Below are 72089 nucleotides of genomic sequence, written 5' to 3'. Positions count from 1 at the left end.
CTAAAATGCTTCTGAATATATCAATTTAGTATTTGTCAGCATTGTTTTCAACCCTGTTTTATCCAACAGTTTATAAGAAAATGTTTCTGCATTACTTGTATTAAACCCTGAGAAGTATTGGAATTTCTCAAAAAACGTTTTTGAACTGCTTTTAGGTGGAGCAGCACAATGTTCCCATTGGTTATATTTAAAAACATTTCTAGGTTGTGCAGATTTATGTAAGTAATGGTCTCCGTAATATGAGAAGCAGTACATCTGTTCATAATTAGACGAACCTAGTAAATAATCATGTTCTGTAAATCTTGCTGACAACACTAAATCTGACATCATATTATTTATACTTTCAAAATCCCAATCATCAGAGAATGTACTTGGTTTTACAAAGTCACTTAATGAAACCTTGAACCGGTGAGGATATTTCAAGATCTCGACCGGGCCATATACTTCATAGTCAGTCTTGTCCCATACTACCCCGCCGGGTATTGGAATGGCTGTGACATTTACTGATGATAGTCCTCTTTTCTTCACGTGGGATGATTTGTGAGGTTTTGGAACTAAGTTGATGTTCTGACTTGCTGTGTCCATAGAACTGTATTTTCCTACAATGAATTTCCCAAACAAAGTATCAAGATGAGCCAAAGTAGGAGGAAAAAACACCTAGCCCAAACCAAAACTCTAACCATGGAGAAATAAGGTAAGTTTCCTTGAGTTGATGAAAGAGTTCTGTTGCTTTTTCTTTAAAAGTCGTTGTTTCTGGTCTCACTTCAGGGTCGTTTTGATCTTCAGAAAAGGTATCGAAGTTGAGGAAGTAGCCAGAGGCAGTTCTGTCAATTGTTGGAATTTGTTTCTCAATTTGTCTTTCATTAGCACATTCTGATGCCACATCATTGTAGACTGGTGTTTCATGATGAACTGTTTCAATCCGTGTTTCAAGAGACTCGAGTTCCATGGCATTATTGCATAGTCCCTCTCTGTGCACTGCAGGTTTATCAAATGTGATTACTCTTTCAGTTTGAACCTCTTGGATTGTTGCAAATTTGGGTATTCTGTTATTTCTTGGGAGTCCACTTGGCCTACTGTTGATTATAGGCCACATGATTGGGGTTTTACCAGGTCGATTGATACAACTCGGTTCTCCTTTTTACCAGCAAGAGGCGGTAGTACTACTGATCTTGTTCCGTTGATTGCCAAGATAGGTACTGCTTTTCTGTAAGAAGGCCCAGATTCCTTCTTCACCGCTATTTTCTTTCTGACTAGATCCCTAATCTTTGGAATCCAGACAGGTCTTGCTGGGACAGGTGGTGTGTCTTCAGTAGTAGTTGGCTTTTGCTTTAACTTTATGTTGCTTAAGGATTTTCTCGTTTCATTCAAGTCCTGTAAAACAGCCAAATGATCTTTGATGTCAAAGTCTTTATTTTTATCTTTTACCACTGAAGCCTGACTATCGAGGTCCTGAACATGCATTCTAGTTCCGAACAATAGTTTGTACGGGCTGAAACCTTTTAGAGAATTTCTTGGCAAATTATTTAGACTAAGTTGGACACTTAATAAATGCTTGACCCACCCATCACCCAAACCTAATACCTTCGCCGTTATAGATTGTTTTATGTCTCAGTTTTTTCTTTCCACTACACTGTCCCCTCAGGGTGTGATGGACAAGAGTATCGCAACCCAACGCCCATGCTGGCCATGGCCTCCTTATAAGCTCGAGAGCTGAAAGCAGGACCCTGGTCAGAATGGAACATGGCAATTGCGTATGTGCCGATAAAGACTCGCAGATCTTTTATAACAGTTTTGGCGTCAGCCGAGTGCTGGGGCAACATTTACTAAGTGAATCTAGTCTTAAGTAATTAATAGGATGCTGGTTTGCATATAGACAGCATTATGCTACCTAAATGCCAGGCCATGGCATTACTCCGCTTGACTCGCTGCTGCGATCTCTGTCGCAGTCCGGACAGTTCTTTACATATTTATAGTGGTGCAGGCTCATCTCTGGCCACCAGTATACTCATTGTAATTCAGTCAGCGATTCCTTCATCTGTTTGTGCCTTGGACCTTCACCCATGTGTGCGTCTGCTATTAATAACTTTCTCTGGTTCATGTTTGGAATTACCCTATCCCCTACTCCTGGGATTCGAGCAAAAGGAACAGAGTTTGCATTGATTACGTATGCATAATTGAGTGGATAGTTCACGGGTAGTGCTGCACAGTCGCTTTTTAAGGACGTTTTTACTGCCAACATGGTTTCCCCGTCTATATATTTTTCTGAACGCTTTTTTGTGGCTACGGAAGCCAGTTTAGTTGCTTCCGCTGTGGCTGTAATAGCCAATGAATTCCTTGCAACTTGAACGCCATCACGTTGATGACTCAGAGTGTGTATCACGTGAGTCTTTTGTAGTTCTTTCTGTAAAAGAACTACCTGTTTCCAAAGCATTTTATGCTTGATTGTGGCACCTGTGTCATCTTTGAAATCATTTTGAATCCAGCTCTGTAAATCATTATTGTATGAGTTGATGCAAAAATGCCAATCGCACACGATTAGTGTCGGGAATTCACGTTCTGCATTTTCAAGCGCCATCTTTAAAGATCTGATTTCAGCTCGCTGAGTCGAACATTTTCTCAGTGATTCAGTTTTTGTTATTTTCGGTCTGAATTTACCGCACAGCCAGCGACCTTTAACAATCGCGCACGCTGCATCGTAGGATTTATTTTCTACATTGTAGTGCTGTACAAATTACAAATCTGTCTGTGTAGATTATACAGGAGTATTGTTGTAGAGGAAGAATTTCGATTGGCAGAGGATATTATTTTTCATAAGTTAAATCATCCAGTTTTTTTCATGTGCGGGGCGAAAAAGTATTTCACGTCTTCCGCAGCAAGAGAATTTTCCCACTGTATCCATTTTGTATCCAGTGACACTGTAGGCAGGTTTACTGGGCTGAATAGCGCCTCTAAGGCGGACTCCGCTGTGAGAACAGTGATCCTTTTGCCGTGTGCTAGTTCTCGTTCATTCGCAATTGCAGTTTGTACTGCTTTCACAGTATTTTCTGTGAGACTGAATGTTTTTTCTGCTTGTGTGTACATGTGAGATTTGTAAGCTATTGGTACAGTTTCTCCCTCATTAGAGGTCAGCTACGTAAATCTGCATCTTCCAGGGATGACTCGGATTACAAGATAGCATGTATTGTCACGTCTATCTAATTTTGTTTTTACTAACATGTCTGTTTGCAGTGATCTCAAAATTTCTGTGTGTTTTTGAGTCCAGTTGATTGGTTTAACATCAGGTTTAATTAATTCGTATAGAGGTTTAACCCTCTCTGCATAATTTAGAATGTAAGTTCTTCCGAAATTCAGGAAGCCTAGAATTGATTGTAAGTTCTTCAGCATTTTTGGTGCTTGGAGTACAGCGCACTTCTCTAAGAAGTGGTCCGCTAGGCTTTTTCCTTCACTTGATAATTGATAATTCGTATCCTAAAAATAATACTGTCAGATGGGCCATTCGAGACTTTTTAAAGTTGAATTTGTAACCCTCTGCAGCGAACCCAAGTATTATGGTGTTCACCCTTTTCAAGTGAGTCTCCAAGTCGTCGTCTGTTAGATAGATGTCATCGACATCTGCGCTAACCAGAAAGGAATTTGTTCCCGTTTTATTGGTGTTTTACCAAGACATGATTGTATGTTCCGTGGTGTAATTTTATTTGTGTTCCCCTGATGAGGGGTCAGCTGTGGAACATTAACAGCTGTTTGGACTGTTGCAGTCCGCATTACATATTGGACTAATTGTCTATATATTTTGATTAATGTTTTTAGCTGTGCTAAAAGTTCTTCTTTTGACATTTTTGCAATGTCCGGGTGTGGTATGTAGCTGGCTAGAACCGGCCACGTTGCTCCTGGTCTACCTAGTGGACCAAGCCTGGTAATATGATCATTGTGTTTTAGGGCGCCTTTAAACCAGAGCAGATGCTCTTGGTATTTTAATGGGATTTCAATCTCCTCGAAAGGAGCGTACTCTTCCGGTGGATCCTCTATTTTGTAATAGTGGAACTCGTGTGTTGCAGCGTTTGCTGCTGGAAATTTTATTCAAGAATAGAATACCTCTGTCTGCCGATATTCGTGTGCCTCTATCACGAAGACGACAGTGTCACCTTGTGTGGTCAGTCCATTTTCTATAAGTTTTAACGTTATAGTTTTTCTTATGTTGACTGGGATGATTATCGCACCCGGTTCATTAATTTCATCGGGGCCCTGCTGAGTCGCATTTACTGCGGCTTCAACGGTTCTGTTGTTAGCACCTTCTCCTGGCATTTTACTGTCAGGAAGGTCTTTTGTTGCAGATCAGGTTTCAAGGAGACAAAGATTAGGTGCACAATATTTTGGAACACTGTATCCTTCAACGTTGAATAAACAAGAGCTTTACATAGGAATCTCTTCCTACTAAGTTCCGGCGGATTTTAACCTTTCACCCACTCCAGACGTCTATCGGAGTATTTACGGGAGAAAGGGTCTGTGTGAAAAAGCATGACTGAGTTACTCTAACGACTTGCGTTAGTTTTATCACCTTACCAAATGTTGGGCGCCATGTAGTGTAGTTCCTATTTTCCCTATAGGCCCTGCACATTGGAATAACATAAACAGCAGTGTAGACGTAGACGTGCGGTCTTCCAGGTCTCTATTGACTATGTTAGACTTAATTGGGTTTGTACCAACTAGCTCAGAGGTCACTGGAAACTTTCTTGACTGAATAGGAAGTGATCAGCTCCCCCTGCTCAGACAAGAAGGGATTCAGTTTTCCAACAACCGCATAAACATGACAACTTTGCTCCTTTAGAATAAGAGTCAATCTCTAGAGTCGTGTGAAACAATAGACAGCTATTTCACTCAGTCAGTTGTGCAAGAATTACTTTCACAGGATGCAGAGAATAGAGGGACGGGCATTTTCAATAAAAGGCATTATTTATTGAACAGTCTTTCTTCTCATGCAAGAGAAATGAATTGCCGCAATTGCAAGACTTGTTATTATAAAAAGTGCGTATAGTAAAAGGAGGATTTGCGAAATAATACTGTAAAAGCATTGATATGGTTTCTTAGCCATATAATGGTTAAAATAAATAAAATATATACATTCATATATACATTTAGCTAACGTACTCAACTGGTGCTTCTAACTACGCCTACCCCAGTGTACCTGACCTAAGCCTAATACTTGGGAGGGAGTAAGTAAGTAGCAGTTTAAGTTAAGTTGGTTTTGCCAAGGGTTTGCTTCAAGAATTCTCTCTAAGGGTTTAGTCAACACTGTACCTCTGGAATAGAATGTTGGAGGTCTGGTATCTCCTCCCAGGACTCGATATTCTAGTTACCCATAGGCTGGAAATGCCAGAGCTGGATTTTCTCGGCAGGAGAAAAGACAGCGTCTTTCTCAGCGCTTCAAGGAGGAGGAGGGGCAGCGTCCGTGGGCTTCTCGCATCTGCTGGGCTCTGCAAAGGACAGCTGTTCTGCTCCTGTATTCTCTACCACCACCGCTGTGTTTGCTTAAGGCAACGTTGGTATTATTTATACCTGGAAGGTGCCTTGTTTGACGTAAGTTTTTGGACATAAGACTTCAATAAAGATGTCACTAAGAACCGGTCGTTCTTACAGTACTCATTAGAGTTCTATTTCTAATCAAAACATAGAAAGCGGGGCTTTCCCAGGTTGCTGGGGGTTTTATCTGTTGAAAGAACTCGGTGTGTAATCTAGGAATCTAAGATAGTGGCTTCTGCTGTGTCATATACTGTAATGAGCTGCAGAGACGAGTTTCTGAAATATGGCTCTGATCGTTTATGCCATTATAGGGGTATGGATTGATTATAGCTGTATAGGGGCATAAGGTCACAATATTGATCGGGGTCCTAGATAGAACACAACACTGTTTCTGACTAGTCTGAATAGGATTCTGCTAATCAGGACCCCAGTCTCTGTGCTTTCTCTTCTGAATTGGTTTGGTGAGTACTTAGGTACATCCCAGATTGGACAGTGGTGTACACATATCAGTCCCTAGTATATGGTACAAAGGTACCCAGGGCATAGGTACTCAAGGGGTCCCCCATGGGCTGAAGCACACGTTGTGCCACCCATGCGAGGCCACTCAATTTTCAACTACAGGCATGTAATTGCAGCCTGTGTAAGCTTATGATAGCACCACTTATGAAAGATATAGGCGATACGTGGCAGCGCGCCGGATGGCAAGGTTACCAGAGTTTTAGCTGCTGTTTTATTATAGTGTGATGCAATGCTCATGAACTATTCTATGAATTGCTGCTGACTTTGTTATTAAACGCTTGATTGAATAATTTTAAATAGCTTACCTTGCACATGCACTTTCTTTCACTCGCTGGTCCCCATTCCACCGCAGCTTGGAGCTGATTGAGTGGAGGGACATGGCTCCTCCTTTGGTTCACATACTTCCTCTACTGGAGGCTGTATTTAAATTATGTGTGTGCTCGGCAGTACAGCGATAGGTGGCAGTGCGCTGGATTGCAGGGTCACCAGAGTTTTAGCTGCTGTTTTATTACAGTATAATCCAATGCTCGTGAACTATTCTATGAATTGCTGCTGACTTTGTTATGAAACGCTTGTTTTAATCATTCTAAATAGTTTACCTTGCACTTGCACTTTCTGCAACTCAGGTGAGCTGGACTGACCATTTTATTGTAGAATTCACTACCCCCTCCATGTACCCACTCCTTCATGCCCCAGCTCACTACCTAGTGTCCGTAGACAGTGGCATAAAGTTACCAACTCCACCTTCAGTGAAACATTTAATCCCCCGGTCCTCCTACCTCTGGATAATGTTGAAATTGCTCTTAAAAAATTCGAAGGAGAAACCAAAGAAAGTTATAGATAAAATTGCCCCATTGAAGCATTTCAAATCTAGGCCAGCCAAAAAGCAAGAAATCTGGTTTTCTGACCATCTAAGAACACTTAAATTAGGTGCTAGGAAACTAGAAAAAAGATGGGGAACCTGCCATCTTCAAGAGGATAAGAAAAAATACTGGGACGCATTATCCTTCAACCACAAAGCGATTCGCACAGCACGAAAAACCCATATTGCGTCACAAATAGAAGAGGCAGGGAACTCCCCCATGGTTCTTTTTCAAATCCTACCAACATTTTCTAAACCTACTGCATGCGAATCCCCTGAGATGGCCTCCTAACAGTTGTGTGATGAAATTTCTTGTTTTTTTACCAATAAAATTAATAAAATCTACGATAAAATAGTGTGCGCAAACCGGGCCACACCTTCAGACCCAGTACCCCCTCAGACACACACAGAAGCTATATCGGATATATACTCCCTAGATATCCTTCCCCCAATCTCACTACAAGAAACATCTACACTAATAAAGCAGATTAAGAGTGGGAGTCCAGAGGACACCATCCCCGCCAGGATAATGCCTGCATTGGCAGAACAACAATGCCCAACGATTACTGAACTGGTGAATCTCTCACTTTCTTCAGCCATTGTCCCTAAGGAGTGGAAATGAGCCCTTGTCAGACCTATAAGAAAAAACACTGCCACTCCATGGTCTGACCTAACCAATTTAAGACCTACTTCCCTATTACTATTCCTGGGGAAACTTATAGAAAAACATGTGAATCGCCACCTATCCGGACATATTGAACTTGCTAATGCCCTGGACTACTCCCAGTCAGGGTTCCGCCCCAAATATAGCACAGAATCCACCCTCCTGTCTGTCACGGATGATCTTCACATGTACCAGGACAAGGGCTTCTCAGTCATCTTGGTTCTATTAGATCTGTCGGCAACGTTCGACACCGTGTCTCATACCATCTTGACTGAACGGTTGTCGGACGCTGGCATTAAGAACAAAGCCCTTGACTGGTTGAAGAGTTTCCTATCTGATCGCACCCAGAGAGTCACCATGGGTGCGTATCGCTCAGCGGAAATAGAGATTTCTAAGGGGGTGCCACAGGGCTCTTGTTTGAGCCCCACCCTTTTTAATATCTATGTGGCACCCCTGGCAGGAGTACTGCGTAGGTACGGCTTCATCCCCGTATCGTACGCAGATGATACGCAGCTCCTCTTCCCTTTTAAAACTCTTTCCGCTGAGGTCAGGAACTCTTTTTCTTCAGGCATGAAGGCAGTGGCAAAATGGATGTCCACCAACTACCTCCAATGTAATGTCAGCAAAACTGAGGTCATGTTGTTCGGGGAGGCTAAAATGCTATGGACTCCGGAATGGTGGCCATCAGACCTGGGAGCAGTCCCTTAACCTAAACAGGTCGTGAAGAATCTGGGAATTCGGTTTGACCACGATCTGTCACTGAAACAACATACAAGCTACATCTTAGGGATATGCTTCTTTACCATCAGTCTGCTTTACAAAGTCTTCCCACTACTACCCGACTCTGCCAGGAACACCCTTGTCCAAGCACTGATCCTTAGTCGGATCGACTACTGTAATGGCTTGCTGCTCTCTGCAAACGAAGGAGTGCTGGATAAGCTACAAGTCATTCAGAACACAGCAGCTCGCCTTGTTCTGAATGCCCCCCCCCCGAGAACTGCCTCCAAGCCCCTCCTTGAACAGCTGCTTTGGCTCTCAATCCGACAAAGAGCCAAATTCAAAATATGCTGCCTGATCCATAAGTGTTTGAATGGACAGGGACCCGTTTATCTTGAGCTGAAATTTGTTCCCTACGTTCCAGCACGATCCCTCAGATCGAGCAGCGATCTCCTTCTTGTGGTCCCCCGCGCCAAAAAGTCCAGACACGGAGGTAAAGCCCTGTCCATTACTGGTCCCAAGCTGTGGAACAAACTCCCTCTGTCTCTGAGACAATGTAAAGAGCATCTTACATTTCGAAAACTTCTAAAAACCACCCTGTTCAAAAATGATATCTAACTCCATATCCATACCACGCCGGCTGTTTACTGGCTCCAAAAGCGCAGAGATACTCTAAAAGGGGTGGATTCAAGCGCTATATAAACCAGCAAATAAATAAATAAAATAAATAAATAAATACATTTTACTCGCCAGTTCCTGCTCCACTGCAGCTTGGCGCTGATTGAGTGGAGGGATGTAGCTCCTCCTTTGGTTCACATACTTTCGCTACCGGGGGCTGTATTTAAATCGCGTCTATGCTCGGTCGCGCAGCAGCCGAACGCAGCGGGTGCGCTGCCGGTGCGCCAAAGGCAAGCCCGTCTGCGCCCGTCCGCGGCTAGTTCACGGCAAGCCCCATCCATGTTTCACTACTGTGATTGATAAGCTATGGTTACTATTGTATAACTGAAAAAGCAATTTGTGTGCTGGATCAAAATTTGTTCGAATTGAAAGTTGGGACAATTTGTTGTCCTAGGAGATTTAGGGGATATAAAATCTCCGATCCGTGGCACCAACAAAATTATAATAAGGAAGTACTTAGGATAGGTGTAATTGTGCTTAGACCCCTTTCCCCAGTTCTTTTGTTCATATCAGTATGAGGTTATGTTTATGACAGATATGTGGATGAATGATGATAGTTTAGCAGCAGTGGCACTAGTTATTCCACCAGGTTTTAAAATTTGCTGTGTGAGTAGGGAGTGAGTAAAATAAGGTGAGGGGGTTGCGATTATTGTAAAGGATTCCTAGGATATAGTTTCCTCAGCGCTGTCAAATATGGATGTGATTGAGGGCCTTAATTTTTGTATAATTTTAACCCTACGACCTCCCTCAGGGCTATTGGTGTATAGACCTCCAGATTGCCTGTCAAATATACATCCAGAACTGTGCAATTATATTACTCAGAAATCTCTATTGTTCTCTTACTTTACTGCATTAGGGGACTTCAATCTACATATAAACAACCCTTCCTGTGCCCAGGTAATGCAGCTGGTCTCTTCTCTCGCTGGAGCTAATCTGTCTCAACATGTCATACTTCCCACTCACAAAGCAGGAAATACCCTAGATTTGGTATTTTCCAATATTCCGTCACTAAGGATGGAAACACTGAGGCAGTTAGCCTGGTCTGACCATTGCCTAATTCCTTTTTCTGCCTGAAAGTTCTCGTTATTTTTAAAGAGAAACTGGAAGAAGCTAATGGCTGAGTTCTTAGGTCGAGTTTTGTCAGCCAGCTAAACCTTTTTCTATCCATGGACCCCAATGTAGATACTCTGGCCTTAAATAAATGTATTGCCGCTGCAGTATAGTCTGTTGCCCCAGTCAGAGTCACTAAGTCAATGCGAAAATTGTCCTCAGCCCCATGGTTCTCAGAGTCGCTTGGGACAATGAAAAGCAGATGCAAACGCCTGGAACGATAGTGGAGGGTGCACTATGATACTACTGCAAAAATGCTATGTAAGAACTCCCTGAAAGAAATGCATAAATTGATGAAGGAGGCTAGGAGGGCTCACAGAGCTAAGTGTATTGATAACGTGGATAAACCTGGTAAGGTAATTTTCAAGGTTGTCAATTCCTTTCTCAAACCTCGTAAACTGGTGATTGATACCCTGCCCTCTGTGGAACTGTGTGAGGGAATTTCAGATTTTTAAAAAACTAAAATTTGTACTGTCCACAATTCCTTTTCTGCAGTAGTTGAAATGGTCAACTGGAGGTAGCTGTTCACACTCTACAAATGGCTGTATTATTATTATTATCATATAGGTTTACCTTTATCTAGGGTCACTACACCTAAAACATATTAGTCACTCCGAAGGCAGGCCTTACAATCCTTAATGTTATAAACAGCAAGGGGACCCAATTAGATTGGTCGGGACCTTGGGTATTATCGAGTTTTAGACACACTGATCCCTAACAAGGGCAATAGAAGCAAAGAAAGATGAATATAGACTCAGAATCAGTACTACATTTGAAGCTGTCCAGCCAGACAGGATTGATTTAATATTTAAAGTGTTTACTCAGAATAAAGTAGGACACAGTCCTGCATCCAACTTAACAAAAAACAAAAAACATTAATGAAGGCTCAGACAGAACTAATGCTTGTATACCGTACATAAAAAAATAAGACAAGCATCAATGTATGAACAATGTCCCCAAATTGAGGGAGAATCCTTCCCAATGGTGCACCAAGGTTGACTGGTTTATTAAGACTTTGAATGTTTTGAGGACAGATTTTAATACCTTTTCTGACATTGTGGTGCCTAGTGATTTATGGGCAAAGTGTAAGATATTATACAGTGGCCTCGTACAGGCCCCTAAGGGACCACGGACACGTGCACCATCTCCTATAGTGATGAAAACGTATGATGAGGTGATTAAATTTTTTAAGGAAAATGTCCCTGTGAGAAATACTGACTGGCTTAAGTTCAACAGAATGATCCAGGAAGCTAAAGAATCAGTGCATGCCTATTATGAATGATTGCTGCAGGTATTTAAACAACGTAGAGTCAGAAGAACCCTAAAAGGAGAGATATGGGGAGTTTTGTGTCACAGTTCATTCTTGAATTGCGCCGCGAGATTAGCATGCATCCAGCAGGATATGATTGGGTAGTCTAAGCCATAGGATGCGTTCTTAAAGTATGGCAAATACTGTAGTGATGGGCAGGAATTAAAACAGAAGAGACTTAAGGAAAGGTTCATGATTGCTCAAACAAAGCTATCACAGAAAGGATTTCAGAATCAACTGTATCTTGGAAATATTGGCGGAAGGCAAGGTGTAGGCTTACAAAGTGGAAGTCAACTGACACAAGATGTAAATAATTTTCCACTTGGTAGGGGATGCGCTGTTCTGGTTGATTCAACTTCAGGAATATATATTGCGTAATTGAAGCGATTGAATCCATGTCATTATTGCAATAAATTAGGTCATTAGAAACTGGAATGCCATCAAAACTCCAATCGTGTAGTTGGTGGTGGTCAAACCCAAAATGTCAATCTAACCCAAATGCTGAATGTCCCAGTTCAGAGAATGTAAAGTTCAAATCATTCCTTAACTCTACTGAAACAGGCCCCACAAACTCTGATGCCCTCACAGAGCATGCGTAACCCCAGCTTCAATGTCAATCAAGCCCCTACAGTAAACCCAAATCCATTTCAGACTCAGAAGCCATTTCAACAATATTCCATGCTTAAGATTGAGAGCTTAGACTCCTATAAATTACAATGATGGTGTTTCAGGGGGAGGAAGATTGCGTCATTGGTATTATTGGAAGTAGATCAAAGTGGTCCATTCATAGAAGGTGAGGTGAATGGCCACTAAGTGCCAGATCAATACTATTTCTACCCATTACACTGTTTATAACAGTTTGAGTTTGAGTTTGAGTTTTAAATTATTTACAAAGCGCGCGTACACCTGACGGTTCCATGGCGCGACAGTATGCTGAGTCCTTGAGAAGCGTGAGTCACGGGGGGGGGAATGGTGAGAAATTATAAGGGGAAGGCTTTTGAGAATAAAAAGGTTTTTAAAGCCTTTAACATTGAAAGGCTTTGACATACTCCTCTCAGGAAAGAAGATCCAAGTTGTAGGTGTTACGAATAAACAAATAACTAGCCATGTGTCAAAGAAAATGCCTGTTAAAATAAGCTTGTCTGAAAAAGATCACCAATTTATTATCTGTTCTTCAAGTCCTGTAAACCTATTAGGGAGGGATCTTTGGTGCAACTCCATCTGTAAACTCCCGCACAATTGCATCCCTCCTTTATGCTAATGATGCCGTCCTCATGTCCCGTGCTCAAATAGGGCTACAGAGGGCCCTTTCTTTTTATACTAGTTTTATGGATAACCTTGGCCTAAAATAAATTCAAAGAAAAGCTTTGTGATATCATGTGGGACAACTAGAAACAAGATTAGAAGCTTTCAGATGGGGGAAATAATGTGGAGACCATACCCGCATTCAGTTATCTGGGCGTGCTTTTTGATAGATCTGGCTCTTGGGCACCAGCAGTAAAGGCTAGGTCCTTACTCTTTATGAAGGCAATTGCAGCCCTTTTGAACTACTCTAAAAAATTGGGGGAAAGGCCTCCAGAAAGGTTATTAAAAATATATTGAGCCAAGTGCATGAGTATAGCAATTTATGAGGAAGGAATCTGGGGATTCCAAGACTGTACCATCATTCAGCATACAGAAAATACCTTTCTGAGGCCCCTTTTATGTGTTCCAAATAGTGCTCCTGTTTTTAATTGCCATTCCGAGCTGGATGTTACATATATTTCTGACCTGATCAAGGCACAGCCAGTGTTGTTATGGCATAGAATTTGGACCACAGAGAATGCTGAACTTAACAGGGAAATAATAAGGGACTCAATGAGATTAGATAATGTTTGTAACATTTTATGGCTGAAATATGTTGAAAACTTTATGCAAGATATTGGTCTCCCAGAGTATTTTATCACGCCCAATATTTTGAACTTTATAAAACGAAAAGATTTTTAAAATATTGTTAGGACTCACCTAGAAGAAAATAGGCTGGCATCTGAGTTGAATAAACCTATGGTTATCTGTCACCAATTGACCATTATGACCGTTAATATTCAACTATATTACATGTGTGTTCAGTGTGACTACGACAGATATCTCTCGACCAGAATTAGGTTTGGGACTTTTCACCACCTGGTTTCGTACCCAACCATAAACGATTGGTCAAGAGAACTATGTGAATGTCCCTGTGATAAGGTATCTAGACAAAGTACAATGCATGTAGTTTTATTCTGTAAGGTGTATACCAAAGAGAGGCTTAGATGGTTGAAACCACTTTTAAAACTGGGAGGATTATTATTTTTTGGGTCTATGGTGTGCTTCCTAAAGAACGTATTGAGGATAAGGAAAGCAGTTAATATTTGAACTATTGGTAAAGTGCTTTGAAATGTCTACCTAAGGGACTCATATTATTTGTCTAAATATTTTATGAATATTCTAGAATTCTCCAAATGTTAGATCTCCATAAATTAGTATTTTTAATGTAATATACAATAATGTATTGTGTTTTTATATATGTCACCTTTATGATTTTAAACCTTCAAGATCGAATAAAGCTCGTTTTGATTTGATTGATTGGTGTAACTTAAATTGCACTATTTACTTACACCAGTTGGAGTCAAGTGTAAGCATGAGCGAATTTTGCGAATCTGGCGTTCGCAAATTTTGCGAATTTGCAAACTCGCAATCCGCAAAATCCACGAATTCTCGCAAATTTGCGGATTTTTTTTGTGTGTTCGCAAGGATTTTGCCAGTTTGCGAGGGTTTTGTACCAGTTCGCATTGCGAACTTACATGTCGGCTCGCAACAGTCGCGATTATGTTGTTTCTACGTCTGGTTCATCATCACAAGTTCCCAGCACCATCTGATTCACCCCTGCCACCCTCTGTTTCACCCATGCCACCCTCTGGTACATCAATGCCACCCTCTGGTTCATCATCACTGTAGATTATGGGGGGAAAAAGCAAGCATACCAGCCCTGCTTCAACTGACATGAATTAATTTGGGGTTGATTTATTAATGTGTCACTGATTTAAAATTCTGGCACCTGCTTCCTTATCTGTAATTTGCTTTCTGTTGCAGTGCATTTTTTTTTCCAGGACCTTTTATGGCCTACTTGTAGCTATTCTATGAGCCTGCTGTGAGGGTCAGAGCAGGGTCATACAATTGTTGCAACTAGCAACTGAACTCTGGAGAGGCCCCAGTCAGGAAGCACGACAGGGAATGGTTACTAATGATGAGTTTGAACTTTTGAACCTGCTCAATGCTTTCACTTTTGCAAAACTCGTTTTTCTGCAGAACAGCATTACAGCAACTGTAATGCCCCAAACAAGCTTACTTGTGAAAGTTGATTTCTAATCCAAAAGTGATCCAAAGAAAGTCAAAAGGCCTCATATCCAAAAAAGTGCAGGCAAATGTCAACCTGAGGAGTTATTCTGATAAAAATCATCATTTTCAGAAGGTCTATGCTGCTTGCTAGTGGATTTCTTGTGCAGAATTGCAATTTTTGTAATTTCGCGAGTCCAAGATTGTTGCTGCCTACATGTTCGCAATTGCGAACTTACACCGCACGCCGCAAAATTGTATCACCAAGAAAAAAAAATCCGCTACGTGCGAATTTGCGGATTTTCGGTAAATTCGCGAGCGTTCGCGGATTGCGAATTTACCGAAAATCCGCAAAATTTGCGAGCGGAACGGATTTTCCGCCCATGCTTAGTCAAGTGTCATAATCATGATGAGGATATTGAATTCAAGAAGCCCAGTCAAGGGACTGTGGTTGGGCTGTTCCCTGTGAGAACGGTAAAGGACTTACCTCTGAAGTGAGAGATACTGTGAACTTCATGAGATTTATAAAAGATGTTGAACTTATCCTATTACAATTAAAGCCAATGCAGAGTATCCAAGAACACCACCATACAATCTTACACCTGAAACAATTGCTGGAATTACTCCAGATATTTAGTCAATAATAAGGAAGGGAATTTTGAGAGACAGTAGGAAGACTGGTGTAACTAACAAATATTGAGCTTGCAGAAGCCAAACGATAAGTATAGAATTGTGTAGGAACCAAGAAAGATTAACAATATTGTTCCATGTTGTCCTGTGGTACATAATCCAGCTACAATATTATTTCAGACACCCTGTGATGCTGAGTTATTCACAGCTGTTAATGTGTCCCAGGCATTTTCTCTATTCCCTTGCATGAGGAAAATTAATCTCCAAATCCAGAATAATGTTCTGGCATGGTGTTGCGTCCCATAAAGGTATACAGAGAGCCCTCCAAATGTGTATTTGATCTCTTTACAATTGCCCTATAACTCTGTTCATGTTCAATATATTGACAACCTGCTAGTGATGTCAAGTACACAAGAATCCTGTAAATAGGATAGGTTTGCCATGTTAAATCATTTGGCTGAATTGGGACACAAGTTGTCACAGAGCTAATTGCAGGGCTGTCAAAAGAGGTACTGTACTTAGAACATATCATGAAAGAAAGGAGAAAGAAGTGTGTGATGAGAGAATTACTGCCATCTTGAAAAGGAATCCACTTAAAATGCAGAGAGAAGTCAAAATGTTTCTCGGAACGGTGGATTACTATAGACAGTGGATATCCAACTTTTTCCAAATGGCCAACCCTTTACTGAGGCTGACTTACAATGATGTGCCTAACCTGCTTCCATGGGACAGCAATTGCGTAAAAGCATTCATAGAGCTGTGAGAAAGTGCAGGAGCACTACAAATGACTGATACAGTAAAATGTTCTCTCTGTTTTTGCAGTGATATGATTGACTGCACCTTCTCAGTGCATACTCAGTTACATGCAGACTCTCGAAGTCCTGTGGCCTACTTTGAACTACCCATGACCCTGTAGCCACAGGACTGCCCGGCTGCCTTAATGCGGTCACAGCGGTATGTGTCAGTATTGAGAGAAGTGAGAGTATAGTCATGAGACATTAGAGTGATGGTCCTGTACTCCATGGAGATTTTGCTTACATGTACAAAAACACAATATCTGCCCATTTGCAGCCTCACAAGTCATGAACAATTAATTCTGGAAGTTAAAAATGTTACTCATAAGAGGCATGACACCATTAGCCCAGCTACATTTCAGGGCAAATGGGGCTGATGCGCAGCCGAAAATAAGTAAGCAGTTAGTGTGGTGTGCTTAGCGGGTGCTGCAACTGTAATCCTCTGCACTTTCGTTATCCTTTTCTCTGCTCTTGTCTTGCCCCTGCTAGATAAGGTGACGTTTTCAACCCTTCTAAAGTCCCCAAGGCCCTTTGGCTTAAAAGCCTGTCTCATTAATTGTAGGTTGCTGTCAAAACATGCCCTCGACATACACCAATCCCTAGTGGACAATAACTGGGCCCTGTAATGTCTTGATCTTACTTTGTCTTCTGTCCCTTCCCTACCTTCATCCCACCTTTTGTGTATGTGCACTTGTGCATTCAAAGACATGGATGAAATGATACGCAACCAAGTGGTGATGCGCACCACTTGTGTGAAGGCACAAGAATAGTTATTGTGTCATAAAAATCTGAGCCTGGAGAAAGTAATTTCAACCATTAGGAGCATCGAAAGGTCAGCTAAGGGAGAGAAGTTGCTGCACAAACCTAATAGCCAGCAAGTGACTGTCAACCTAGTTCATAAAGAAGAAGGGTCAACAACTAATCGCCCTTGGAAGAATTACTCAAGGAAAAACCCCAGCACATACAGTGGCAAATCCAGCTGTTATCATTGCAGTTCCATTGCACATGTGGCAACCAGCAAAGAATGTCATGTGTGGGGCAAGATCTGCACGGGATGTGGAAAAATGGGACACTTTCTTAAGGTTTGCAGGACTTTACGTTCAAAAAAGATATACACAGTCCATGAATCCAAATCAGAGGAAGTCTCTGATGAAAGTGAACAGATACAACACTTGTTGTTACTTGTGGCCATCATTGACAGAGAAGCCGTGCAGAACCTGCCGAGATGCAATGTCTGTGTGAACGGAGAAAACGTTGAGATGTTGGTGGACACAGGATCAGGAATTATGATCTTGTCAAAGGACACCTATAACGATTTAAAGTGCAAGACACCATTTGAGGTCAGCAGAATAGTTGCAGGAAGTATTTAAAGCGTATTTGTTGTTTAAAGAAAAGAAAACCTTCACAAGGATCTTCATAGTATATTATAATGTGAATATCCTCGATTGGTTAGAACAACAAAAACTGAAGATGATGATAAACTCATGCCAACCACCCTATGTGTTCGGTATTCAAGAGGACGACCTGGAAGCTGTTCTCAAGGAATTTAAGGGGATGTTCAGTGAGCAATTGGGATGCTTGAATGATTTCATGCATGAGATCATTCTTAAGGGTGACACAACGTGTGAGGAACATACCATGGTCTGCCTGCCCTGAAGTTGAAGCCATTCTGGAAGGTTGGTGCAAAGAAGGAATAATCGAGCCAATCAATGCGTCTGAATGGTTTTCGCCTGTGGTTATTGAAGAAGAATGGGATGATCTGTTTATGTATAGACCTTTGTGAACTAAACCGCATGTGGTAGCAGATTGCCAACCGCTTCCCCTAATAAACAAGATGGTGATGACGTTGGATCAGGCGAGAATCTTTACAATACTAGACTTCAGTGCAGAGTAACACCAGATTCAGCTACATGAGGAGTCAAAACCATTTACAGCATTTCTCACCCCTGAAGGCGCATATCAATTTTGCAGAATGCCTTTCAGGCTGTGTTCAGCATCAGCTGTATTCCAACGCATAATAAACAAACTGTTCTGTGGCATGGAAGGTGTGAGATCATTTCAGGATGACGTACTGATTTACAGCAAGACGGAAGAAGAACAGTTAGCCATGCTAAGGAAAGCTCTGCAAAGGATTCAGGACTATGGGCTTACCTTGCAAAAGGACAAATGCAAGTTTCTCCAAGGAACTGTAGAGTACTTAGGACACCTCATTGATGAAATTGGAGTTTGGCCAAAACCGTCCTTCATATCTGCAATCTGCAATGTCATCCAACCCAAAAAATAGAAAAGAACTTGCATCTTTTTTAGGTATGTGTGAATTCCACTCAAAGTTCATATAACATTATGCAACCAAGGTTGAGCCACTAAGAAAACTGATAATCAAGGAGGCAGAGTTCATTTGGGACGATAACTGCGCGCAAAGCGAGTAAAGATCATAACAAAAAAGAACTTGAACAAGCACCATCACTGCAATCATTCAGCAAAAAGTTGCAAAGTATTGTGACCACAGAAGACAGCCAAATCAGGCTGGGGGCAGTGCTCAGCCAGAAAACAGAAGAAGGTGAACAAGTCATTGTGTTTGCATCACGCAAGCTGAGAGGCCAAGAGACAAAGTACTCTGAAATTGAGTGCAACTATTGGCTTGTGTTTGGGCTGTTACAAAGTTTAAACATTTTCTATGGGGCAAAGAATTTACCATCCACACTGACCACAAACCATTAGTCAGCACACCAGAAGGAAAATGTTCAAGTTGACCTTCTCCAAGAATAGCAAAGCTAGCGTGTAAATTGCAGGAGAATCTGATCAAGATGGAGTCCCTTCCTGGCAGAGTTAATGTGTCGGCTGAATACTTGTCACGTGCTCCTTGTAAGAGGGACTCAAATTGTGATGAGGATGAGGAAGATGACTTGCTTGTTGCGTGATTGCTTAGCCATGAGGAATCGAATGGTACCATTACCAAAGCAGAATGGTTAGAGGCCATAAAGAGTGACAATGTGTTTGCTGAAATCAAGAAGTATGTGATCAAAGGATGGCCTCAAGAGAGAGTCTTAGACGAGGCACTAAGACCATACTGGAAAATACAAAAGACATCAGTGTTGTCAAGATATCATTCTCCGTTGCGAGACCTTGGTGGGACTTATGTCCCTGAGGAAAATGTTGAAAACATTAGCTCACGAAGGCCATGTGGAGATAACAGGTACCAAACAAAAGTTAAGGGAGAGATACTGGTGGCCCTCAATGGATAGTGATGTTGATGTGTTTGTCACCCATTGTTCAGTTTGCACCGAGGCAGACAAGTCAATGACAACCCGGCATTGCCCCATGACATACGTGGAATTACCAGAGGGACCTTGGATGAAAGTCAGCATAGACTTCATTGGACCAATGCATGCTTCAAACTTAGAAATGCGCTGTGCCATAGTTATAATTGACTATTTCAGCAAATGGATGGAAGTCAAATTTGTGTCACAACCTACCACACGTGAAGTAGTGAACTTCTTGAAGGAGTTGTTTTGCAGAGAGGGTTTCTTCTGCATCAGTTAGTCAACGACAACGGGGTGCCATTTTTATCCTCTGAGTTGGTTTCATTCATGAAAAATAATGGCATAGAGCATGTGAGATCATCTTAGTACCACTCACAGGGAAATGGCCAGGTCAAGCGGGCCAATCGCATAGTAAAAGATACCATCCAAATGGCTTTAAAATCTCACATCCCCATTGAGGCAGATCTCCGTACCAGGGTATGGTCATACCGCACCACTCCACACAATTCCACTGTTAGGACCTCTTTTGAGTTAATCAGGGGTAGAGCAACAATCACACAATTGCAGCTTATTGGTCCTTGGCTTGGAAAAAATGGGAGAAAGAGAATTACAGAGAAAAATAGATCAAGATGAGAATCCTGGTGGGCAAATGCCAGAAATGTATGCATATCAATTAAAATACCAGGAATGTGGTGAAGGAGATGTCTGTGAAGGCAGGCAATGTGGTGAGAGTAAAGTATCCTAAAAAAAAATGAGCAAGTACAGTGAGCCTAGGCATGTGGTCAAAACCAAGGTCTGTTCAACACGACAGTGGCCAGTGGTGAAATGGATCGAATGTTGTTCGTAGCAGGACCCCAGAACCAGTGACAGGCATCATGGACTACAAAATGAAGCCTTAGCATCCACTGTAAATACTGATAACAGTCAACTGTGTGGTGAAAGCACTGCTCCAGTCACTGCTGGGGATCATTCCAACATATTTCCTCCTAGGCTTGTAACCACTTGTATTAGTCAAGAGGGTAATGTTCGGTTGAAGAGAATGGTTGTTCCTCCTGTCAGAATTAAAGTCTACGTAATGTGCAAGTTGTTTTCTTCAGGGTATAGGAACTATGACCCTGTCATTTTCTTATACTCGGTGATTTATTAGCTTGTCTTCAAAAAATGGGAGAAGATGTAATGTCTTGATCATACCTTGTCTTCTGTCCCTTCCCCTCCTGGGTCCCACCTTTTGTGTATGTGCGCGTGAGCCCAAGTGTAGTAGAACGTTGCTGAAGGGAGTGGGCGGGAGCCGTTGGTTAACAGCCTTCGTGTGTAGGTTTGCAATAAAGCAGGCTGCCTCTATCTATGTCTCCTTGTCTCATTACAGACCTTATGTTCCTGACGGAGACTTGGTTGTGCGAGACTCTAACCCAGCAGTGGCCTTGGCGGTTCCTCAGGGCTATGGTATAGTCTGTGCGAAATAACAGACCAGGGGGTGGGCTGGCGATTATCCACAAAAACACATGGGAGACTATATCGCCCAGACTAGCACCCGCTATACTAACTTTCCAGTCCTGGGCGACCTTAATTTACATGTCGATGATCTCTCCTGCTCTCATAGTGCGTCACTTGCTGGTTTTAACCTTATCTAATTGATCTCTTCTCCTATGCACAAAGCAGGCCATATACTGGACCTTATCTGGTCTAATCTACAGGAGATTATAGTGAATACTCCCTCACCGGTGATTTGGTTAGATAATTTCTTGGTCCCTTTCCAGATACACCTGAAGGTTAGGGCTAGGGTCACCTCTCTACCGAAGGAATTGAGGAGGAACTGGAGGAGGTTTTCCCCTAAGTCCATAACCCCTCTCCTTAAGGACTCTGAGTTGTCCTCTCAAATAACCTCGATGACAGCATTGCAAACTTGAATGCCTGGTTCAGGGAGGGCCTGGATACGATGGCGCCACTGAGGCCTGTAAGCTCCTCAAGAGAAACCCTTTCCGAACCTTGGTTCTCTGAGGACATCAGAGCCCAAAAAAGTGATTGCAAAAGACTGGAGCGTAAGTGGAGAAAATCATATACTATGGAGGACAAAATGGTTATCAAGCGCCTCCGAAATAGTACCGCAAACTCCTCATCATTAAGAGAAGAGATTTCCTGGCCGATCACATTGCCAGCACCTTTAACTTCTCTAGGGCAAGTTTTTAAGATTGTGAAATCCTTCACCAACCCGTCGCCACTTTTGCACCTGTTTATCTTTTCATTGGAGATGTGCAACAGTCTTTCGAATTTCTTTGAGGAGATAATCTCTAAGATCTATGCCTCATTCCCGGCGGCCCCCACCCTAACGAGGCAGATGTCTCTTGAGGCCTCAGCCAGACCCAACCGGTGTTTTCTTTTTCTGAATTTGCAATGATGTCCATGGATGCTTCCCTGGCGGAACTTCAGAAATGCAAATCCGGGTCACCTGGTGAACCCTGGCTAGAGACACAATACAGCCTACTGGCAGAGTGGCTTAATCCACCCCTTAATGCCATCTGGAATTCCTCTCACAGGCTAGGGTTTTTCCCACCTGGCTGGAAACATGCGTTTCTTCTCCCTATACTGAAAAAAACCTAACTCTGACCCTGATGTCACCAGTAATTTCAGGCCCATTTCTCTGCTCTCGGCCCCCGCAAAAGTCCTAGAGAAATTATCACATCAGCAGTTGCCTGCCTTCATTGATTCCAATGGACTACTGCATGACTCCCAGTCTGGCATCCGCCCTGGCTACAGCACTGAATCTGCGTTGATTGAGATGGCAGATTCCATTCGCTGGGCAGTGGATGGAGGTTCTGCTGCTATGATGGTACTCCTTGACCTGTCAGTGGCATTTGACATGGTGTCTCACTCTATTTTGCTTGATCGCCTTAATTAAATTGGCATTCAAGGGACAGCGCTGGACTGGGTTGCGTCCTACTTTCATGGCCGAGAACAACAGGTCTTTCTCCACCCTTTTACCTCAGCCGCAAAACCATTAAAATGGGGGTGCCTCAGGGCTCCGCCCTTAGCCCACTGCTCTTTAATATCCATTTGACACCACTGGCAGAGCTCATTGCTAATACCAAGATCAAGGTGATATCCTACGCCGATGACATCCAATTGATGTCCGCTTTCAGTGGGGTATCTACATCATCCTTTGACTCCTTCAGAGATTGTCTAAGGAGCCTTTCTGTCTGGATGAGCAACAATTTTTTAAAGCTCAATGCCGATAACACAGAGGTTTTGTTTTTTAACCAAGCAGCACCACCCCCAGCGGCCCTGTGGTGGCCAGCAGAACTGAAATATGCTCCTGCACCTAAGGACTCGGTCAAGAATCTTGGAGTCAGATAGGACAGGACAATAGCATATCCTTCGCTACCCATGTTCAGCGCGTATCAGCGTCCTGCTTTGGCAAGATGAAAACTATTAGAAAATTAATTGACTTCTTGACAGAGATAGCTCATAAAACTGTAGTCCATGTGTTAGTCACCTGTCACTTTGACTACGCCAACGGACTCTACATGGGTGTGCCTAGCGGCTTGATCCATAGGCTCCAGATAGTACAAAGCAGGGTCGCTAGATTGGTCTGCAATTTCACTTTCGGCCAGCGTATTTCCCCCCACCTTAGACAACTCCTTTGGCTCCAGGTGGCCAAAATAATCGAATTCAAGGCCCTCACATTTGTGTTTGTGGCCAACTAGGGTAGAGCCCCGAACAATCTGAGGAAGAGACGTTGCCCTAAGCAGCAGGGAAGATCACTGAGGCCTAACCATAAACGCTACCTCTCCATCCCCCATTTTGCTAAAGCGAGAATGGGGATTAGGACATTTGAGGTGGGAGCTACTAAATGCTGGAACAAATTGCCTTTTCAACTATGTTTGATGCATCCTGAACAGGAATTTAGAAAGGCCTTGAAGACCTGGCTATTTAGTCATAAAGATTATATATCTGCGCCACCACTCCTCTGTTGTTGTCGGTTTTAGCCCCAGGATACCTAAGTCGAATTAGCTGTGCGCTCTACAAATGCCTTTATTATTATAATTATTATTATTATTACATTGTTACCATTGCCTGATAATGTAATTGATGTAGAAGACTGCCTTGATGTTACAGATTTATGCAGCAAACCAAGACCTAATAATAAGGATGAATCCCTTGATGAGCCTATCTATATAAAATGTGTTGATGGCTCATGCTTAAGAGACAACATTGGGAAATTAAGAGCAGCTTCTGCTGTCTGCACAATGCATGAAGTAATGGAAGCCTCCTAGCTTCGTAGTGTCTCATCTGATCAAGTAGCAGAACTGGTTGTTCTTAACAGAGCTTATTATCTTTCAGACCAATTGAGGGTCACAACATTTTCTAACAGTCAATATAGCTTTGGTGTGGTCCATGACTTTGGACAGTTGTGGTCACAGAGGAGATTGATGAGTTAATTCAAATCACTAATCCACAATAGCGAATATGTGATGCAACTATTAGAAGATTTACAGTTGCCTAAAAGAATTGCTGCAGTTAAATGCTTAACTCATACAAGTGGAAATGGTTATGTAACCCCAGGCAATATATTTGCCAATGAAGTTGCTTGGAATTTTGCCACTGTGGCATGTGGATTTATTGGGGAGTGTACAAATGAATCTGATGTGGACACCAATGTCCTTAGGCAGTTGTCAGTGGCTGATACTTAAGAAGATATCAAGAGATTAAAGGAGGAAGTGTCAGAAGCTGAACCACAAGGATGGTGAGAGCAGGATGCATCAAGAATGCAAATGAGATCTGGGTCTCAGGTAATGGAAGACCTGTGTTGCCTGAGAGTTTGCTGTTTCCAATGACTAGACATTTTCATGGTCCCGCACACATAGGGAGAAATGCCATGGTCAGATTGTTCAAATGGAACCTATTCAATCTTTGATTTAGAGTTATAGCTGAGGATTTGTGCCATATGTGTGTGACCTGCCAACAAATGAATGTAGGTGGAATAACACAAGTAACTTTGAGTCAAATAGGCAGATCAGGATGACCCTTTAACAGAATGAAGTTGAACTTCATCGAGATGCCTGCCTTAACCAGCTGAGATATGTCCAGGTCATAGTGAGCATTTGTTCCTGATGGGTGGAAGCCTACCCAACATGGAGGAATGACAGTCTCGCTGTGGCCAAACTCCTATTCTGACAACTCATACCGCTGTTCAGATTTCTGGTTTCTCTGGATTCAGACGGAGGCACTCATTTTAATAATGAGATCCTTAGAATGCTGTGTGTTTCACTGCAAGTGGAACAATGATTATATTGTAGCTACAGACCAGAAGCTTTCAGGATTGTGGAATCAGATTAATAGGATTCTGAAATCTCACTTAGCCAAAGTGTCTGTGTCTACTTTTTTAAATGGCCAGATGCCTTTCCTTTGGTGCTGATGAGTCTCCAAAGTACCCCTGACAGGATTGTTGACTCATGAAATGCTCGTGGGACGTGGCAGGAGAGTGCCTGCTATGCTTACAAATGTGCTTGTAAATATCACAATTGACATATTTCTCAATTACTGCAAAGGACTGGCTGATGTAATATATTTTGTCTCTCACCAGGTTGGAGCTACTACTGCCCTTCCATATCAAGAACAATGCCATGACCTTTGTCCTGGTGATTGGATTCTTGTGAAAACGCACATTCGGAAGTCGTGCTTGGAGCTGAGGTAGAAAGGCCCCTCATTGGTGATCCTGATCACCAACATGGCTGTGAAGTGAGGAGGACTGACTAACTGGCTACTTGCCTCCCACACCCAGAAAGCAAAATTCCTGTTTGAAGAGGTGATGGTGCCTGATGGGAGTTTTTTACTTCCTGTATGTGGCTCATCTGGAAGGACCAGATTGGTGTTACATGTGCAGGAGATCCTCAGCTGACCAAGCCCACGACATCTTGCTGAGTTGTGTGGAAGTGCTTCAGGAGGAGGAAGAGATAAGAGCAGAGGGGGGAACACCACAGAACCACCGCAAGAGAAGACAACTCTAGTGAAGGAACAAGTGAAGGAAGTGGGAGACTCAGAGAACGAGATGAGTGTCCTAGGAGCAGAGTGAGACTGAGATCTAGTGTGTCAGTAGAGCTCATACCTGAAAACTATCAGTGAAAAAAACAGAATCAACTGGTGTGCATCATGCTGAAGGAGATCAACAGACACCCATAAGCTCAAAAGGAGCAACAGTATCTTGTTGTAGATATTCAGCACCTGCGTGTATTTATTATACGGACAGTGTGCCCAATACAATAATCTGTGACTGGAATGAATTGAGAGTGGAATCATATGTACCTCCATGATGTGCCACAGCTCTGTCCTGGGAAACCTTCCTCTTCTTGCCACCATATGTTGGCTGCCATTAGGGACCAGATCATGATTTATACATAAATGGTAGAGCAGGAGGTGCACCAACTGTCTGAATGTCATGTGTCAAAGGCTTATGGAGGGAGAGGTTGACCAGGACGGAGCACACACCCATATTACATGCATATAACCTCACCTGATAGCGTATCATGTTATGACATCTCATACATTCAGTCTTCCTTCAAAGACTTCTATACCCAACTATATGATACACACGCAACAGCTTCAGAGGTAGAAGCTGTGTAATATTTTGAGGATGTAGCACTGGCATGTGTTGAATATTATTTTCTATCATATGGAGCTACATGCATATGGCCTTTAACACTCTCGCCTGGGTGTCTATGCAGACTCCTCTACTGGTAACCGTGGATGCCTCCCTGAAAGGGTCTGCTCCCATCACAGAAAACACATTATTCTTGAAGTATTTGAGTATGGCATTGTGCAGTCCCTCCCTAAATACTGGATAAGCAAGAATGTGGACCTGAACCTCCAAGTGTATTGTAAAGGGATATGTGTGGATATCTCTCGACATTGAGGCCCTATTCGGAAGGCATATTATATAATGTAATATTTTGCCACTGGGGGGTTTTCTTTTGTCTGACTCTTCGCGGATGGGGTGGTAGCTATTGTGTGAAGATTCATGCATGTTTTGTACAAAACCAATAAACTACGTTTTGAAAAAAAAAATTGTGGATATCTCTAACACTGGTGCATGAGCAAACAGTGTTTTTCACATGAGTTGTACCTTGACTGCCCACATGCTAACCACTTGGGCCACCAGCCAGTAATCTAGTCTGGTGCATATGCCATTCACTGAGGACATGAACATGTCCTAGCGGCCCTTTCGATTCCGCTGTCTCCTTCCAAGGCCATTAACATTGATTTCCTCCGTGACAACCTAGGCTGAATGTTTACACTAACAAAAGTGATGCAGATCAATCTAGTAATGGGTCCAAATACATGTTTAGATCCGTTCCCCATATAATGGCTGAGGTTTGCATTGAATATAATTGGTTCTATAGGCTTGTGTAACATTTGGGGTCCTCTGTATTGGAACCATAGGAAGGTACAAGGGTAACTGCGTACCACATTGGGTGCCGTGAACCAATCTGTATCGCCCCTTTTCATTTGTTTCAGAATGGTTGAGTATGAAGGGTGTTCCTTTTTCCACCAGTAACAGTGCCCCTTTGGAGTTTGAGGAGTAAAGTGCCCATCTAGACCCTATTGCATCCTCAGTGTGCTTAGTCAGATTTGTCTCCTGTAGGAGGGGGATCTGTACATGACATCTGTCTAGGTAGGCGAGCAACTGGCATGTTTTGCTGGGGTTGTTTATGCCCCAGACTTTACACATTATCAGCAAGATCTGCTCTCTAGACATTACAGTTCTGTCGTAAACAACTTGCGCTATCTGGCAACACATGCCATTTATCACACTGATAGCAATTGTCAGTACAGTTGTTGTGATTCAACAAGGACCCCAAACCCCTCTCTGCTCTCACTTTTGCATTCCAATCATGCCAAAGACATCTTTAACCCTGTTCAATGGTAACTGATATGTGGCAACAAAGAGAACAATATTGTGCATATCAGTCAGTATTACCCAACAACAAAGAATCATTCGGGTTGCACCCTTCTAGGGGGCATCTAGAGGCTCAAACAACCTCCAGATAGGTGGACGCTGCTAGAAAAAAAGATAGATCATCGGGGTTATAAAAGTTGGTATGTTGGAGACGTGGGGTTCTGCTTGGTCTCCAGGGCGGCCCTTTACACCCAGGTGAATCAGGAATGCGCAGGACTCAATCCGCATGGTGAGAGCATAATGTCTTGCACCTAGTCTTTTCTGCAGTTCATTGCTCATATTAGGGCATGACCCCCATCCAAGGCTCTGGGTGACATTATTCCAGGGTGTGCATATGCTTATCATTATCCGTGCCTGAAAAGATCTATAGACTGGCTTTCAGCTTCATCTACATCTGATTCAGAGTGATCAAGAGGTTTTTTTCGAAGTGTTTTAAGACATTTGAGTGCTGCTTTATGAGTGGCCAGTATTATCTGTGCTTGATGGTATTAAATGTAGAATCTGTATAGATAAAGCATGACATATGAGATCACCACCTGCGGTAGCTTTTTTTAACAGGGAAAGATTATTTGCACGCTGCCTGCACTGCATCCGTGGAGTGAAGGAAGAACGCACTGTTGTGGCCTTGATACTGTATGTCCTTCTTTTCCCTTGGCAGGTGGAGCACAGTATTGCTGTCACAATTATTTAGGAGCTTATATTATGGGGTGCTGCAGTGTTTCTGGAATGTGTCGAGCCAAATGTGACCTGTGCGCGCGCTCCACCCGCAGCATGCATGACCGATGCACAGAATTGTTTCCACAAATTGCTGCATTTTTCTGGTGTTGATGGATTCCAGCACCCCAATTATCCTCAGATTGTTCCGGTGGGATTGCGCCTACAGGTTTTCATTCATGGCCTGTATTACCACTAGCATCTTTTCCATATTGAAGAAAGCCATGGAAATTGTCTGCAGTTCATGGTCGGTTGTTGAGATACGTTGCTACACTGCCACTAAAGGCACTGTTTGTTTATATAATTGTGACTGACCTATGATTTATGCGTATATTTAGAGTGCCAATTTTAACATCAATAGAATGCAGGCTTTGCTGCATGGACATCAGCGCACTTTCCAGTCCAGTCTCTCCCTGAGGTTTAAATCTTGCTCCTGGTCTGAGAGGTGGTGCGGCTGGGAGGTGTGTCTCATGTCTATCTTCTTTACCCATCTTTGTCTTGGGTCACGGTGAAGGGGAGCAATGTGGAGCTATTTGCCCTCGGGCACCATGCCTTGTCAAGCCGCTGATGGTGTTGTTGCTGAGCCCCTACTGTCCAGCGCAACAGAAGCCACCTATGGAGTACATATTCCTGTGACAGGACTTGTGTGGCAGATCTGGTTAGTGTTGTGTAGTTGTACAGAGCGTATCAAAGGTGCATTGATGAAGTTACTGCCTGCTTTGCGAGTGAGTTGAGTCCGCTTTAAGACTTTAAAGGTAGGCAAATGGCAGCCACCTGCTGCCATGGCCTAGTTGCCCCTCAGTCACCAGCATGCAGTATGCAGCTACAGACTCCCCATCCCTTCCGATGATCTCAGTCCCTTCAACGAGTTCGATTGTGCCTCGTTCTTGCCAGGCCAATTGATTCTCAAGTGTGATATGCTATGTTATCTCCAGGGGACTCCACTTTCCTTGCACCACAGGGCAGGGCAACAAGGCCTGTTTCTGCAGCCGGCCCCAGCTGGTGTACAATTGCGTCATGTCCTCCTCTCCCCAGGTGTCCGTGGGTGGCCTATTTTGCCTGCAGATGTTCTGGTAAGGTGTGCACTCTGGTGTTTAGTTACTGTATCGTAAATGCTCTCCGTGTAGCCAGCAAGATGCAGTCAGAACATTGACTTCCATGAGCAGTCCCAGAGGGGCACCCAGCAGTGCAGCCAACTCGCTGACTCCTCCAGCACAGAGCAGCACAGACATTAGTCCTAACCAGTCCCAGGCGGCTACGACTGCTTGTAATGCCTACTGCCGCCTCTTAATCCCCATGCTCTGGGTTACACTGCTTTTCAGGTCCGAAGTGTCTATTGTCCCCAGGGGTCTTTTGTTTTGCACCTCCATACCTGTGGTTTCGGCCATACAGCTCACCTGTGGTTTCCAGCCTCACATGCTGCCCCCGGTTGTGACTCTACCTCTGTTCAACTGCTCATGGGTGGTTGCGGGTGCAGCTTTCTTCTAGCCACACTCTTCTCAGCAGCCACCTTCCCTTAATTCAGCTCACTGCAGCGTCAGGCACTGGGGCTGGAAGCATCCAGTTTCTCAGCCCAGGGCCGCTCCAGCGGACAGTGCGCCTACATCGCAGGCACCATTTTTGTCTCAGTTCAGCTTGCATGCGGCGGGCCTCCATGGGTCAGTTTGCCGCTATTTTAAATAAAGCTGAAGGCCACCATCTTTTTGCACATCATGTCTTCTTTGATTAGGACAGATGGATGCCAGTTGTCAGGATTGTTGATGAATTTGCATTTCAAACCAGCAGAGCTGCACTAGATGTGGACATCTTGCCGAGGGCTCTTTAGCACCCCCCACATCTGGTGCTTTACTACCAGCAGACTCAGAATTAGTGGATCTAAGATCTATAGTTTTGCAAGATTGATTAGCTTTAGACACATTGTTAGTAGAGAAAGGTGAAGTCTGTAAGATGTTGAATATGCAGGACTGTGGTGCTTATATACCTGAGAAGAGCAAAGAAATAGAGGTGTTTGTGAAAAACATGTCTGCTGTGAGACCTGCAATAGAGGATTCAGAAGCAACTAGTGTTTTAGGAACCTTATGAAAATGGCTTCTGCTATAAGAACCTGGGGGCATATTATCAAGGGGGTTTATCTCCGCTTTTTTGGATTTAAAAGCCAAGAAAGCGGAGATAAAATTATCTCCCTATTACCAAGCTGTCGCTAACACCAGTTAGTGACAGCTAATAGGAGATAGCGACCATCTTGGGCCCCGCTTTGCATGTCAGTGATATTTATCACTAATGACATGCAAAGTGGGCGTGCCAAGATGTTAGCGACTGGAAACAGTCCCTAACATCGCTATCTCCTATTACCAACTTTTGAAGATATTCGCGCTAAGCGCGAATATCTCCAAAAGCTAACACCTGCCCTGAGCAGTTCTTAGCCATGTTATCCAATGGGAGGTGGATAACATGGCTAAGAGCATTTGCTCGATAATGCATGAATATCGCTGACTTTTCAGCGATATTCATGCATTGCGGCCGTTTTTTATCGCATTTGCGACAAACCTTGCTAATAGCAAGGTTTATCTGCGATAAAAATCGCCGATGTGCGGCGATAATTTTTGTCTCTAAACAAGTTAGAGACAAAAATTATCGCTAGTTGTTGGTAATATGCCCCCTGGATTTGAAGCATTGGTAGTGGGAATATTGATGCTGTATTAAGATCACTATTCATTATTGGCATTTGCTTTTAATAAGGTATTTAGAAGTTTGTTGTGATGGTTATTCTAGCCATAATAGGGCGGAATTGGGAGAGGTTAATTAACATTTGCATAATTAACGAGCAAGGTGTGATTTACCTCCATGAATGACGTGTACAGATTAGTCATATAATTTCTAATAGGTGATCACATTTAGCCATCATAAGCAGCACCCGAGTTAACATGCTTAAAGTTAGCCCCTTTATATTGCCATCTCGAATGTCAACTCTTACATGTTTAAGGCTATTAGGCCTGCACTTTTCAATTTCCTGTTTGTTTCGCACATTCTGTTTTTTTCTTTCCACTGAAGATGCTGTGTTTTTCCAGATGCCTTTTGCTAGATAGTGAATAGTTTATTTTGTATTAGACAACTCATAGTCAGGTTCTCATTGAAAAGAAAAGAAGATGCTAGGATGCGAGAAAGACTCATAGGAAGAGCTGACTGTACCCAACAGTCTGTCCAGAGTAACAATTCAAGGACATAGCCATGCTTGGACCATTGTTGTTCCATGAGAAAGAGGGGTGTTTACCTGCTTCTAGAGTCTGGAGTAATGTGATTGTCTCATGAGAGCAAGAACAAGCTGTGATGTTGTAAACTAGTTCCTTGCTGAATATTAATATTGTGTGCTCCTTAGACAAGTGGAGAGATGCTTCCCGACTTTTTACTGAGAAGCCACTTCTCATCTCTGCTTAGCTCCACTTTCCGAGTGCAGGATCTTTAGGCCTAAGCACTCACATTCTCTCATCAGAGACCTTTATTCGGTTTTCTGTAGCTGACACCTTATCTTACTTGCCTGACCAAATGCCCTTTCTCAAACTATCCCTCCTTTATTTAAATTAGGAGGTTTGCTTCATGGAACACACTTGTTGAAAGCTCAGTATTCTTTTTTTAGCCCTTGTTAGTGTTTTATTTTACTTAATCCTGAAATATTGACTCCTGGGCCATTTGAACTTGTAATAATGATGCTTAAATGTGAATATAAAATGAATTAATAACTTGGATTTACTAGTTTGTCAATAAATCCTTTTAAAACGTTCTACAATTCTCTTTGTTTTGTCCTGTGGAGCCCTGTATGTGTTCAATTTATCGAAATTAATGTAAATGATTTCTCCTAATATCCTCTCCACATTAACTAGAAAAGGTCCATTGGCCAATGGCGGGTTTTGTTTGATGACTATACTCGATGTTTGAGATTTATGAATCCCCACTCCATCACATTCAAATGCCAATGTAGAGGACCTGCATCATTTCTAACTGTGACAGATCACTTAACATGCATTCATGTGACTTTTAAGGATTGTTTGTTCATTGGATCACAAAGATTCCCTCCACTTCTCAATTTGTTTATTTTTGTTCTGATGCCTTACAATCACTTATCTTTTTATTTTTTCCCCTCTACTCAATGTTGCCTATTTATATTCTGATTGCCATTAGTACTAGGCTTCTTCTCTCTTCCCCCACTATCTGTTTTTCAATTCCCTTTCTGTCCATCACATCTTTTCCTCCTCTTCTGCTCTTTTACTTTTTCTTATGCGCAGATCCTCTTACTGATATACCCTATAAATTTCCACTTTCATTTCACCCCTTTGGAATTTCAATCAAAGCCATTAGTGTACACCGTGTTCCTCGCTCATTGCAGCATTACACTGCTTTGACATTTCAGTGGCAATAGATTTCCAACTAATTTAACACAAATTTTTTTCTGATTATCCTGACATATATTTTTTTCATTTTATGGTGAACTATTTTGTGCCTTCGAAGTGGAAACTGTATCGCACAAACACATTTTCTATTGAAATTGGAAAATATGCAAACGATATAATCAACCAAATTTGGATTTCTACACATTTTTAATTTTGACACTGTATTTGACACATCTTTTCTTCAATATGTTCTGTAAAATGATAGTCGAGTATATCAACTTCTCTCTTTCCTAATCACCTTGCTACAGCTTGTGGTCAGGCAGGGTGGCAGGGTAGGCTGTGCTTATGCGCTTGTTTTAACCAATGTTATTTCAAATTACATTTTATGATCATGAAAGATGATATATGACTTAGAAGTTTGACAGATACTGATGTTTAGGCAATGCCTTGTTCAAACAGTTGCTGCCGCCTATTTGTAAAATCTTCTGCAAGTCAGCGAATCACTTTCTGTCTATAAATATGGCTCATAGAATGATAATTCAATAAACAGTTTCACTCAGATCGTTCTGGAGACGTCGATACTGTTGATTATTCATTGGTGATGTGTTAAGTTCCAGTACTTAGATCACCCTGAGCTGCGTGAAATGGCCTACTGCTGATAGGAGACAGAAAAAAATATTCTTTGCAATTTCCACTTTGAACAGAATTCACTCGTATATAAAGGGGGCCATTCATAAATCGCATTTATAATATAGTGCTGCAGTACTACTCTTTTTGTAATTGATCCTTTTTTAATTTTCAAGATAATACCATCCAGAGATTTCCTTGGGCATGATACTACCAGAACATCATGTACATGTCAACAAAAAGGGTAATATTCACATTTTGGAATCCGTTTGCATTACATGACAGCAGTCAGATCAAACATTTCAAGCCTATCATAATGAATTTAAACAATTAAAGTGAGGAGTAACCCCATCTTAATCCGCAACCCGCCTCTGATACCATTGTGCTATATCACAAAAGTATTCTAAGCTTAAAACCCTGAGGCATGTGTGCCCTCAATTGTGTATACATACCCAGTTATAACAGGACTCTCCAGAGTTAAACTATTTTTTTCGGTTCCGTTCTAGACACATTTCCTCATTTTCACCCACACAATTTTCACTCACACTGGTCGCATGGGGGCTTATAATCTGATGTATTGCTAATAGGGGTTTACTGTCTAGCGTAACTGTTGATCTAGGTATTGTGCACGATATGAGGCTGTGGATGGCCATCCCTACTTGGATAATCTCTGTAGGTCTGTTTTCCAGATACCTAGATATGGTGGCATTGGAGAACTCCAATGCTTCACAATTGACCCCTTTGCAAGAACTAACACTAAATCAATACATTTGCTGTTAGATTTGTCAATTGTAGGCCGTTGCTTCAGCTCTAGTGAACACATCTTGGGCCTGCCTTTCCTGTTCAGTAGGGTAAAGACAAATGACAGGGTACCCTTGCAGAATGTGGAAAGAGGCAGCCCCTATATCTCCCATTTATCTAAGATATTCATTTCCTCTGAGCTGATTGGAAACTCTCTGAAGTGTTGAGGAACCCCTGAAGGGCTTCGGGCCCCTTTGAACTGCAGGGGCCTGTGTTATGCCCAGTTCATTCCCTGTGTTCCAATCTCTGTCCACCATCATCTAATTACTTTACAATACCATACCATATGGCTGAACTCGGCAGTCTCTGCCAGGTATGGTTTGCAATTCTTCTGGGGTAAGATACATCCTGTGAATATAATTGAATATGCCGGGTATTCTGGCACACCTTAAGCAAATGCTATAAACCTACATTCTCTCTGGTTCCTACAAATTCTCTCCCAGGTGTACTCGATTCTTTCTCAGGGCATCTAGGCTCTTATTCTTGGATTTCTAGTGGATGATAAGTTACGTAAAGGTGTCTACCTCTGACTCCTCACCTCCCTTCTCCCAGGTATGGTCAGAGCCTTGGCCAGTGTCTATAGAGAACACCTCATATACTACAGTCAGTTCGTTAAATGCCATTAGGGCTTGAGCTTCATGAATCGCCCTCGTTGAAGAATCCAATCTCTGATCGAGGTTCCCCTTAGTCAAACAATCCACCAGGTACTGCTGTTGCGCTGCTAAATCATATGATCTGAAGTCAGGGATCTCTCATTCCAGCGGCAAGTAAAGCTTCTCAAGTAGAAGCGGTTTCTTACTTGTTCCCAACAGCAGCATTGTGAACAGTACTTGGAAGGAGAGTCACCTAAATTGTAATGTGATGTTCACAAAAAACAGAGAAATTTGGGTAATTGCAGCATCGTGGAGAGGGCTATCTGACCAATTACAATGGAAAAAATAGCGAGGAGATTCCACGTTGGAAGAGCCAAGTATTTGACCCTACTGGCCTTAATGCAGGCCATGAGTAAGGAGTCAAGCAATGTTATCCAAGTATTGATATTCTCTCTGAACCCCAGTTGTCACAGGGCTAACCACATATCGTCTTAATCTAGAGAATATAAAAACCTCTTCTGTATCTAGTAAGGTGCTGCTCCTCCTACCCAACCAGGTTGAGCCCTGTAATTTAATGGACCGGCCTGTGCAGGTTGGGTGTCGTTCTCCTGCTTGGAACACGCCAACCTTGGTCTTGATGAACCAGGCGGGGAAGCAGTCTATTTGCTAGCACATTTCCTAAAATTATGCATTCTAGATTTAACAATGAGATGGGCAGTATGACCCAATATCAAGAAGATCTCAGTTCTCCTTTGGCAGCACCAATATACCAGCTTCTCTAGGTCCAAAAAGTGAAATGTTAATTGATACTTGAATATCTTATAAAATCCCAGGGACAACCTATTGCTACCTGGTGTTTTGACAGTCATGAGCAATTTTATTTCATCTACTGAAAACTGTGGCTCTATTTACAAACATGTTACGAACAAGTCTCCTTGCTCTGCTGCACTGCATGACAGAGAAAGGGCAGGAATGCGCCATATGGCAATACAGAGAATACAGAGACTTCCTACCTTTTCCCCTGCGCTGGTGCCCTTTTGGCAGCATGGCACCAATGCAGGCACCCTTTCACCAGATCAATCACTGGCTGATAGCACACTTTTGACTAATTTTTCTGTCCTGTGAGTTTCGTATATAGCTGTTGGCAATATACGGCAAATGATGTGTTAATGCCTGCCTGACTGTGTATTGCTTGCCCTGTAAGTGTGTCTGATCATGGTTATGTCATGTTTCAGTGCCAAAAAGCTGATCCTTCTCACCAACAGGTGGCCCGTGTTGTCCCCTTCCTAGTGTCTCAGTGCCAAGTACCCTCTAAAATCAAAGAATGAAATTCTTTCCACAAGTCCCAATGGGACTGTTGCTTAACATACAGGGTTTGTAGAGGTTCAGGCTGAGCAAAAACATGGAGCTCCAACAATATCATATCATTTCCAAGTCTCTTCAGACCGTAATTTAGAATGTTCCTCACTCCAACCATGTTTTAATGCATATTCCTGTTAGGTATGCCTTGAAATAAGTATGTCTAAATGCTGTACTGTGTGACATTGTCACCTTGAACTGCACTGCGTGTATTTGTGCCTTGCTGCCTCTCAACTGCAAAAAAACTAGCAACATGTATGGGTATTGTTTTCACTAGGCGTAGGAGAACTGTTATATGTGCTGGAATTATAGGAGACATTTCTGTAATTCTACATTACTATTTGATGTGGAACAACCGTTATGTGATTATGCCTGTTAACATAATAAGAAGACATTTTGGGGAAAATTAGCGCAGAAACATCAAAGTTAGCGGCTGTGAGTGCTGCGGTTCATGTTGTTTACCATTTAGTACTATTTACTTAGTGCAAAATACATCCTTGCATCCATTTTGGGCACAAGGGGACATTTTCACACTTCATGAATAACACTAAATGACGGAAGTAAGTTAGGGAAAATCCTACCTCAAGAGCACATTTATGTAGCCCTCGTGGTTGCTCGCTCCGCTGTTCATGTTCTCTTGCACATAGCAATATTTCTTAGTACAAAATGCAGCCTTGTGTCCATTTTGGACGTGACAGGCCATTTTTGTCCGAAGAAATAACGCTAAATCCAGACATACTCTTCTCGCGTAAGTCTGCATAAACCCAGTATTTGTAGGCAATTGTTCATGATTATGTTGCACGAATATACACAAGTTATGCCCACCCCTAGTTTTCAGCAAATTATTATCTCTGAGCATTCTTGTTCATAGAGGTGGCGTATCAAAGAACATATCAATAGTGTAACGGTGGCAAACAAGAATAACAAGTGTATTCCCTCTCAAAGGAACGTGTCGTCTTTTGTCTGCCTGCCATAGGCACAAAAGCACCAGTAGCCTTTTTAGCTAATCGTGGTTCGACCACCGTAACTCTGGATACAACCCTAATGACCTCCTAGAGTCACACACACCACAGTAGTCATGTATTTTGTAGGGAACTGCCTCTTTTTGCATGATAATTTCCATTTTATCTGGACTGATGCTGCTGGCTTTTTGATTCAATGTTACTCTACTAACCAGGCCTCAGTACATGTGCTCGTCCCTTAAACATGTTGAAATTGGCTAAACTCCTAATTGACAGATTTTCCATACCTAAAAGTCCCTAGTATATGGAACAAAGTGTACCTAGAGAAGCAAGTTAAATCTCACTAGTGGACTGTGGTATCTATTTTGCCACCAACTACAGTGACAGTGCTATATGGCTGAGATACCTGCCACCCCCTCTCAACACAAAATTCCCCAAGGATGGGAAGACGGAAACGGTTCTGAATTTTTGGAAGGCGGGAGGGAGTTACCCTCCCGGCCGTATTTATTAAAATATGAACCAAAAATTAAAACATTAAAATAACAGTTTCATATCATGTACAATTTCATTTACACATTACGATGTTCTTGGCTGACCTTAACACATCTCTAATACAAAGGTTCTCCTAGCCGATACTAAACATCCTGCAAATGCATTTCTGACATTGAAATTGTACATCCTAACGTTACGGGCCAACGGCAAGGTCGTAACCGGTGTCAGATCCCCAATACCAGAATTCCCCCCTCACTTGTGAGGGGCGGTCGCACAGCGGACTGTACCTCTGTGCCTACTTCCAATTTCCCTTGTCTTAGCGGGGGCCCCCTGTTAACTCGACGCCATCTTAGTGGTCGTCCGAGGACTCGTGCGAGGTGTCTAGAAGGTAGCGTAGACCCCCCTCCCACCCCACACAACTTACCACATCTGCCGTCGCAGATGTCCGGGCCCCGGGAAATTCCGAGGAGGGGTCCGTAGCCCCTCCTCCCCAGGGAGGGGCCTATGGCCGCCTTCCCTTTCGGCGTCCCCATCCTTAGAGGGGACCGCCTCCCCGTTTGAGGGGCCAATGGCCGCCTCCCCCCGGGCGCTCCCTTCCATAATGGGTGACGCCCAAACCTCTAGGGATCTTCCAATTACTGCTCACCGATCATGACCTTACCGCCCGACCAAAAATAAATACGACAATCTAAATCTAAGCTAACGAAAAGGAAAACAATCACATTTAAGCAATTCACAGTATAAACTCTACTGAGCATCACTGTTTAGTTCAATTGCAACCATTTCGGCTGCAAAAAACATGTTGAAACGAAAATTATCACTTTATTACATACCACATTACCAACTTTATTCAAAAACAACCTGTAAGAGAAACCATATCACGTCACTCAACTTTATTCAAAACAAATCGCTGTCAACAGGGGCTGGTGGGTGGGTCAAAACTGGCTCTTCGTTCCGTCTCGAGCTCACGTGTAACGAGGAGGTGCAGCTTCAGAGCACAGGAACAAGAGGATGCTTCCTTGGCTTGTCGCTCCTTTTATCCTTCTTCGGGCGGGCGTAGACCCTCCTCCAATCCGCCTCCCGGGCGTGGCTGATGGTGTCGGTGTCTAGGACAACCCTCTCTTGGGCGGGAAAAGGCGCGCCCCAGCTACGCCGCTTCGGGCATACCAGCCGGGACACGCCTCCCGCCCAAAATGGTTTCCCGGGGGGATCGGGGTCCTCCACCATACGTTCGGGGGGACCGAGTGGTCGCCCCTTTCCATATGGCTGAGATACCCGCCACCCCCTCTCAACACAAAATTCCCCAAGGATGGGAAGACGGAAACGGTTCTGAACTTTTGGAAGGCGGGAGGGAGTTACCCTCCCGGCCGTATTTATTAAAATATGAAACAAAAATTAAAACATTAAAATAACAGTTTCATATCATGTACAATTTCATTTAAATATTACGATGTTCTTGGCTGACCTTAACACATCTCTAATACAAAGGTTCTCCTAGCCGATACTAAACATCCTGCAAATGCATTTCTGACATTGAAATTGTACATCCAAACGTTACGGGCCAAAGGCAAGGTCGTAACCGGTGTCAGATCCCCAATACCAGAATTCCCCCCTCACTTGTGAGGGGCGGTCGCACAGCGGACTGTACCTCTGTGCCTACTTCCAATTTCCCTTGTCTTAGCGGGGGCCCCCTGTTAACTCGACGCCATCTTAGTGGTCGTCCGAGGACTCGTGTGAGGTGTCTAGAAGGTAGCGTAGACCCCCCTCCCACCCCACACAACTTACCACATCTGCCGTCGCAGATGTCCGGGCCCCGGGAAATTCCGAGGAGGGGTCCGTAGCCCCTCCTCCCCAGGGAGGGGCCTATGGCCGCCTTCCCTTTCGGCGTCCCCATCCTTAGAGGGGACCGCCTCCCCGTTTGAGGGGCCAATGGCCGCCTCCCCCCGGGCGCTCCCATCCATAATGGGTGACGCCCAAACCTCTAGGGATCTTCCAATTACTGCTCACCGATCATGACCTTACCGCCACAGGCCCGGATAGTTGACCGGCTATCCGGACCCCCCACAAAACTCCTACTTAAAGGTCATGGCTGCAAATTCCTCAACCAAGCTACGAAGTCTCCTATGAGTAAAGCATTCCCCACCCGGGACAAATGAACCCCGTCCTCTAGATACATCTGATCCCCCCTGATACATCCATGCGGAATAGAATGCAATGTACTTGTGCGAAACAATCGACCAAGTTTGTTATTCACTTTCTTCACAGAATGATTTAAAGCAGACACAGAATTAGCCCCCCGCCAAACATTCCGTGGGATCATGTGGGACCATGCAATTGTGCACCCCGGGACCCTTATTGCCAACCAACTTACAGTGGATAGTATCACCTCGAGAAGTACTCGTCGACCAATGGTCACCAAATCATTGCCCCCAAGATGCACTATGATTATAGATGGCGGTGACCTCGTCCGCCCTAACAAACCCTCCATAAAATTTTGAAACTGGTCAATACAGAGCCCGCCCCTTCCGTAGAAGGTCACCCTGTACCCGTATTCCCCTACCACGTGAATCATGTCACCTGCTTTGAATACGTCTGCGGCACGCCTCACGTATGAGTGTCCCACGACCCACACCACTCTTTCCTCAGCCGGTGATCTTTGACCGCTGGTCCCCAGGTGTCGGGTCAACTGCACAGTCTGCCCCGCCTCGTAAGCTTGCGAAACTGTAAACCAAACAAAAACAAGAAGCGTGAGTGCATGACATTAGCTTCACAACATGTGCAACCGCACGTACCGTTTATAACAATTCGAGGACCAACGCCCCAACTGTTTCACTTTTTCGACACTCAGACCCCTGGCTGTGGCCTCAGTAGCAGCCCCTATCCGGAAGGAATGGGTCCCAAACTCGCACGGGTTCAAGCCCGCGGCTGCAATTGCCATCGCAAGTACCCGTTGGAACTGAAACCTCGTTAGTGGGGTGGCGTCGGCGTGCCTCAGCAAGATTCCCCCCCATGATGCCGCCCTCTGCGCCAAATATTCCTCAACGCACGCCACCGGGCACATGGGAGATCCGGGAATCTGCTGGACCACTACACTGTCCCCGATCGCTCCCTGATCGGTCTTGGACCTGGCAAACTAGACTACCATTGTTTCCCCCCTAATTTGGATGTGCTCTCGGCACAGACCCCCCCGTATCCTGCTTGTTCCGTGCTACCAGCTCGCTTACCCGCATAGCCCCATGGAATGCTAATGAAAAAGCGGCCCAAAATAGTACTGTCTCTGATTGAGACGAACATGTTGCAGGGAGTACGGACATTAACAGGGCCAACCTCTCCAGACCTATCGGGTGCCTTTCGTCCACTCTGCGACCCTCAAGGCGTTGCCACCCTCGCAGCGCCTTCTGTACCACAAAAGATGCTGTGGGGTCCTGGATACCATGAGCCCATGCCATGAAAGAAATGGCGGCCCGGTGCCTCTGGGCCGTGGCCACTGATTTGCCTGCCTGATGTAAGGATAACAGAAACCTCAGGACATACTCCTCTTGGCCCCAAAGCTCCCCCCCAGCAGAACCCAAAAAGGACCAATAGGAACGGAACGCCCCTTCGTACGCCTTCCTTGTCCTGGGTGCTAAACTCTCTCCCACGAGGTCTTGTAGTCCGGGGCACCGAGAGACCAGAGAGCTTCGGGAAATGGTGCCGCCACCGGGTCCGCTGAGGGTAGGAAACCCCGGAAGGCCTGCATACGGGAACGAGAAAGCGCGTCAGCTGCCTGATTTAACACCCCTGGCACATGTCTTGCCCTAAAGTGAACGTTTAGCCTCATACACAGCAGAACAATTTCCTTCAGCAATCTCAAGATCCATCTACAGCGGGCAGCCTGACTATTGATACACTCGACAACGGTCATATTATCAGACCAGAACACCACAGAGCGGTCACGAAACCCCTCAGGCCATGTTTTCAGGGCCACCAGAATATGGAACAGCTCGAGAAACCCAATGTTACCTGTGAGCCCACTCTCGTGCCACTCTGCCCGCCAGATTTGAGCTGACCAATGATTACCAAAAATTGCGCCAAATCCAACACTCCCTGCCGAGTCCGTCCACAACCCCAGCTCCTCAGAGGAAACCGCGGGCTTACTCCATACGACCCGACCGTTGAAATCCGCTAGGAATGCCAACCATATGCGCATGTCCTGGCGGACCTCTGCCGAGAGCCTTGTGCGGTGGTGGCCTTCCTTAAGGCCAACCATGGTCTGAGCAATGGAGCGGGAAAACGGGCGCGCCATCGACATTACTCTAAGGGCAAAATTTAGTTGACCCACAACCCGCTGTAACTGATGCAATCTTACTTTCGTTTCGCTAATACATGTTTCAAGCGATGCCTTAAATTTTGTCACCTTTTCTTTAGGCAAACGGAAGCACCCCTCTTCGGAATCGAGCTCTATTCCAAGAAACTCGAGCGAAGTAGACGGCCCCACTGTCTTACCGGGTGCCAATGGCACGCCAAATCGTCTCATGAGATCACAAAATTCATTCAAAGCTTGTGCACACTCTATGTCCCCGGCTGCCCCCAGGAATAGAAAATCATCAAGATAATGCATCACATGTGTAAACCCTGTTGTTCTTGTGAAAGCCCATTGCAAGAAACAACTGAATCTCTCAAAATATGCACAAGAGATGGAGCAACCCATTGGCATACATTTATCCATGTAATAGCGACCCTGAAACATGAAACCAAGGAGACGCTGATCATCTGGGTGTACCAGGAGCAACCGGAACGCTGACTCGATATCTGATTTAGCCATCAGCGCTCCGGGCCCCAGGCGATTCAAAATGGCGACGGCCTCATCGAAAGATGCGTACCGCACCGAACAAACTCCCGGGTCAATCGCATCGTTCACCGAAAGACCCCTCGGAGCTGACAAATTATGTATCAACCTGAATTCCCCCGGATCTTTTTTGGGGACTACACCCAGGGGTGAACAAACAAAATTAGCAACTGGCGGGGTGTCATATGGTCCAGCAACCCAACCTCGGGCCACCTCCTTACCAATCTTTGCTTGTACCACCGCCGCATTCTGCTGCACCGATAGTTGGTTCTTACATTGTGCTTCACCCTGAAAATCCCCCGCCGGGATGCGGAAACCATATGAGAAACCATCTTGCAACACCCCAGCGGAGATATGATCTGGGTATTCGTTCAGCCACGGGATCATTGCCATGATATCAACCGGGGTAGGTAGAGGCGCCCCTCGGACTCTTTCAGACCTGCTTGGTGCCTCCTCTACTCCCTGTATCACCAGCCTTGGTTCTGCACGTAATCTCAGAGTGCGAGGACTGCCCACACCCCGAACATTCGTGCCTGAACCTACAAGAACCCTGTGGCCTAGTGCATTTTCCTCTGTTGAAGCTCCAGCAGACCCCTTTCTTACCTGAGCTGCCACTATTCTTTGAGTTCCGGTCATTACTGGAACCTGCCCGAAAGGGCGTCCCTGATGAATGGCGGGAATACTCAACCCCATCACCCCCCAACAATGGCGACTTCCCCACGCCAGGTTTTTCCATTTTTTGCCATGAAATGGAGTCAAAACAATCCCACGTCAGGGATGAATCGTGCTCCTTGGATTTACGAAATATATTATCATACGAAAACCATTGATTACCCTCATAAGTTTCATAAAATTCCATGACGTGTCTGGTACACGGCCAATTCTCCCAACAATTCGGGCCTACGTTCGCCCATAATTGCATTGAACATTCCAAACGCTCTGCCCAATTGCCTATTGATTCATCAACTCTGAAACCGGCCATCCTGGCTCGTCATACACTCGGATGTAAATACTCTTTTTGATTTTTTACATGCTCGATCTCGTAGTGATCGGTCAACAAGGAAAACATGTTCACATATTTGTCTGCCCATATCCTCTCTTTCACCTCGATCGGGATATGCTGAACAATTTTTTCCCTCCTCGAAGGTATCGATCCTTCCCCCACCATCGGCAATGGCTGCTTACCTGAACCTGCCGTCGTAACTGTAGACCCCGCCGTACCAACGCCCGATCCTGGTTGACCCACGGGAGCCTGCGGGGAAACAAAAGGACAAGGTGCTTTTGCGGCATCTCGGGATTGCCGCAACTGCCTCATTATTAGTTTGGCCTCTTCGGCCGTGTCCCCCGGAGCAACAGAACCCTCGTTGTTTCTGCCCAACCATGCCGCCAGCTGGGCGGCCAACTCCGGTGGCATATCCCCTTCGTTCACAGGGGTAACTACGACACGGATCGGCTGCCCTGCGTCGGGAATCGGCACAGGAGCCTCCACCGGTCTGGGAGGGCTCGCCGGGGGAGCCTCCGGGACTGGAACCTCGTCTCCATTTGCCCAGTTCCTGGCCCTTTTCCCTCTCCCGGAAGGGACCACCCACGGCAACGCTGGCCCGATGATTCTTTTAGGCCGGCCCGTACCGTCCCTGGCCGCCATTTTCTTCTTCATCTCCGCCATGTCCTTCACCAGCATACGGAGCATTTGCTCGGTGCTAACCTTCTTTCCGACCCTTCTGCCCGGCATTTTTTCTCACGATAGGTGACTGAAAGGTCCTGGACAAGGCTTCTAGCGCCAAAAGAGAAAACAGAAAATTACAAATTTCAAAATTGGCTCTTCGTTCCGTCTCGAGCTCACGTGTAACGAGGAGGTGCAGCTTCAGAGCACAGGAACAAGAGGATGCTTCCTTGGCTTGTCGCTCCTTTTATCCTTCTTCGGGCGGGCGTAGACCCTCCTCCAATCCGCCTCCCGGGCGTGGCTGGCGGTGTCGGTGTCTAGGACAACCCTCTCTTGGACGGGAAAAGGCGCGCCCCAGCTACGCCGCTTCGGGCATACCAGCCGGGACACGCCTCCCGCCCAAAATGGTTTCCCGGGGGGATCGGGGTCCTCCACCATACGTTCGGGGGGACCGAGTGGTCGCCCCTTTCCAATAAACCTGCAGTCCTATCACTTTACCCTGGCCATGACATTTTAAAACTGCTAATTCAACCTATTGGTATAACTCCTTTTGGCAAGCATAAACACTCCTTTTAAATATTATTTAAGTCACCACTAAGTAAGCGTTATTGACGATATGGCAGGATGCGTGGTTTTTGAAAGTAGGATATTTAAAAATCTAATGTTTCAGTGACAAGGCCCAAAAACTCATTTGACTATAGCAGGGTTAGCTATCCCTTAAGAAATAATGTAATATTAAACTTAATATTGCTATCTCTTTCTAAGAAACAGCTGCAAAGCTTACTTGTGGATTTTTAAAGCATTTAATCAAGTGCAAACCACTAGTAAAGAAGGATTTACAATGCATGTTTTGGAAAAGGTACTTTCAGAAAATTGCCTTTTCCCCTGCCTAAAGCCTCTAAAAGCACTTTTGCATGAGCTTCCAACTGTTACTGAAGAGCTGAATAGGCCCCTTCTCAATAGGGGGCTTTGAGACACACAACCCTGATACTTACTAGTTCTGTGCAAAGGCACATTTAGATATCTCCTGCATCGAGCTGTGGAGAAGGAGACAGTTCTTTCTGCTCTACTGAGGTCCATGGTTGGAGCACATCTCCCATACTACAGCTTGAATATGGTGACAACTCTGTGCACTTCTGCGCCCTGGGTCTGGGGCATGGTGGCCAAAAGGATAGGCAAATAATAACTTTATTCCCCTACTGCTGGGTTACCACACACTCATGCCAGTGACTTGTGAGCCCAAAGTGAGACCACAATTGACAAAATATGGCCTGCACAGTTGGGGGACTTCAAATGAGAATTTCAGATTTGTGTTGCTGGACACATTTCCTGGGAATACACCATTTAGCCCCACTTGACACTTTTCCTATATTATAAGCTAAGTGGATTGCTAAGAGCCGTCATTCTTTACTTCTCAAATGAACCTGTTCCATGTTGGCGCTGAATATATTGCTCTTGGTGACCTCTACCGAGCAATTGATCTTTAAACTTTATCAAGCAGCACTGGAGAACCCCCCAGGACATACAAGGCAAGGCTATCCGGGGAGGTGAAAATTGGGATGGAGGTGACAGAGGAGGTGTGGAGATTGTTCTGTGCATAGACAGAGATAGTGTCCTCTAGCAGCAGTTTGTGCATTATTCATTATAAGCTTGTACATAGGGCTTATTATACCCTGCGAATGCTGCACAACTTTAGTCTCAGAGTGGACTCCTGCTGTGCCAGAATGCAGGAAACAGAAGGTGGATAGCCTGCACTTGGTATGGTCCTGTAGCGATATACAGTCATACTGGCGGGAAGTCTTAGAAGCACTATCAGAAATGATAGGACAGAGCATCCCTTATGATCAGAGGGTCGCAGTGCTGGTATGAATCAGGGAGATTCTAGCTCCATATGCTATACATCCCTGACCCTACTGCTAGCTAAGAAACAAATTGCTTGTAGCTAGGCAAAGGGACAGATCGTCTAAATATAAGCAGTGGATGGAGTCTATATATACTTTAATGAACCAACTGAACTTCTTGTCGCATACCTCTAATCTTGGAGACATATGTAAACGTCTTAAAAACTATCTACTGTACAGTGGAAGGGAAAGTGACTGTTTTTGGATAAAACCAGTACCTTAATCTGAACCGTTACCTGGATGAGAACGATCCACCCTTCTGTATAAGATTCAGGCTAGGTGTCCTCCATCTTGCAACATTTGGCACTGGTAAACAAAACTTTTACAACGCACTACCATTACGACGCAACTATTACAACGCAAACAATTACAACGCATTACGCTGGGGGGGGCTCTCTAGGATAGGGAATAGGTTTAATGTACTATCCAACACCTTCCCTACTATCCACGGGGACTGGAATTGGAATAGTAAATTAAACTATTCACTATCCAGCGCCCCAAAGCACTATGCGTTGTAAAGGCTTGCGTTGTAAAAACCGCATTGTAAAGGCATGCGTGGTAAAAGCATGCGTTGTAACGTCATACATCCATTACTTTCAGTTTTTTTCCCCAAGTACACCAAGCAACGTAAATGCCAGATTGTTTCCCTGTTGTTCCTTGGGAGCTCGCCAATCCTGAGTTCATCTGTAGATCAGATACTGCACCCTGGGGAATATTCTTAAGGAATTATCGCTCAGTGAATGGCACATTATTGCAGCCAAAGTGGAGATAAAACATTCGCCCCAATCACAAGCTGGTGCGAAAAGCTCATATCACCAGTTTAACTGCAATAGCAGCTGCAAATAACATCATCACAGATGACCCCCACAACTATTGCTAATGAGATGCATAGAAGGCATTCCCATGCAAAAAGCCGAGACAAAACCACTCCCCAACATTCTCAACGACCAGCCAGAACGGCGATAAGAATTTAACACCTGCTCTGATCTGGTGTAAAGTCAGACGACAGCCTGCACCACAAAAGGGAGCCCAGCCCAGAGCCACACATGAAGGGCAACAAATGCCATCGAGCCAACGATCATGCACCCACTGCAACCACCCCCAGGGTCCCCCCAGATACCCACTGCCCCCCCCCCCCGGAGCAGCACAGAGGTAGCGCAGACAAAGACAGCGACCTCCAGAAAATGCACCAACCTCACAGACCCAACACCAGAGAATGTCATTGCCCACTACAGGCTCAAAGGGACAAGCATCCTCTGCATCCTGACCACCATTGTCTAGAGGCTGACGGTAGCAACACAGCGGACAACCAACATCCCACCTCAGACAAAGCTGCTGGCCATGCTACATTTATTGGTCCCTGGTACCCTTCAACCAACAACTCCTTGAGTCGGAGGAGTCTCACAGCCAGCCCAATCCAAGTCCCTCACAATGGTCATGGATGACATCATCAGCTTGGTACCCCACTATCTATACTTCCCCCACACTGCGCAGGAACAGCCGGAGACCAAGCAAGGCCTCTATGTCACAGCTGGATTCTCGCAAATGTTACGGGGCAATTGACTGCACACAGGTCCTACATGTGCCCCCTGGCAACGCTGCACACAATAACTGCAACAGAAAATGCACGTATTTCATCAATGTCCAGGCAATAGCACACCACCTGGGAATCTCCACCAACGTCGACACCAACAACCCTGGCAGTGTGCATTTTTCCTACATCTTCCGACAGTCCATCATCAACCAGCGCGACCAGGATGGCACCCACGGAATTGCACTGCTCGTTGACGAATACCAAATGAACACACCACACACCTCAACGCCACAATCATGCAACTCACAACACTGGGATTGCACACGCTACAAACTCACATACAACATGCACACCCACCAGATACGACAGAACAACTTACTGTGGGAACCTGGGCCAGCTATGTACATTAGCCATCAATGGCATGGCACCTCAGCCACACAATAGCTGAATGCGGGAAGAGGTGAAACCAGGCATGTGGGCAGGAGGCAAGTGACCGATTAATAAGAATGTACACAAAGCCAAGTGTGTTGTGGATGTGAGAGCCAGACTGCAGTATGTAGACCCCACACACATCCATGTCGACATACACTGCTGGAGTGTAGTGGACAGTGGAAGGAACCATGTCACCCCAACCAGTGAGGAAGATCAGGGAAATGTAGCTTGTTACGTCCCCCCCGTAAGAGTGAGAGGAGTGCACCCTGGGGCGCTGGTCCTTGAACCAGTCATGGCTGCCCCTGCGCAACCAGGTCTCAATGGTCATCTGCCAAAACTGGCCTGTGTCAAAGAGGGGCCAACATGTGCCAGTACAAGCTCCAAGTCCAAGACCCACGACTTCGACAGCCTGCTCAGACCATCAAGGCCTCCGCAAGCGCGGCCTGCAGTTCTCAGTTCTTGTTAACGTTCTCCACCGGATTACACAGAGGACTAGTAGGTCACACATTTGGAACTGAGTCTTGATATCCGGATGTGTGAGTTTATATGTTCATGGGATGTTTGATGTCACTGTACTCCCTTCGATGTGGTGCCACCAAGTCTGTGTATAGCATTTCAACCATACGTGTTTTTGGGCCCACGCGAACTACTGCCCTCAGGCCACACTGTGCTGGAGTTGGTCACACAATTGGAGCTGAGTCATGATTTTGCAATGGCAGAGTATATATAATTGCACGCAAGGAAAGGTGTAAGAGAATGATGCATTTCAGTCGGGAGGAAAAAAGGATTATTATTACGGAGGTGATCGAACACTACCGAAAATTGCCCTGGTGTCACTAACTCTGTGCATCGCGAACCTACGACATGTGGATATGGGTCACTACTGACTGCTGCCTCCGGCCTACACTGCGGTCGAGTAGGTCACACATTTGGGACTGAGTCTTGATTTAGCAATGGACGAGTTCATATCATTGTACCGGTATCATCGCAGACTGCATCCTCTCCCATCCACAGTGCCACTAAGTTTGTTTCCCAACATTCATGGACACTCTCTGGTTGTACTGTGGTGGCCTGTGAGTCTATGGACTGGGTGTTGTCTTCATCCTCATGTAGCTGATACCGAATTGGTGGTGAAAACAAGGCTGTAGCATTCCACTCCTCCATTTGCTGCTTCCGGAGGGCTACTGCCCTCTGCATCATGCCCTGGAGGATACCTTTCACTGTCCCCTGCAGCTCTCCACCACATTCTCCTTGGACATTGTTGAGAACACGCTCAGATTGCATGGCCCTACCTAATTGCACCGCATGTCACCGTCCCGTGGCGGTGTGCCTGTGCCGGATGCTGTGCATCCTGGGCCACTAACTCTGTGCAGCTGAAGTCACGGACCCTGTCTGATTGAATATTGGATGGTCTCTGAGACAATGGCCTTGGGGTCATCAACACCATGTGGCTGTGGCCTTACGCTGTCTGCTGCCTCCGGCCTCAACTGCATTCCACCATGGCTCACACATCAAATCGAGTCCTGAATGGCCCGGAAGTTGCATCACTACGGGAGGCACATGCCACCATTGTCAGGACCACCTCCATGCGTCAACTGTCAGAGTAAAAACAGCCATACTGGCAGAGTAACGGAGTTGCTCACAACTGTTGAGGATGCCAAAATCTGCCTGATACCCTGCTCAGCACTCCAGGTGCCACTGACTTAGTGCACCGCAAACCATGGACCGTTACTGATTGAGTTTTGTACTGTAAAGAGGTTACGCTGCAATGTCACCTGAGGCACTGTGGGAGACCTGGGATGATGAGGTAGATGATGCAGGTGTAACACACATCACTTCAGCTGCATCCAGTATATCCCGAAGGGACACAATCTTAAATAATTTGTACACATGAGCGTGCTGAGCTCTGGTGCCACAACCTCGGTACACTGCAACTCACGGACACTTCTGTTTGCCTATTGGGAGGCCTCTGTACTTGCGCCGGCTACCTTCATGTTGCTCAGCAGTTGTCTCGGTAATGCTGGTGTTTTCAGTTTCCGTTTTAATGGTGTTTACTGTTCAAGTTGTTGCCTGAACCAACAACTCAGTGTGGACTGGCTTACACTCACCCCACACACATCCAGCACAGGTGCCACTGTTCATGTGGCCCTGCCAATAAAGGGTCCAGCTGCACATGCACGTAGCCCTGGGCCCTACGACATCACATTGTACAACAGACGCAGACATGTCACTGCAGGCAGAGGGTTGGAGCTTGGACATGTAGCTTTGTTGTCACCCACTCAATACGTAAGAGGAGTGGACTGGGCCATCGTACGCAGGTCCAGCGTGGTTGTATGAATGATAGTTGTGTGCCTCTGGGCGTGCTTCTGTACTGGAAATGTGCATATGCATGTGTCTCTGTGGGAATGTGGGTCTCTCTTTTGTGGATGTAGGTGGTCCCTGAAGTGTATTAGACACCCACGGATGTGATCTAATTCATCTTCCATGGGTTTGGACCCCACGCACACCTGTTCAGCCACCTCCTTTTGACATTCAGACACCTGGCATTGGAATGCATGTGTGCCTCTGTGATTTGTTGGGAGCCAGCCGTGCTTGCGGGTGCTTCCTGCTGTGTGGTCTGTGCAAGGGCTGGGTTGTCCTCTATTTTGCTTGGCTGCCCTTTGTGGGTTGCCTGGGATATCCATGATCTGTTGTAGGTCGTCGGTGTCGAAGGTGTGGTGGTCCACACCGGCATCACTGATGAGTTGTCTGGTCTGCTCTGCTGGAGGTTTTGTTTGTCCCACTGCAATGTAAAGGGGAGATACATGTTGACATTGTGTTGACATGTATGTTGGTGCATTGTCCTTGTTTACATGCAGACTGCATGGCAATGTGCATTGTGAATGTTTGGGAGGTGCTGGATTTTGATGGTTGACAGTGGACATTTAGTCTACATGACAGATGTGAGGTTGTACATGTACATTTTCATTTCACAGTTTGCTGCTCTGTTAGATGAAGTTGGCCTGTTTCTCCGCATGTACGGAGCCAGTTGTGTCCTCTGTTCTGCAGTGTCAGGGTTGCACATTGTACCACATTGTTGTCAATGTGGATGTGCTGTTATTGCTATGTGTATGTGCTGAAGTGTACATCCAGATTGTGGGGCTTTTTTTTAGCCTTTATTCACTTTGCATTTGCATCATTTTCTTCTGTGTTTGCTTTTCTTCATTGTTAAACCCATCTGTGTTTCTCTATTTTACTCCTTTATCTCGTTGAATTATCCTCCTTAATTCTTTCCCAAGCAAGGAAATGCAAATTTACAAAGTTTCTCATGCTTTGGTGGTCCAAAAGAACCTCTCTCCCTGTTGATGTTGTGTCAGGTCCTCTTGAGCTGTGTCCAGACTCCCAACTCCTTGCATTGTCTCCACGCTGATGACTGTGGCCTCCGTTTACTCCAGCTCCTCCTGTGGCGCAGGACTCTCACCTCCTTTCGCCGTTGCTGCCTTCCTGTTGGCAGCGGGTTTGTGCTTTGTTTAGTTTTCACATCATGCCAGCGCCACTTCGCCTCCTCTATTGACCTCCTCAACACTCCCACTACATTCATGGTAGTCTAATTGTGGGTCATTTGAGGGTAGTGTTCTGTCACCTCCGTGACTCTGAGCTGGTTTGCATGCGGACTGCACCCTGTCTTCCTCTCCCTCTTTTCCTTGGCCTTCCCCGACCCCGTTGTTCCTTGTTGGTGGTCTATGGGGCTTGTGGGGTTCACGTTGGCCTCTGCACGCGGTCCGGGTGCATCCATGTTGCGACGCACTTTGGATTTCTAGGTGTGTTCCTTTTGTTCTTTTTATAGCGCATTTTCCTGCCAGACGCGGGGGATTTGCAAGACTGTTGCTGGTTTTCTCTGCTTTTTGTATCGCGATTGGCCTCATCGCAAGTTTTTTTGCGTTCGTATTTTGCATTTATGTGTCATAACATTGACATTATCACAGACATTGGATGCATTGTCGGGGGCCTATCGCATGGTGCCTCTGTGTTGTGAATACTTAGTTAACACGGCGTTCTTTTACCGCGATAGACTGTGATGTTGAAAGTTGCGTTAAGCTTATTTTTCGAAGGTTATCACACATTCTTGAGAATATCCCCCTCTATTTTGAGTTTGCTATTGCTAAATATCCCATATATATCTGGTCCATCCGGGTAAAGATGTTACACTGAATGTCGGATCATATCCCATCTGATTACCATGTGTTTTACTGTTAGGGCTTTGAATATAAGTGTTTTACGTACAAATATCTCACAAATGCACTTTCCTAATCAGCACATATTACACTGTATTTTGAAACTTGGGAGAAGAAGGATAGGAACTTCCCTTCTTTTTATAGTTGAAAAAACATTTTATACACCTAAACTTTTATATTTGTACTGGCTCTAACTAAGCAAATAGGAGCATCTTAGAGCTTTGTTAACATTTGTGTTCCCTCTTTTAGTTTACTCATAAAATGCAACCATTCAGGACTTTCTTTTATATCATCTATAAGTTCTTATTTATGTGGATTTTATATAGAACTTAGTCCCTTTGAATTTTTATTACTAAATTTGGTGTAATATGTGAGATTTTGTGACTGTCATTAGATATGTTGCTTTTAAGGTCTTTGAGGAAATAATGGTATTGAAAATGATAACATGCTGGTGGTGATTTTGTATTGTGGCTGATTCAAATTACTCTTGTACTGAACTCTTCTAAGAGTCTTAACCATTATTTTGTACCAGCTCGGTAATGTTTTTTTTTTAGAATAAAGTTGAAAACAAAGTTAATATTACCCCATAGAGGAGCTGTAGATAGCACAGGCATTAATGAAAATATGGCGATTTGATTACATTATGTGCTATTTATCCGCTTAACCGCAGCAGCAATTCCGCCGCGGTGTGGCGCTTTTATTGAGTGGGCGGGGCCGCGTCTGCCAACGGACGTGCGCAGCACTATGGAGGTAGTGCTTGCGACGCCATTGGCCGAGGGGCGCATGGAAGGGGTTATAGAGTGCACTGCTACCTGAAGACCAGGGGGCATATTTACAATCCTCTATCGCCACAAGAACATCACTTCTTTTGACATTCCTGGGGAGATAGGGGCCTTGCCTTATTCGCAAGGTGGAGTTAAGCCATTTAATGTGGCTTAACGCCGCCTTCTCCATACGGCAGCCTTTCATGCTATACTTAGCGTGAAAGTGGTGGGCAATGGGTGTTATCGTGGGTGTTCAGCTGCAACACCCATTGATTATTTCGCTGCCCCATATTTGGAAGAGTGGCGTAAATATGGGGTAGTGCCACAATTAAGACCAGGGAAAACCTAGTCTTAAACAGGCAAAACAAGGAGAAACGCTTAATTTCTCCTCAGTTTTGCTGTTTCTATGCGTGCTGCATTGTGCATGGTGAAAAGTGTGGTTGGAGTTGAAGTGTGTTCCGATGCTTCGGCCCTTCTCCTTCATTCTGAATTGCAGAAGGGTTGGGACAGTTTTCATGATGATTTAGATATTGTTTCACATCCTGGCAGCATTACTGACTTCACTTCTGCGTTTCTGGGTTTTGTATGTTTCTGTTTCCAGGCTGATAATGTTCTGGTTTCAGAAGTGGTGCTGCAAATGAAGATAGTATCTTCTTCCAGTTCTGAACAGCTTATACATAATACAGCTATCTTGAAAACATGCGGGGTTGGAGCTAAAGCCAGTAAAGTGTAAATCATATTAAAAGGTGCAATAAAAATGTAATTACATATCCACTACTGGTCAAGTAATTACAATGCTTAGCTTAATGTGCTGCGGCATGCCACTTTGTCCTACTATGTGCTAAATACTGAAGTCAGTCAGTATTAGCGTGATTGTTGTTTTGAATAAAGATTCAGACCATCTTTGTGAAATGTTTTCGGACAATTATTAAATAATGAACTGAAAATACTATTACAATAAATGTGCAGAATTAACATGTAGGCGTTGGTGAAAATTAAACAACATTGTTGTCTGTGGAATAATTGCATTCCTGTGAGAAGACGAGGAGTGATTGTGTTCTCATGAGAGCATCAGAAGGTGATTGGCTGACTGGAGAGAAAAGAAGCAACATGTTGCAAAAGCTTCAGACTGTAATGTCTATATTAGTGTGTGTTCCTAGAGTAGTCACCCCTTCTTTCCACTTCATCCACACCTATTCCCATTTCAGGCTGCTCAGAGACTCTACTGAGTTTCTTAAAACTCTTTTTATGAGAAGTTCTGTTTCAATTTTTGAATGATTAGTCGGATTTGTGATGGTAAAGCTTTATGCTTTTTCTCTCACTTTCTCTCAAATTGTAAATCTTTATGGGTTCTGACTGACACCTTTTTCATTCTTAGAATAGGTACTCTTTCATTTATAAAACATGCTTAATACACATTAATGTGATTCATTGATTACTTACTGATTTCCAATGAGATTCTAACAACCGCGATTGATGAAATTAACTTGTAATCTCAATAAAGATGATTTGCTATAGAGATTAATAATAAAACCCTATAACTCATAACAAACTTTCATTATTGACTGAAAATAGATTAGTGATTGTGATTATAATTGCATGTGATGTACAGCTCCTGATCTTCTCTAAAACAATGCAAAGATCCATTGCCTCACTGACAGCGGGAATTAGCTCGGATAATGGGAAACCAAGATTTTAATTAAAACTGATTCCTTCTCCAGCATTTACATTATACACTAAATGTAATCTCATTTGTGAGTTATGCACATTCTGGAATCATTTAGTCCATGATGTACTAATCATGTTTACAGTTGCAGACACTCCAAATCGGAGTTTGCAGCCACAAAAACAGTTTTTCCCGTGCATCAATCTCATTTTATGATTTAATAATGTTTTACTGACTCCTAAAAATGGAATTGCAACTAGATACCGATTCAGTAATTTGAAGGTAAATGTTTTGAGTATTCTTCAAAAATACCTGATTGGTACCCTTTGTATCAAAGATATATGATTGTAATTCTTGTTGAAAGCCATTGAAATGTTACCGACAACCAAGTTGAGGTAGTAATTGATCTGCAATAGGAAAGGGGTCCGCTTTAGACTCTTTTCTCTTTGTGAATTGTGGGAAAGGTTTACGGAGGAGTAGACACTGGTTGAGAGCCATACCAAAATCCATGAAGAACTTTTGGAAAAAGAAAACAAAATATTTTTAAATTATCACTAGGATTCTGGCCTCCTTTAAAGAACTTTATTTATTGTAATGAAATCACAGACATGGTAGTCTGCTTATCCTTGCAGGCCACCATCCCTGTGATAGTATCCAATCAGAGTGAGTTGCAACTTGTGACCTCTTAAATAAATATTAATTAGGAAGGTCAGATTGTGATCAACTCTGATTTACTATTAGAGTATCGGTTGGTTTGCAAATTATATTACTGGTCTAAAATATACTAGTCACACATAGTTGCCAGTTTATACGATATGTATAAGAATTCATCTGACCCTTAGTACATTTTATAGAGCTTTATAGTCATCATATGAACTGACACAATTGAAAAAATGTCCCCTTGACAAGCCTGATGCCAAGAGAGTAGTCACACTTCATCTTTCCTCTGTATTTTGAATCCTGTTAGATTTTAACAAGAGCTTATTTTATGAAGGATTAATCGTAATAGTGAAAACCAAAACACGTTGATTTCTGTCATTTCTGTTTCTCTGGATTCTGAAGTATTACACCATAGTTGAGTGCCAGAATTGGAAATGATAATTACAGCCCTGTCCTGGAAACTATTTGGATCACTGAGCTCTCACATCTCTATTACATGCTAGCAGCTGCCCATGATCTCTATAATATTACATGACGTCACTTCATCAAGAAGTAGTGGTAGGAGCAGTGCAGCCATGGAAGAGGTTCCCAGGGAAAATCTTACAGAAAATGGAGGACAACTTGTGGGTTTGAATGCTGACGTGATAGAATGCCAAGAGTGAACTTTTGTACTGGGGGGGTTTTGTCCAATGGTGTGGCCGGGTAGGACAAGTAACAATTGAAAGAAAGAAAGAAGAGGACCCGGTCACTTGTTTTTTTGTTCTGCTCCTTTTTTATTTTGGGCAGAATCATACACTAAGGTGTTTAATCCTTATGTGTAACCATTATGTTTTAGAATTTTAGAAAAGAAATTGCAATAATTTTTACAAATTCTATGACAGTCCGAAGAGTTACTTACTGTCCTGCACAAGAACACATGTATTTACAATAACTCAAAGTATACATTATTTAGAAAGACAAAAAAGAATTACACATTCATATGCTTCTACACAAAAAACATTTAAACATAAATCGCTCATTAAGGATGAGAGTACCCTGTCCACATATTTTATGTCAGGCCACTAGAATAATTGTTTTTCTTTTTCTTTTGGCCTAATTGCGCATGGGGCGGCTGATACAACAAACATTCAATTTATTTGAAAAAAACAAAACAAGAGCCTTATGCGCAATGAAAGGGCATTCGGATTTAAGACGAATGCAAGGTCATAAGCCTGTAAGCCGACGCGTTTCTGAGCCTGTCTATATACTTGTTCAGGCTCGTCTTCAGGGCTTCGGGGCTGGGTACCTATATAAATACAAATATAGGTCATGATAAGTTTTTGACCCTCTTTGATGTGTCACTAAGACTGTTCAACTTGCGTTATTGTTACCTTTTAACTTTGAAATGTCACTTGTATCGGTTCATCTGATCGATTTCTCTTAGGAAGACTCTTTAAGTTCTGTAACGGAAACAATAACATGATATATGTTTCCAGAAATTCTTGTGTTACGTTATTTATTTGTTGCCATCGCGTGTTTCACTCACGTGTTTTTCAGCCACAACGTTTTCTATCGGGTTGTAGATCTCCTTTTTAAAGGGGAATTGACACTGGCGCTACAAAGTGAACAAGCGCGTATTTAGCAATGTGGAATTATTATTCAATTCAATGCATAAATCTAGCGATATTGTACGGGCAGCTGTTCATATCGGCACTTACTTTTTAGACGTTCAGTGGGCGCGGAGCGCCTGGCTTGTTTATTGTGGGACGCCACCTCTTATTGTTTGGCAGTGGTCGGCGCTGAAAGTTTAAGATGGTATTGTGTTTAAGTTAGTCCTCTTGCGAGGTTTTCAACTGTTTTGAGCGTTTTTGTGAAAAGAATACAATACCTACTTGTACAGTGTTACCAGGGATGCCAGACGCCGCGCCTTTGTTGCAGAAGGCGTTACTCGATGTCGGGTTTGTTTTCAATGGGTGCCGGTAGCGCTGTAATCAATTGGCAGAGCGGAGGGTAGTTAGGATTTGAATGCTTAGGAGTTATTAAAGCGTTTCCTATTTTTAAGCGCTTTTCGTTTACCTGTGGGTTAGTCACTAGACGATGCAGTTTACTTCAGAGTTCCTCGGATGAGTGAAGGGCTGAAATCACGCGGGAGTTTGAAGCTATTATATGTGGCTTGGTGCTTCTGGGACATGTAGTCCAAAAGATTCAAAGTGATTATTGGCGGGTGGTCTATGTCACCTGCGGCCCAGTTATTGGTTTTGGCTTTCAGTGTGTTCGTTCAGTCCAGCATTCACGCAGTCATATTTTAAAATTTATTGAGGTGGCGACCCTCAATAAATAAGCCAGGCGCTCCGCGCCCACTGAACGTCTTAAAAGTAAGTGCCGATATGAACAGCTGCCCGTACAATATCGCTAGATTTATGCATTGAATTGAATAATAATTCCACATTGCTAAATACGCGCTTGTTCACTTTGTAGCGCCAGTGTCAATTCCCCTTTAAAAAGGAGATCTACAACCCAATAGAAAACGTTGTGGCTGAAAAACACGTGAGTGAAACACGCGATGGCAACAAATAAATAACGTAACACAAGAATTTCTGGAAACATATATCATGTTATTGTTTCCGTTACAGAACTTAAAGAGTCTTCCTAAGAGAAATCGATCAGATGAACCGATACAAGTGACATTTCAAAGTTAAAAGGTAACAATAACGCAAGTTGAACAGTCTTAGTGACACATCAAAGAGGGTCAAAAACTTATCATGCCCTATATTTGTATTTATATAGGTACCCAGCCCCGAAGCCCTGAAGACGAGCCTGAACAAGTATATAGACAGGCTCAGAAACGCGTCGGCTTACAGGCTTATGACCTTGCATTCGTCTTAAATCCGAATGCCCTTTCATTGCGCATAAGGCTCTTGTTTTGTTTTTTTCAAATAAATTGAATGTTTGTTGTATCAGCCGCCCCATGCGCAATTAGGCCAAAAGAAAAAGAAAAACAATTATTCTAGTGGCCTGACATAAAATATGTGGACAGGGTACTCTCATCCTTAATGAGCGATTTATGTTTAAATGTTTTTTGTGTAGAAGCATATGAATGTGTAATTCTTTTTTGTCTTTCTAAATAATGTATACTTTGAGTTATTGTAAATACATGTGTTCTTGTGCAGGACAGTAAGTAACTCTTCGGACTGTCATAGAATTTGTAAAAATTATTGCAATTTCTTTTCTAAAATTCTAAAACATAATGGTTACACATAAGGATTAAACACCTTAGTGTATGATTCTGCCCAAAATAAAAAAGGAGCAGAACAAAAAAACAAGTGACCGGGTCCTCTTCTTTCTTTCTTTCAAGAGTGAACTTTTGGGCACAATGTGATTTGAGGTTTCAATGTGTTATGCTGGATTAAAGTACAGAGGGTAGGTTGTTCTGTAATTAGGGACTGGGAGACGGAAACGTCATATTTCAGTGACTCTTAGGGTGGTTTCTTGAGTCAGCAGGAGGAGATGAGGGATGTTGGCGGGCATGTAAGCGATTTTGATAAATGTTCTAAAATAACAGTTGAAGGCGCGGTGGTACAAAATGCAAAAAAACTGATCCATGTAGTACTGGATGAAGTGATGATGAGCAATATAATATATATAATAGCGCCATGAAACCGCTGGGTAAAAGAGCGCTGTATAAATGTTTTTAAATTCAAATAAAAAAAATTCAAATTCAATATTGACTCGCATGGGCCTTTTGAAACATGTTGATTTGCCCCAAAACATCCGAGGAGACTCTGTATTACTGTCTCAATGGGTACATGCATCATTGTGAATTGCATTCGCAAACGGTGCGAGTCACAATTTTCGGCCGTTTGCGAATGCAATTGACAAAATTGGGATGCATAATGTTTTTCGCAATTTTAGAAATCGCAATCACGTTGCGATTTCTAAAATTGCGATCACATTTAAGAAATCGCAATTTTAGATTTCTTAAATGCAATGCATGAACATTTTAAATTTGTGAATTCGCAAATAGGTAGAGGTAAATTGCCATGAAGTTGACCTTCATGGTAATTTGCGAAAACTTTCAAAAATGCACAAAAGTGCATTTTTGAAAGTTTCATTTTACACACACACATGCCCTTGGGACATGTGTGTGTGAAAAATGCACTTAAAGTAAAATTTCAGGGGTGCAGGGGGGGGTCCTTTGGACCCCATCCTGCACCCTTGAAATTGCATTTTCAATTTGCGATTCGCAAATTGTTAATCGCAAATTGAAAATGGCTTCCCATTGATTCCTTTGGGCCTCTAGGCCCATAGGAATCAATGGAAAGGAATTCCTTAATTGCGATTCGCAAATTGTGAATCGTAATTAAGGAAATTTAAAAAATCGCAAAAAAAATGCGAATTCTGAATGCATAGCCTTTTGCGATTTCTTAATTGCAATTCCTTAATTTTCGCAATTAAGAAATCGCAAACGGCCACAATGATGCATGTGGCCGTATGTAACTATGCGTTAGTGGTTGATGGGAAACCTAGGCTTCACTGTTCGAGCAGAACTGTTGAATAAACAAGAAGTGCCAATTTTTGGGGCCCTCAGTACTAGCCGATTGAGCTCGGAACACCACCTTCTCCTGCTGGATGTGTCAAGAGCCTCGGAGTCTTGATTGACTCCGGGCTCACCCTCAAGGCACAGGTGAGCGCAGTAACATCTTCCTGCATGTTCCAACTTTACAGGATTCGGAAAGTCGCTCACCTCCTTTCACCTGAAGCCTTGTTGCAAGTCCTAATAGCCCTGGTGATGTCCCGGCTGGACTTCTCGAACTCAATCTACTACGGTCTCCCTAAATCTTTGTTATCGAGGCTGCAGATCGTCCAAAACCAGGCCGCCCGGCTGGTCTTTAAAACCCCCAAATGGCAGTCGGCCCAACCTTTACTACGCCATCTTCATTGGTTACCAGTGAACGAAAGAATCACTTTCAAGGTTCACTGTCTGATCTTTAAAGCTCTCACTGGCCCCGCCCCTGCTTTCCTCAAGGCCCTTATCACTCCTTATCGCCCCCCTCGCACCCTGAGGTCTACTCACCTCTCTCTCCTTGCTGTCCCCCGTTTCAAACTCTCAAGATCAGGTGGCCGCAGCTTTTCTTGTTTAGCTCCTAGGCTGTGGAACTCCCTCCCTCTTGCACTTAAGTCATCTTGTTCCCTCCTCTCTTTCAGGAAATCCCTAAAAACAACACTCTTCCCCCACTAAATTCCTTTGTTCCCCTGCTTCCTCCCCTTCTTTCCCAATCCAATCAGCGCCAGGAAACCTCTGGTGACAGAGCGCTTAAGAAATCTGTTATAACATAACATAACATAACATAACAATTCACAGTTGTAAGAGACTTCTGCAGAAAATAAAGCTGATTCACCAGTCTTCTTCACAATACCGATGCCTGCTGAGTTTTACGTATAACGTGCTCTGTACTGGGAGCTCCACTATAATATTAGTAGCCAGATTTGTCTCGGAAAAATGGTGAATGTTGAGGCAAGGCAATATCTCACGAGAACCCTTTCTTCTTTAACCCCTTCGACGCTCATGACGAGCTCAACTCGTCATGAGGTACACCTCTCGTACACTCATGACGAGCTGAGCTTGTCATGAACGCATAGGTTTCCGTTTGCGGTCAGCGCACCGCAGAAATCCTGCATGCAGCGATGAGGTTAAGTTGTGTTGAATAGATTTGTTTTAGGTGTTTTTGTTCTTCATAAAGTGCTCTTGTTTCTATTGCATTAAAACAATGTAGTAAAACATTATGGGGCATATTTACAAGGGCCATATCTCAGCTTTTTCGGCGTTTAAAGCAAAAAAACGGAGATAAAAATATTGCCCTATTTACAAGAGGGTGGTAACATGCATTAGAGCATGTTAGCACCCTTTTACCCAACGCCTCCCTTTGCATCTCTAATGAGATGCAAAGTGGGTGTCACTGGGAAGTACAAACTTGTTAATATCGCTGATGCGCACACCGCGATATTACAACGCTGCCCACTCATTTTAGCAGGAAAACACCGCTATCGCTGGGAAATTATGACCGTTGGGCTTTGCGTTGTTAATACAGTGCAAGCATTGTGATAATTTTCTGCGATAGCCGGAGATAACTATTTTCTCGCTGCCGCTTGTTAATATGCCCCCAAATGATTGAAAGGAGCACAGATTTAGCTGCATTTCAATTCTTCTTCTACATTACTTCCTTCTCGCTGTGGCATAATGGCCACGGATGTCGCACTGCTGCTTGCAATATTTAGTAACAATGTAGACATTTTGCAGTGAACTTAATTTAGCTAAAAAAAATTCTGCAGCATTGCTGTTAGACTAGTAACCCCACTCGCTTCACCCCCAACGAAGCTGGTACCATAACAATCTGTTCGCCTATCCATCCCTTAACTCCTTTATCCATGTCGAACAGGTGGAGCCCCCAATGATCTGTCCTTGGTATGTAAGTACTTGTGACCACAGACTATCCCTGAAAATCAATGTGTCCTGTGATGTCCCAAATCTATACACCCCTCACCACCTGTCGCTAAAACCTGCATTACAGTTTGCTCTCTTCAAAGCATATATACACCGCAGCAGCCTATACACAATGGCTCTGCATGAAAGATGCACTCCCCAGTGGCTCTGTGTGGTCTTTCATCATGAGCGAATACGGTGACCCATACAGTGTTTTTCTTTTGGACTGATTGCACACTTAGCAGCTGATCCATATCAATCATTGACCCTACAAAGGGAGTTACAAAGATACGTGTAAAATAGTATCTTGAATATTCACAGTAAATGGTTGGTATACAGTGTGAAGGGGAAAGTCTTGACCCCTTCGGTCAGTGGTCACCACCTTTAGGTGTGGCTAAAATTCGCACATCACCAACACAGCACTTCACTGAGTAAGAGAAGGAATACAAATGTAAGATACCAGACGTTCAAGTTGGAGTGGCACTTTATTTTTCAATTAACAAACAGAGAGCTAAATGCATATCAATTCAAGCAACAATGTGATTTTCTAAATATGACCCAGACTTCGCTCTGTCTGGTATGAATGCTGGATGACTAATGCTCAAAATATCTCAAAGTAATACTGGAATGAAATATATTTAAAAGAACACTAACACAGATGATCAAAGATTCTACACTACTGAGTACAAGAATATAGAGCCCAACTGACTATGGGCCAACCATCTGAAACAGGTCCATTGCCATAGATTGCATATTTCTATCAGAGCCCTAAATTATGAGGGCAGGACAAGGAAGGCGCAAGTAGAATTAGCTAAAATGGAACATTTTGCTATTAATTCAGCGTCTGGTAATAGCTGAGAGTGAGACCAGTCACCTATGTTAAAAGAGCCTACCATATAGGAATATATCCATGAAGAGAGATAGTTAAAGGGTCTGAGACCTAGAGAGAGAGAGAGATGGGCTATCTGCCCTGGGAGATCCACAACCTGAGTGAGGCGTCGGCGTCCCAAGTCAGATAGTCTTCGGCTAGCCGAGAGAACCCTCCACGCTCATGCAGCAGGGCATCCGCAGGAAAGCTCTGATTTCAGGTTTGACAGTTGGGCCTGTTATACCCAAAATTGAGGAACTAGGGTTCTATGATGACGCTGGCCCCTGGCCTTACGGTGCAGGTGGTTTAACCACAAGTGTTTTGGACACCGGAAGGAAATGTTTTCAGTACATTATGTTCTGTACATTTTTAGAACAGAACGTCTTGTACCTTTGGAAGAGAACATTTCCGGGACATCTTGTACTTTAGGAAGAGAACATTTCCGGGACATCTTGTACTTTAGGAAGAGAACATTTTCAGAACATCTTGTACTTTAGGAAGAGAACATTTAAAGTAGAGAACATTTTCAGAACATCTTGTACTTTAGGAAGAGAACATTTTCATCACTTATTTCTAAACACAATGGTTGCATGTTGTACATTACTAAAAAAGGACATTTTTCTGTCACGCACATTTCTACATATCTGAAAGTGTGAATTCCCATGATAGATGCTGTTTATTGCTAGAAATTGCTGCTTATACTTGTGCAAGCTATGTTTCAAAATATAACGTTAGCAGGGGTTTCAGGAAGCTGTACCACGTGTACCAGGGTAAGTGTGTGTGTGTGTGTGTTGGTCTGGGAGCTGACAGTGAAGCTAAACGCTCTTTTGAAGGCCTATTTTCACCTTATTTATTTTGGTGCACAGAAACGTGTGTTTGTAAGCCTGCATGCATAGTGGGCCCTGGGGCCTTTGTTTACTAATGGAGAAAGCTAGTTATTTTAGCATGTTTTCAGATTTTTATCACGCAGGGCCCACATCAGACCTTCATGTTACCAAGGCTGTCAGAACTCTCCTTTCTGGTGATGTTAGATGGTAGAACGGGACCCTCCATCATCTGCCCCCTCTTGTTCATTTATGAACACACTCTTAAGTGAGTATTTTGTTGAATTTTCTGCCAGGGGTGGAATCCATGGCATGTCATTGACATAGCACTGAAAACTGGTTGGTCGTGCAACGTCTTCGTCTGACCTTAGTAGCTGGTTATACTGTTGACCTGATTTGTTGAGCAGGCATTCATACCGAGCAGCTGCAGTGTTGTTATTTAGTGTGTTTCTACCCGGAGGGAGAGGTGGGGCTGGTGGTACTCCAGAGTGTGTGGCAGGGGATGCTGGATGTGTGCTACATTGTACTAGCTCGATCATTTGTACCTGTTCTCCATTCCCATCCCCAGGAGCCCGATCTCTGCCTTCATATCTTGGTATCTGGTAAATCCCTGTCCTAGCGTAATTCATCCCTACAGCTTTTGTACTCAATTTCTTGACACAGTGACTCCCTAACTGAAAGGCGCAACACAGAAAGACCATAATCCCGACTATAGGTATCATCAGTTTTAGAATAGCAGTTAGCCAGGAGGGCATCCAGTCAAAGTCGAACCAGTTCGTTGGAATAATGTCTGCAGGGGCACCTCCTTCCTCAATCATTTCTTTTCCCAAGTTAGTCAATTCCTCAATGGCCCTTGATATGGATCCGTTGTCCTCGTCGTTTCCAGGTATGAAAGTGCAGCAGGATTTCCCGATTTGATGACACAGACCACCATCTTTGGCCGTTAGCATGTCGAGGAAGTAGCGATGTTCCAGAACCATTAGTCGTAGTGGGCGCAGTTCTTCCCGAATTGCATTTAGGCCATCCCTGGTGCTGTTGATTGCTTTCATGACTTCATAACGAGTTACTTCCAGCCAGCGGGCATTAGCCTGAGTTTGAAACATTGGGAATGCCCCTCCGAAGAAAAGCTGGGCCTCATTGAAGAGGCGGAATTCTTCTGGGACCTTACCACGGGCTTCAGTTGCGAAATACTCGGCTGCTCGTCGGTGTCGGTGGAGGAATGTCACATCACCTGTCATTGGATGTGACAGTATGTGGGAAGCATTTGATGCTGGTATGACCAGATGGATTTCATGCAAAGTCACCAAGGTACATAGTCCGAGCCATTGAGGAGGTAGTTGGATATAGAGGTGCTCTCCGCAAGCCCAGTAATAATCCATTAAAGTAGTGGTGCCGAACTGCATATCGAAGCTGAAAATCGTGGAATTACAATCTGTGTTGCGCCCAACAGCCACCGAGCCATTTCCTATGAAACAAAGAGAAGGGTTTTTTAGTTTGAATCCTTTTTTATGTTCTGGCATTCCTTCCCCACTCCATGTGTACCTCCCGCTCTCCTCAGCCCATATTTGACCACACTTTTCCCCTTCGTTCCAGTCCGCCCAAGGGGGTCCCAAGGCTGCCGCCTTACACCAAAACCCTCCGGGGCTCTGCCATTTGTAGTTAAGGTAGACCTGCGCTAGGAGGCGTAGCATTGTTCTATTATTACATGGGCAGTTGTGTGGGCCTCGGGGGTGTTTAAATGCTAATTCACACCCTGCCCGGGGTATGTGGTTCGTTATGTACCCTCGTGACTTAATACGACGTTCATGCCATTCTACGTCCTGTACCCCTAACCTTCGTATTTCCTTGAATTCCTCCCTAAGTTCTGCTGCGTCGGTGACAATCTTGTGTACTGTGTAAATGTAATCCCATCTGGTGGCGTTTATAAGCACCACTTCCTTTTGGGCTGAAAGGACCCGAATCTGCCCTAGTATCCGGCAGAGGTACAAGTGCAGAAGGCACCTGGCTATGTGCGGTGGGACTTCCTTGGGAAAAATCTGTCTATCAACACCTACTGCATGGGGAATGTAGGAGCATACGTAGCAAGACTCATTTGTTACTTTTTTTCCTACTGCTGTCATGTCCCTGTACCAGGAGTTGTCTACTAGAGAGGAGTGAACTGAATGGTCCCTTACTGTTTGGGGCAGGCTGAGCATGGGCCCTAGGCCTTCTTGTATTTGCACGAGATGTTGGAATGTTTTATGCCCTATCTTCTGATTCTTACGGGGGACGAGAGGTTTTGTTCTGTACCGGGCAATAGCGAATCTGCTTTTTCTATGGTGGCGGGAAGGGTGGCGGTAGGACGCTAGTTTTGTGGCGTTGGTAGCTATCTTCCAGGGACTAGTCCTTTCCTCTGGGGTACTGGGTGAGAGTTCAAGGTGCATACTAATGGACGTGTTGCTAGCGGTGCTATTTTTTGGGAGTTCAGGACCTTGTGTGCTGTGTGGTGCTTTCTGCTGTCTGAGTGTGACTGCTGGTACAGTGGTTGGAACAGTAGACAGTGAGGCAACTTGGCTGCTTCTATCACTATAACTTTGTACAGCAAGAAAAAAGATATACCAGTTGAATGTTGCTAGTGCCACTCCAACAATAATACAAAACATAAGAACAGTGAGTATACATAACTTTGCTTCACGGGCGCTATATTCGTGGACGTCTTCTTCTTCTTCTTCTTCTTCAATGATGGATGGAACAGTGGATGGGAAGTCGTCGTCTTCATTTCGGGAGACCATGGGCATATCGCTTCCCTCTTTTAGTCCATTAGCTGTTGCTGCACAGGTGCAGGATCGAAGCGGACGTCTTTCCTGTGGATCCATGCTTTCCTTTCGGCTATCCGGATGGCAGTTGGAGAAGAGTCAATCACCTCAAAGGGTCCGTCGAACTTAGGATCTTTCCAACGCCTGACGTGCCTCCGGATGAAGACGAGAGTTCCAGGACGGATAGGTGGGAGCTCAGGATCGATGGGGCCCTTCTCCTTCCTTTTGGATACCTGGACAGAGAGGAACTGCGCAGCGCGGGTTAGTGTGCACAGGAAGTCATAAAGCTCAGCCTTAACAATCTCAGAGGATGACTCGCTATCAGTTTTGGGCCTGCTGGGAGGGACTGCTACATTTATGGATCGTCCGGTGACAAGTTGGTGGGGGGTGAGGTGGTGATCCGAGCTCGGGGAATTTCTTAATGAGAAGAGGGCCAGTGGGAGACAGTAGAGCCACTTTTTGCCAATGGTGGCGCTAATTTTGCTTATTTTTGTTTTGAGTAAACCGTTGAGGCGCTCACAAATGCCATTACTTTGGGGGTGGTAAGCGGATGTCAGCTTGTGTCTGATGCCTAGCATTGTGGTGAGAGAGGAGAAGATGGCGTTTGAAAAATGGCTTCCGTTGTCAGTCCTGATGGCGGAAGGAATTCCAAAGCGGGAGATGACGTCACGGAGCAGGAATGTGGCTGCTGCTTTAGCATCGCAGTGGACGCATGGTCCAGCTTCGATCCACTGTGAGAAGGGGCATACTACCACAATGAGATATCGGTAATTTTGGCACCGATCAATCATGTCAACATAGTCAAGGTGGAGTTCTTTGAATGGGCAAGAAGGTTTAGGAATAGTGGAGGCAACAGTTTTGAGAGTTGGGTTTGGGGAATACTGTTGGCAAATGATGCATTTATTAACAAAGAGCTGTATCAGTTCATAAGCATTGGGAATTAACCAGTCTGCTTGTAATGTGGTGGACATGTTATCTCGGGAGACATGTGCGGGAAGGTGAAGTTGATCTAACGCTACCTGCAGTAAGGCTTGTGGCATGACAGGTTTTCCGGACATGGTCTGCCTGTAAATAAAATCAGCAGGGTCCTGCTGTACTCCCCTCTTTTTCCATATCTCTTTCTCTTGTGGTGGTGCACTTTCTTGTATCTCTCTGAGATGCAATTGGGCAATGAAATCGTATTGTTGTGTGTCATCGAGTGGGCAGGAAGCATTTGGATCAATAGGGGTGATGTTTGTGTCGTTGTTGTTGTCTGTGTGTGGTGTTAAGGGTACACTGTCTTCGTTTGTCTTTGTCTGTTCTGTTGGTGTTACAGCTTGGGCAAGTAAAATTGGGGTGTTGTGTGGGTCATGCTCAGTGAAAGGAAGGGGGGGTCTGGCTGCAGCTTTGGCTGCCCAGTCTGCCAGAGCATTGCCTCTGGACACAAAGTCTTGTCCATTCGTGTGAGCAGCACATTTGACAACGGCTACCTCTGTTGGAAGTGACAGGGCTTCTATTAGTTCTTCCAACAACTGTTTGTGACATACTGGTGTTCCATCTGATTTGAGGAACCCGCGCCGTTTCCAGCGCAAGATGCTTGAGTGTGTCGTTGTTGTGACATATGCAGAGTCTGAGTATACAGTGATGCGGTCACCAGCCCCGTTGTTTAAAGCGGCAATTAGTGCCACTAGTTCAGCGGCTTGGGCGGAGTAGTGCGATGGCAATGTAATTTGTTGTACAATGTCTAGGGAGTCAGAGGACTCATGATGCTGAGCCCTAACCACTGCGGCTCCTGTGTATCTGATCCCTGTTTCTTGGTCTATTGTGGAGGACCCATCTACAAAATATACAGTGCTGTCTGGCAGGGGGTCCTCTTTTGCTGCTCCTGATTCATCGGGACAATATGTGGCACAGTCATGGGTGTCATCATCGGGTGCGGCAATGGGATGGGCAAAGAATGTGGCTGGGTTGACTGTGTGACATTTGACAACCTTCAGGGTGGGCAATGACAGTATGACTTCATAACCTGACACTCTTTGTGTTGTCAATGTTGTTTTAGCTTTCTGAATTATGGCAAAGACAGCGTGCTCAGTGTACAGTGTCAAAGGGGATCCCATGACAATGGGTGTGCTTTTATCCACTGCAAAGGCTGCCGCAGCAAGAGCTTGCTCGCAGGGGTAATGACCTTTCATGACTGAATCTAGCATTCCGCTGAAGTAAGCAAGGGGCTTGTGGCCCATTGGGTATTTCTGAGTGAGGACGGCAGTCATGACCTGGCCATTGCAGTGGGTAAAGAGGTAGAATTCTTTTGTGTAGTCAGGTGTGCCTAACACTGGTGCGTTTGTTATTTCATCTTTGAGCTGTTTAAAGGATGCTGTCATTTCAGGTGTCCAGTCTATTTTGTTGCGTCTGTCTTTGGCTGCTTTAACTGCTTTTAACAAAGGGGCAGTTATTGTGGAAAAATCAAAGACCCACTGGCGGACATAGTTCACTAATCCTAGGAACTTTTGCATGTCTTTGACAGTTTGGGGCTCTGATGTCCCTTTGATGGCTTCAACTCTGTCTGGCGTGACCCGTCTCCCTGATGCTGATATTAACTGACCGAGGTATTGTACTTCTGTTTGGCAGTACTGAAGTTTGTTTTTGTCCACCTTGTAGCCTCTGTGAGCTAGTGTGGTGAGCAGAGAGACTGTATCAGTTCTGCACTGGGATTCTGTAGTGCTGCAGAGCAAAATGTCATCGACATACTGCAGTAAGGTACTGTGACATTGGAAGTTCGATAAGTCCTCTTTGACGACTCTGTTGAATACGCTCGGGGACTCACAGTACCCCTGAGGCAAACGCCGGTAAGTCATTTGCACCCCGCCGAATACGAAAGCCAATAGGTACTGACTGTCTGGGTGAAGGGGGACACTGAAAAACGCATTTTTCAGGTCGATCACCGAAAAGTATTGTGCATTCGGGGGAACATTGGTGAGGATGACGGAAGGGTCTGGGACAATGGGAAATTCTGGTACCACGATGTTGTTTATTGAGCGCAAATCATGAACTAAGCGCCACTGATTGGTCTTGCCCTTGCGCACAGGAAAAAGACAGGTGTTAACTGGAGATACACATGGGTATATGACTCCTTGATCTAGCAGGGCTTGTATTGTTGGGGCAATGCCTTCCTCTGCTTCCTTGGAAAGTGGGTACTGTTTTATTCTGGGTAGGATCGCGCCTTGTTTCAGTGTTATCTTAAAGGGAGTAGCAGAACGGATGAGGCCCACATCATTAGGACCGGTGGTCCACAGGTGTGGCGGGACTTGGGCTAAGTCAGCTTCACGCACTGAGTCGTATTTCTGCGGGGCAGTGGGTGTTCTTTGTTCCACTGTCGCTGACAGAGGTACCTCATACTCGTAGACAATCTCTGTTATTGGATAGTTATCAGGATCACCAAAGAGCTGTTCGTCTGAAATGTCCCTCACTTGGTGTCCGGGCTCAATGAAAATCACACAGGCCCATGAGCGCATATTGTCGTCTCCTGCTATGAATGCCCCGTATGTAGGTGTAATGTGAAGAGCACGTATGCCTAGGATCATGCTGTTGTCCCATATCTGAAAGTGCTGGGACTCCGGACGAAAGAGAAATTCCTTCGGGAGCTGGACAGTGCGCTGGTGCAGTTCAGGTGTGTTGGCTACAATGATGTGTACCGCAGTGGAGAACGCTTGTTCATCCACAGGGCGAGCCCTCATTTGATCTGTCAGGGAAGATTGAGCAGTGAGTGCCATCATTCTTGCTAAGGGTGTGCCAGGTATAGAGCAAACCATTGTTCCGTTCTCCTGGAAGTGGATAGTCATGTTCAGTTTAGCCATTAGGTCTCTCCCTAAAAGGTTGACTGGAGAGTGTGGTGAATAAAGCAGTTGTTGCTCCAGCACCCGGTCTCCTATTTGCAGGGGTACTGGCTTCGTAAAGGGGACCCTTGCTATTGCCCCAGAGAATCCCTGTGTGTCCGCTACTTGATCAGAAATAAGCAGGTGTCCGCCTGTAATGCAGGAGTACGTGGCGCCTGTGTCAATGAGGAAGCTATATGTTTTGTTATTTATCGTGACCAGGACGGTGGGGTCATCTTCACCGCTCATGATGCATGATAAAACTGGGCACAAAAGAGTTGTCTGTGGGCTGTCCTAGCGTGAGTATTGCTGGATGGTGCCTTGTGCAAATGGGTTATTGGAAGTGACTACCACACCACCTGGTGGTGGGGCAGCTTGGGCTTGGGGCATCACTTGGTATGAGGATGACTGTTGCTGCAGTTGCACGGGAACTTGCATCATTGTGGATGGCTGTTGAGCTTGGGTCATTACGGGTGTCTGGAGCTGTGCTAGTTGCATATTCTGCTGTGGTGCTTGTTGGGCATAAGCGTACATCATCTGGGGTGCCTGAGCATACATTTGTTGTTGTGGTTGGAACTGCAGGGGTGCTTGCTGGGCGGGACCCATAAGTTGTTGGCCTTGGTCTCGAATCCTAGAGCGACACTCTCTTTGCAGGTGCCCCACTTTGTGACAATAGAAGCATGTACGTTGGCCTGACTGTAGTTGGGCCCTTTGCTGTCCGTTGCCTCTTCCCTGCATCCCGGTATTTCTATTGTTGTTGTAATACTGATGTTGGTCATTACTGTAGGCCGTTTGTGGTGCCAGATACTGCACTGGGGGCTGTTGTTGGATGTACTGCACTGTGGGCTGCTGCTGGGCTTGCACATACTGTATGGCTGGCTGTGGTGAAGTCTGTACGTACTGTATGGCTGGTTCTGTTTGCGGCGGCTGTGCCTGCGCGTATTGTACGGCAGGCTGCTGCACTTGCTGCGGAGTGGACTGGGGATTGTTGGCGAGGACATTTCGAGCGTCCTGTGGAAAGGTGGTGACAGCTGTCATTTGGCTGACTGGTGCCGCCAGCATGAGATTGTCCACTGTATCCTTTTTCTTATTAAGCTTTTGCTGTACTAGCTTTGCGGCTGCATTTTCAATGGCTAATTGTCTACTTTTTTCCTGTTCTATTTTCTTTTTGCAGAAATGTATGATGTGGTCCTGTATCTCAGGCCATGGTTTTGCTTCCATGGCTACTACCCCATCTAATTTCTCCTGCATGTCGTCTGGCAATCCCCTCTTGACCATGTGGTAAAAGAGCCTGCTATTTCCTCCAGTTGTATTCCAGGAGTCACCTAGCTCTTGATGCCATTTTTCTTTCATTCTAGAAATGAAATTAATAGGGTCCTCATTTGTTTGCATAGTCAGAGACATGAGAGACCCAATGTCGGGAACATCAGGGTATTTTAATTTCAACTTAGTCCAGACTGCCGCCCTTATTTTATCAAATAGTTCCCCATCCTATTTTGTCTCGTTCATTGTTATTAGTCCTCTACTGATACTTGTGAAAATTTCTTCTGCTTCCCCTCCCATGATGGATATAAGCAAACTTTTCATGTCTCCAATCCCTGGTTTGGTGCCTGTGGTGTTCTTCTCTAGGGCCACTATCCACTTGCTGGCACCCTCTGTGAGGGGTGGAAGGTTCTTTTTAATGGCTTCCTTCTCTGCATAAGACCAGCAATTATATATGGCGGGGGCCCCTGGTGTTTTGTATATTAGCGGCATCTGGCGGCTAATCCCTACACCTGGATACTTCGGTCTTGTGGTGTCATATCTTATGGCATATTTCTGCCAAATCTCGAGACTGGCTCGCATATAGTCGTAGTCCCAGTCTTCATCCCCTACACCCTCCAGGATACATTCTACAGCTGTGGCCATATGCTGTGGTTCGAAAGACCCTTCCCTTGGCCAGGGGATCATCTGTGGGGCTAGGGACTCTGTCCATCCGGCCAGATTGTCTGTGAAGGGGATGACAGCGAAGTCTGAATTCTCGCCTATCTCCACTATTTGGTTGGGAGTAAGGTCCTTGTCCCGCGGGGCACAAGGCCTGCTGAGGAACATGCCATTGCCTGTTCTAGCTCGAGTGTTTCGCATGGAGGCAGTGCCGGTGACTTGGTATTTGATGGGAGCGTCATTGCCAGGGGAATCGTATGCGATGTCCTCTGGGCGTCCGTGTGTTCCTTACACAGTTAATCTTTCTACCTCTGTTGTCCTTTTCTTCTTTTTCCTCACTGGGTCCCCTGTTGGTAATTCCTGACTATCAAGGAATGGGTTTGTTAATGGTTTTGTCAATGT

This window comes from Lissotriton vulgaris, chromosome 2_1 (genome assembly GCF_964263255.1).
Source record: "Lissotriton vulgaris chromosome 2_1, aLisVul1.2, whole genome shotgun sequence".
Taxonomy (NCBI): Eukaryota; Metazoa; Chordata; class Amphibia; order Caudata; family Salamandridae; genus Lissotriton; species Lissotriton vulgaris.
This window is presented reverse-complemented; position numbering follows the sequence as displayed.